The following is a 72,089-nucleotide window of genomic DNA, read 5'->3' on the forward strand; positions in this document are numbered from 1 at the left end:
GAATCCAGGATACCAGGGTATTTTTCAAGGGCTATTTCCAAACTACAATGTAGTCTTTCATTTCCCGGTTTCCCGGAGTTAATCTTTGGTCGGCTTTGACTTCTCCAATCTGTATCAATTTGTCATCAGCCTCAGCTGTTTCTGCCAGCTGCTCTTATTTCTAGCAACCCCCGTTTCGGTCCATGTGCAGGGGACAGCTGTGTATTCTGCCTGCCAGTGCCCTTCCTGGCACCGTGCACTTCCATCATGTTCTCATGCGTGAGGAACAGAGAGCACAGTTAGACTTTCTGTCAATGTGCACTGTGGCCCAGGCCAACCACACATTTATGTCACCTGCATCTTAATGATATTTGTAGAAATGAGAATACTTTTATGAGTTTATAAAACTGGTTTCTGCGTGACTTCCTTGATACACTTGATATAGGAGACTTCTGTCTTTCAATTTCTTAAAAGTTATTCTTTGTTAAATTAATCAGGCTTTCATTCTGTGAACCTGACTCTGCTCTGAAGCCAGCACCCTTCTAGGTTAGGAGTTGAAGTACACTCCTATGTGAATTACTGATTTTTCAAATGCCATCTATTTTTAAAAAATTATCTTTAAAGCATTCCTTACTAAATTCCTGTTATCCAGTAGATAATTACATGCAATAAAAACTCGAGTTGCTCATGTTTGCTCAATATACTTCTCTCAAAAATCGAAGACTTGTGTCTCAGGGGAAATTCAATAGAAAAAGAGGCTAAGGCATATGATGCCAAATTTTCAATTTTGTGATCAGCTGTCTATAACAGTTGCAGCCTCTCCCATGAGTCCCTGGAGGTTAAGACCAAGAAAAAAGGAAACCTCTTTGTCATTGGCCTTGGAGCCCAAACTCAATGTCTTTCTTTGATGGCTGGTTCGGACAATGCGAGGCGTGCTAAGGCTCCTCTTGCCTGTGAGAGGAGGCGGATTCAGGACAAAAACTAGCTTCAATTCACATCTTAGGCTCACGCTTAATTTTTTTTTTTTTAATCTTACTGTGGTGGCATAAAGAAGCATAGAATGGATCAACATACAAAAATCAGTTGCATTTCTATTCATTAACAATAAACTATCCAAAAATAAGTTCAGTAAACCATCCATTTATAAAAGTATGAGAAAGAATATAATGCATGAACTTAACCAAGGAGGTGAAAGACGTGTGCACTAAAATCCATAAATCACAGATGAAAGAAATTAAAGACATAATAAATGGGAACACATCCATGTTTATGGATTGGGAGACCTAATATAGCCAAAATGCTTATCCTACAGGTTCAGTTTAATTTATCTACAGATTTAATACAATCCCTATCAAAATTCTAATAGCATTATTTTACATAAAGAAAAAAAATTCTAAAATTTATATGGAACCACATAAGACACCCATCAGCCAAAATAATCTTCAGAAAGAAGAACAAAGCTAGAGGCATCACAGTTCTTGTTGTCAAAAAATATTATAAAGTCACAGTAATCGAAAGCATGATATTGGTGTAAAAACATAGAGACATGTAGACCAATGGAATAGAACAGGAAGCCCAGAAATAGACCCCTACATGTACGCTCATCTGAACTTTGACAAGAGTTTAGAACACACAATGAGAAAAAATAATTTCTTAAGCAAATGCTGTTGGGAAAACCGAACATCCACATACAAAATAATAAAATTAGACTCATTTTATTTCATACACAGAAATCAGTTCAAAATGGAATATTAAGATATAAGACCTGATAAGCTGTAAAATTCCTAGAATAAAAGCATAGGGAAAAATTTCATGACGTGGGGTCGGCAATAATTTTTTAAATATGACAGCAATACTACAGGCAACAAAACTGAGAATAAACAAGTGGAACTACATCAAACTAAAAAGCGTCCGCATAGCAAAAGAAACAATCAACAGTGAAAAGACAATAAATAGAATGAGAAAATTGAGAACTATATGTCTGATAAGGGAGTATACCCAAGATACAAGGAAATCCTATAACCCAATGGCAAACACGCCCCCCACCCAAGTAACTGATTAAAAATGGGTAGAGGAACTGAATAGACATTTCTCCAAAGAAGACATAAAAATGGCTAATAGATATAAGAAAAGATACTATTACTGATCATCAAGGAAATGCAAATCAAAACCACAATGAGCTATAACCTCACATCTGTTAGAATGATTATTATTTAAAAAAATATAAGAGGTATTGGTAAGAACATGGAGAAATTGGAATCTTTGTACACGGTGGGAGAGAAGTGAAGTCACTAGGAAAAATATATGGAGCTCCCTCAAAAAATTAAAAACACAACCACCATATAATCCAGCAATCCAACTGCTGGGTGTATGTCCAAAATAATTGAAATTAAGATTTTGAAGGGATTGCTGCATCCTAACGTGTTCATTGCAGCACTCTTCACAATAGCCAAGCTATGGAAACAACCTAAATGCCCACTGATGAATGAGTAGATAAGGAATACTGGGCTGTATACATCCAGCGAAATATTATTCAGCCTCAGAAAAGAAGGCAATCTGGCCATAGGCAATGTGAGTGCACTCTCGCATTGCCATACTACTTCTTCTGCCTGGTCGAATAATCAGGTTGGCTCGAGACAGATTAACGGGAGAAATAACTGACTTTACTGTAGGTGTACACGGGGGGATCTGAGCACACGCTGGGCAGTGTCTAACGCACGTTAACCACTTTCAGACTTCCAAGGCATTCTTGACCCCTCCATTTCCAAGAATCCCAATACCTGACTCTTCTCTGTCTCCGTGTTAAGAAGGGCAGTACCATGCATGTACACAGTCCCCTAGATGTGTCGTTCACTCGGAGGACAGGTGCATGAGTTAAAAGGGATGTGAGTTCCTGCTCTTGTGTGGTCACTGGGAATTATTTGGCCTACTGGTTTCTCATGGGGAACTTCAGGCAATTTCTTTTTCGTGTATGCTTAGGTACACATTCAGCCAAAGTCTCAAGGGGACCCCTCTGCACATCTCCAGGGTTTTCTTTCTAGGCAAGTGTCTCAGCTCTGATTTTCTTCCTTGCAAACGCTAGTCACCTGGCTTCCATCGACCTTGGCTCAGTTCTGCGACTCGGGCTGGGCTCTGCTGCGTGCTCCCTCTCCAGTGACGGCCTGGAAGCAGCATTCAGGCTGTGGGGCGGGTCAGTTGGAGGGCTCACTTTGTTTCTCTTCTCTCGGTGGCCACAGCCCCACACCGCTTGTTGTCCAAGGTCTGAAAATTGTTGCTTCCTGGATTTTTGTCATTTTCTAGATGCTTAAGTCAAATGGTTAATAAAATCTCTGTTCCTCACCATGGCCCAAATCAGAACTATTAATTTCTTTATTTTTAGAATGTATTATTCACAGTCTTTTATCCTATGTCATGCTCTCTCGAATTAAAACATGACTCACATAGCGGGAGAGATCCTGTCTTGCTTACCTTTGTGTCCTCAGCACCTCCTGTGAAGTTTCGCCCAGGGCCCCAAAGAGAGAGCTGATATTTATTCAGTGATTCACTGATGAAGGTGCTTTCAACTTTATCTTCTGGTAACAACAGTATAGAAATTATTATGAAATTCACTTTGTAGACAATGAGAGTGAGGTGCAGGGAGACTGAGGAACTGGTTTGTGGTCCTCCTGGGAGTGTCAGAATGAAGATACAAGGAATGGAGATACAAAGTCTGTGCTGTATTGACTCAGTAAATGTGCCCGCCCACCGTGTCTTTTATCAAAAAGCTGACTGAGGAAGGAGATCTGAGGAAGAACGACCATGATATACACAACGGGAACCAAGCCATATAACCAAACAAAAGCTTTTTCCCCCCCAGACACAGAAAAGCCACAGGGAAGATGTGGGCCCCAATTGACTTCAGTGACTGCTGAAGGCCAGCAGATCTGGGCTTTGGTTTAACTGTTGGGCTCCCTGTGGTCAGAAAGTCGTCCTGCTTCACTGTCCACTGACCCAGGGCTCGCAGAAGGCAGAGCCCTTCGTCAGCCGTCTCCAGTCCTCCAGCAAAGCGCCTCTCCACACACGGGGGCAAACTCAGGGTTTTGTAACTAATTCAATCACTTGATGTCAACAAATTAACAGCTATAATTAAGTAGCTATGATAAGAATGATAACCATAATATTAATAATACTCCGTGTTACATGCTTTAAAAAAAATCAGGTATCAAGTACGTATAAAAACAAACTCCTGACAGTACTTAACCAAGGCTCTCCTTGAGCAGGAGCGATGGTGCACAAGTCCTAGGGAGAGCGCGCCTGGCTCTCACTGAACCCTTGGCGCTCAAACATTTGCTTGCTTCGGGCTCATCTGGAAAGCTTGTTAACACACAGACAACTGGGCTTCTTTTCCTCTGGAGTTTCAGATACAGTTGCCCTGGGGTGGTGCCTGGGAATTTTCATTTTTGACATGTTCTTATGTGCTGCTGGTTTGGGAACCAGATTTTGAGAATTAGTGTACTAAGCAAGTAATTTTTAAGCAAATCATTTGGTTTGTTTCTATTTCAGATGTTTCTTTTAAAAATACATAAATTAGCCCTGGTTGGGGGGCTCAGTTGGTTGGAGCGTCATCCTGCACACCAAAAGGGTGCAGGTTCAATTCCTGGTCAGGGCACACAGCTAGGTTGTGGGTTTGATCCCTGGTCAGGGAACGTACAGGAGGCAACTGATGGATATGTCTCTCTCATACTGATGTTTCTCTCTCTCTCTCATCTGTGTTTCTCTCTCTTCTCCCCACTTCCTCTCTCTCTAAAATCAATAAACATATCCTTGGGTGAGGATTAAAAAATATATATAAATTAGTCTTTAACTTCAAACTTGTTATGAAAAGAATTCATCCAAAGAGATCAAAATAACATTATGGATTAATCATGTATGGTTTTACTTAAGAATAAATTTTCTTACATGTAATCAATATTTATTCTTTATACGTGGCTGTGTTTAACAGTCAGTTCCTTAGCAACATGGGATTGGTGTGGCCTTGTAGCTACTTGGTTTTCAGGTCAAGTACTGCGTGCTGATGATCTTGGTTCCCCATCCTGGTGCTGGCACTGGCCTGGCAATCTGGAAGGGGAGGTTCTCAGACGATTCTGACTCAGTGGCTGGTGGCTGCAGTTCAAGAGCTTGCTTCCCTCACTCTCGCCACAGCTTGGGGGCTTGGTTCTACCTCAGTGTAACCGTCTCCCAGATATCCACAGGGCTTACACTCTCATCTCCTTCCAATCTTTACTCAAAGGTAAAGAGAAGGCTTTCTTCACTGCCTTACTTAAAATCAAACCCCCTTACACCCTATTTCCCTTCCTGCTTTATTTTTCTCTATAACATTTGTCACTGTGTAACTTTTCATACAATTTCTCTCTAAATTTTACTTATTGCACATCTCCCCACTATAATTTAAACCCACTGGAGGTACAGATTTTGTCTCTTCTGTTCAGTAGTACATTGTAGGCACTCAAGCAATATTGGGGAAATAGATGAATAAATGATTAATTTCTATTGACCTGTATACATTACATATTATATTACTTGATGATGGACTTAGTTCATTTGCTCTACTACACAGACATTGTTAAAATTATATTTATACTTTTCTTTGATCTTTTTTTACCTGAAGTTAGGTCATGAGTCCTCCCCCCCAAATTTGACTGTGTTAGCCATGTTTACCTATAATTTTCTAAATTGTGATGAATCACTCTGTACTCCAATTGTAAAACATTTTCAGACAAAAGAGTCAAAACCACCTTACCCTCAGCATTCATATAGAGATCTGCAGGGAGATGGTCCTTGGCAGGGTCCTGTAGATCTCTTAACGTGGGGAGGAGGGTATGCGTGTGTTTCCATTCCTACAGGTCCTGTCTGGCTACCAGCCAAAAGAATAAAGCCTTATCATTAGCAGAATAGACACCAAGCTCCACTACCTGGAGGCGAGAACCGATCAACTTCCAGACCAGACGGCCCAGCTGACCCTGAACAACCAGAAGGAACAAGGACACCCACAGCATAACTCTCAGGTCTGGGTCCATCAATGGAGGAGGAGGATGGGGCCTACCCCAATGACAGGAGCTGAGGCTCAGGTGCCCGCTGTGGAGGGCAACAACCCCTCGATGCCCCATAATGTTCCCTTTAGATGTGTCCCCACCACATGGGGGGACGTCAAGGCTCTTAATGCTCAAGCAAAGGTCTTATCAAACAAAAAGTGTTCCAGACCCTCCACAATAGTCTGCAATGGCCAAACCCTAAAAACTGGCTCAATGGACTGAATTTACGAGTTTGGGTCATGGCGGCCATTGGGTGCCTCCTTGTCTTAATCCTTATTTGTGTTTAACATGTATATGGAAGTTGTTTGCTCAAGATTGCATTCGGGAACAGCAAATAGTAGGTTTCACAGGCTTAACAACTACAATTGCGCTCACAAACAAAAAAGGGGAGATTGATGTTGGGAACTGCCCAGCCTGGTCTCAGATACTATAATCCCCTGTGGCGAAGGCAAAAGACCGTGGTACCATAAACCATTTAGGAGACAAAGCTTATCTTCCTGGTAGGGGCATTGCCTTTGCCCCCTTTCACTTTGCCCTACCTAGTCCCGGGCAGATGACTGGTTAGCCAATGATGGGTAAGATTCCTCAGAGGAGGGACGACCTAAGACAGGCATGGTCGTGAAGGGGCCCTCAGGGAAGGGCTTGGGGGGATATAGAAAAAGGGGGTGATGGACCCTTGCCCCTCGGCTTTGACATAGCCTGAGTCCTCAAGGACTCAGAGTTCTGTCTGCAAGGAGGCTCCTAATCTCTTGGCTATCTTACTTCCCCTCCCTGACTAAAGCCTGAAACAATGCTGGAGGTGGGTGTGGCCCTGTGCTGGAAAGGGCAGGTTCCCCAGGGAGATCAGGCCTAAGAAAGAATGCATAAAATCCTGTGAAACCTCCTTTGCTAATACCCTCAATTTAAATGATAAGGGTCCAAGCCTGAAATGAACTTGTTTCCCCAAAGTTTTATAGCCCTTTAGCCATCTGGCCCTGACTCTAAATAAGCCCTCATAGTTCTTTGAATGTTATCTATTGTTTGATCATTACTGCCTGACAATGAATGTTGGCCTTAATCTGAGAATGGGGGTCTTTGGAGCCACTGGTGGCTTACTGATTATAATAATGTTCTGTGTACTTTGATGCATTTGCAAATTATTTCCTCAGGGTTGTGTGAGAGACCAGCAAGTAGCAAGCTTTGTGGGATCCATAGCAGTCCTAACTAAAAACCAGGGAGGAAATAAGGAGACCGTTCTGCGTGGCGTGGGCCCAGCTCCCACTCAGAAAGGCCAGTGGGGAGTGAGGTCCAGCACACAGGACCCACATCCATGGATAGGTTCTCCCATGGGGAATCAGGCCTGCATTGTACCTAAGCCGCTTTGCAACTTGCTTTTTGCTAAAACTCCCTCACCCTGAATTGAGGCAGCAAATGTTTACTGCATATCTTTAAAATAACTTCCTAAAATCTATGCTAAACCTTCCAAGGATGAGTGTAACCAGCTTAACCACTTTTCTCTTTACATTTACAAATATCCTTCCTCTTTTATGTAAGTAGCAACGCCCTCTCCTTTGTTTTCTGGAACCACCTACAGCGAACCTGTGCATAGTAAATGAGGATCATCCTCAATGTAATGTGCCCAGAAAAGCAATAAAAGCCTGTCCAGGCAAGGGTCGAGGCACTCTCTTGAGAGAGTGGCCTTGCTGTCCCTTTTCCTCCACAGGGCTTGGTAGTCGGTGTGAATTTGTCCATTGCAGCCACAACAGACGGATCCACTGAGGGCTGGCATCCGCATCAGTCAGGTGCCAAGCCTCTTCTTAAGATTCACTTTGGGCCATGCATCAAAGGGGATTGTGACAATTTTCACCTCGCTGTTACCTGATATGGTTTCACACCTGGATTCATCCATCTCTGTTTATCAGTCAGTGATAAAAACTTCTGCCACCAACTCTCCTGCCAATGTTCTTGATGTCCTCACCTTGGGCCATATCAGGTAAAGCCCATCCTATCGGTCATTCCTGCTGTCCTGTGACCCCAGCCTGTCTTCACTACTCTACTCCTCCAATCAATATTTAAAAAAAGCAAACATACCTCTTGTTAGAAAAATACCAGTTTTTAATCCATGGGTTTTTGGGGTTTTTTTCATATTGCAATGCTGCTTTTATTCTTAGCCAACCTTCTTGAAAGTGTCCCTTATATTTATATGCTTCATGTCTTTATATGTATACACTATTCTACCTTCATTATTTTGGCTTTTACCCCCCAAATTAGTCATTCATGACCTGCTGCTACCAAATGCAACAAATACTTTTACTCCTTTTTTTTTTTTTTTTATCCTCACCCTAGGACATGCTTATTGATTTTAGAGAGAGAGGAAGGGAGGGAAAGAGGGAGAGAAGCATCAATGTGAGAGAGAAGCACCAATTGGTTGCCTCTCGTATGCATCTTGACTGTGAACTTTTGGTTTACAGGAGGCCGCTCCAACCAGCTGAGCCACACCAGCCAGGGTGATACTTTTACTTCTTCATTATGTTACTTGAAACGTTTCCCCCTTTGTCTTTCACCTCATTTCCTGACACCACACTCTCCTGGTTTTTCTTTCCTTTGGTTACCCATCCTTGTTCTAATTTGTGGGTTGTCTCCTTCTGTTATCCTCCTGGTGATCTCAGCCACTTCTATGACTGTAATTATCATTAATATATTTTATGATTCATTAAACTATGTTTCTAGCTATGTCTCTTTTCTAAGCTTCAAATAATGATTCAGCTGACAACTTATAATTGAATGTTCCACAGGAACTTCTAATTCAATAAAGTCTGCCACTAACCTGCCCTTCTGTTCCTTTCTCATTGCGTATTTGAACCACTCACTCAGGTTTATAGCTGGAGGCTTGATGTCACCTTTAGACTTACTTCTGCAACCCTTCCTCCACACATCATATTTCCTCGATCTGGCTAATTGGTGTGAAATTGATTCTCTTGAAATACTCAAGAGTGCCTAACAAAAAGTTAAAATACTTTTTATCCTCACGTGAGGATATGTTCATTGATTTTAAAGAGAAAGAAGGTGGGGAGAGCGAGATAGCAAAGGAGAGAGACAGAGAAAGAGAAACATCGATGTGACAGAGAAACATTGATCAGTTGCCTCTCATCTGTGCCCTGACTGGGTATGGAACCTGCAAACGAGGTATGTGCCCTGATTGGGAATCAAATCTGCAAACTTTCTGGTGTACAGGATAACATTCCAACCACCTGAGTCACCTGGCCAGGGCAGAAAATTCTTTAATTTTACATGTCTCTTTACAAATAACAATCCTTTGCTATTATTTCATTTAGAGATGGAGACATTGAGGCTCAGATAAATTGTGATATGGTCTAACTCACCTGGAAAATAAACTGATTTAGCCAAGACTAGATTTGTAGGTCTCTGAATTTCCACTAGGTAAATTTTCATGTTTTTATGGTTTGGATATACAAGATAGTTTGTGGATTACATTTTTTCTAGACATAGGCAGAATTTTCTTTCAGTTTGGTATGGTCATGGCTTGTCCTGTTGACACAGTCTTGGGTTTCTAATGTATCAGCATGACACTATATTCATGCAGAATAAGTGTTGAACATAGGAATGTTATGCGATATGGTGTGCTAAATGCTAATGTGTTTTCCTTAGTATCAAGAACATGATTCTATCCATTGCCTCTCTCAACACTTCTTTCACCTTGTCATTTCTCAAGCTATAAATGAAAGGATTCAGAAGAGGGGTCACTATTGTAATGAGGACAGCAGCTACCTTGTCAAACTCCAGTGAATAGTTCTGTTTGGGTCTCACATATACAAAGATGTTGCTCCCATAGGCAATGGAGACAACAGTGACATGAGAAGCGCAGGTATAAAAAGCTTTTTGACGACCTTGGGCTGAGGGGATGCGCAGGATGGTAGAAATGATGTAGGTGTAGGACCCAGTAGTGAAGGCCAGGGAGCTCAGGATGACAAGGGCAGATAGGAGGAAGTCTGTCTTCTCAATGAGGTGCGTATCTATACAGGCCACTTGCAGGAGAGGGGCAATGTCACAGAAAAAATGATGAATTTCTTTGTGACAATAAGGTAGCCTTGTCACAACGATGGTTGGTGCCAGCACTGACAGAAAGGCCCCCACCCAGCAGCCCAGAACCAGCAGGAGGCAGGCCCTGCTGTTCATGATGATGGGGTAGCGCAGGGGGTTGCAGATGGCCACATAGCGGTCAAAGGACATCACTGCCAGCAAGATAAACTCCACTGTCCCCAGGAAAAAATAGAAGTATGTCTGGGTGATGCAGCCAGCAAAAGATATGGTTTTCTTCTCTCCTAGGAGGCAGGCTAGCAGCTTTGGGGTAATGACAGTGGTGTATAAAATATCCAGACAGGACAGATTGCTGAGGAAGAAGTACATTGGGGTTTGCAGGCGATTATCCGTCCATATTAGGGAAATGATGACAATGTTGCCTGTTGCAGTTAATGTGTAAGTGAACAAGAGAACCGCGAAGAGGAAGGCCCGAAGCTCCGGCAGCACTGGGAAGAACGTCAGGGTGAACTCAGCCACCGTGCTCCAGTTCCCCATGGCTGGTGCTGCACAGTGGGTGTGGGCAGGGCCTCCCTTCAGGAACAAGACAAGGAAAGTCGGCCTCGAAGGTGGTTTAGTAAATGTCTGTTGGGCATGGATTGTGGAGGGTGCCTTTTACTGGGAATGACTCCTGGGATATAGTTGTTGATCTGGAAGTTGTTTCTGTGCAACCTCAGGAAAGTCCAAGTGCCACTGCCACATGACTCGTTCTGTAAAATGAAAGGATAAGATCGAATTTAAAAACAACCTTTCATTTAATGAAGTTTCTCTTCTTTTATACTTGTCCAGCTTTATCTCCCCAGCTAAAAATTTGCTTAAGTACTGACTCATACTTTAACTAGAACTTGCTATTATTTGAAGTTTACAGTCCCTAAGAGGGAAACCCTTTTAAGTACTTTGTTGCCTTTTCTATAACAAATTTGCTTTCGCTTTGGCAGTGCACATTGGAGACCTGCCATGAGTAAGAGATAAATGGACTCCTTTTTGCCAATATTTGGTGACTCCAGAGTTTCCCGTTTCTGAGGTTTTTTCCCAGAATGTACAGGTCTGTGGAAACAGAGCAGGGGTGTTTGAAAGGACCAATGTGCCATGGTTCCTACTAATCACTTCAGCAGACAAATCAAAAGGCAATAATGAATACTGGTTATTAGATTTCATCCTGTGTCCAAAACCTCTATGTTCTAATTCTCATATGATCTACCACACAACATACATGTCACACATCTGGCTGCTGATTATTTGAAAAGACAGTACAGTGTGATAAAGTCAGAAAGGTACAAAGTATATATGGGAAGGTAAAGCAGAGGGTAGTCAGCTTCCTCACTTACTTGATCAATTGAAATTATAAAGGTACATCAAGGTCATTCAGTTTGTCACTTATCCCAGTACCAGAGACATGGCTCTTTTGCACAAATTTCCCCATTTCAAGTTAAAACGACCTATTCTTTTAACTCTTACCTCAGTGCTCTCCATCTAGAGTTCACTGTGCTCCTTCTTAATAAATGAGTCATAACTGCTCCCCTCATTTTCCTTTTCCACCTCTCTTCCTATTCTTCTTTCAAGATAAAAGTTGCCTTCCTATTTCATTTTTTGTTTGTAGTTTATCCTACTACAAAAATACATTTCTTAGTGCAAAGAATGAGAAAATGCAACTGCAAAAACAAAATTGTAATCTGTAATTAAACCTGTTGGAGATACAGTGACAAGCTTTTGTGGAATATATTCCTGGGCTGTTTCAAAGTTCAAATTATATACATGTTCAGGGTGGGGCAGAAGTAGGTTTATAGTTATTCATATGGAGAATAATACAATGATTTATAAATAGTAACCCAAGAATAAACTCTGTTTTGCATTTTCACAACTGTAAATCTCCTTTTGTTCCATCCCATATATCCAAAATCATGCTAACATTGCTATGTAACTTTTCTTATTTTTCTTTTTTTTACTGCAAATATCATCTTTTCATGTCAATTAATACAAGTACATACAATCGTTTTTTTTAAAGCAGCCTTTCAAGGTATAGTTAATACGCAAAGAACTGCACATATTTCATATGTAGAAGTTGACGAGTTTGGGCACATGCAAACACCCACGATACCACCACGATCCAGGTAACAGACACGCACGCCTCCCAGTGTTGCTTTTACACAGTCATTTTTAAGGGTCTATCCTGGTTCTGTGGATGAAACCATGATATATTAGCCACTTGCTTAGTATTTGTAATTTAAATCATCAACATTTCTTACTTGTGGAGGTAATGATCAAATAAAAATTCTTACTCATCCATCTTTGTTCAGTTGTCTTATTAATTCCTTAGAATATTCTTATTTTCCTATAGGTTGTTTGTTCTCACTATTTATTTCATAATATAAAAATCCAGAAAAAGATTCAGTCTTATAATATTAGAATTCACCTTACTAGAATGGTTGATAATGTAAAATCACTTATAGATAGATTTCATGCTTCCCTGCCTGCCCCCTCCCCAGGTAATTCTTGTACATCACGCTGAAAGCTGGGTGGCTCATGCCTTAACCAGAGTAAGCTTCTGTGCTTACAAAAAAAAATTTCCTTTTATGTTCTGGACCTCAGTTTTCTTGTCTGAAAAATTACAATGTTGGACTCTACATTTATAGGGTTTCAGTTGTCACCAGTTGCTCTTCACCTTCATTCTCCACCTCAAGGATTCTAACTTCTTTTATTCCCTAGTAAACAGGTTTCCACATGATTCTGTAAGTTACTGTATAGCAGTGGCAAATTGTGAATGCAATACCAATATAATAGCATATGAAATTTCACGTGAATTTTCTGTCTGGGGCATTCTGTTGTCTGTTTTTTAAAATAATTATTTCCATAAGGTTGTTCAAAGGTAAATGCTATTTCACATCTTAAAATTCAAGTATTTGATTAATTTGAGATAGAAAACTGGGTTACAGCCCGAGATTTTACCTCTCTTAGCTTTGTCACATTAGATTAAATACTTCAGCTGAGTCATAGCTTCTTTATTTAAGAAATGAAGGTAATTATAACATTCAAAATGAGCTTCTGTGGAACTTAAATTAAAAAATATATGTGACAATATCTAATAGATTTTTACTAAAAGAAATATGGCTCCATTTAGGAGGATTGAGATGAACTTTAAGAAGATGAACAATTAGAGCTAGTTATTTATTATTTAAATAAATTAAAAAATTATGAAAAGTTTAATTTGTAACTGAGGAATATTGTTAATGTATACTGAATCTAATCCCTTCAGGCTGGCGTCTGACTCCACTAAGAATATTGACAGATCAGAGACTACACACAGAAAGATAAATTTAACAAAGTGATATATTAATAAATAAAATGTGTCAAAAAGTATACTTACATTTCACTGATTATACAGATGATGTAATATTCTCCCAACATATTTTGAATATGCAGAAATAATAAGAGGCTCAAACTTTGGTTAGGCATGAATGAATTAATTCTAAGCATTGTGTTTTGAGTTTTTTGCCCATTCTATTCCTATTTCTAGCTAACAGAAATAAGTATCTCTTAAAGATAAAAATAAACCTAACTTAGTCACTGAACTCCCTAACCCTAGTAAAAGTCACTCTGATTAGCATCCTTAGGACATCCCCATTCAGCCACTGCTTGGAGGACTTCAGTGTTGGAAAATCACTATCTTGCTTTAGTACTGGCTGAAGGAAGAGCTCTTATCTTGAATGGAACATACTGTAACTTCCAAATACACATTCATGTACTGGCCTTACAGGTGAAATATTAACCTTTTTCATCATAATGGCTTCTAGACACCTCTATGATCTAGATAACCCCCTTGCCTCACAACATCCCCATGAGTTCAATGTAACATAAATTCTAGAATCCATTTTGCTGGTAGAGAACATAGTAGTTGTGGTAAATGACTTGAAGAAATTTCAGAAATAATTCAGTCATATCTAGATTAGAGTATGTCTTCTCTAACTCCCATTAAAAAAATTTATCCTGGAAAATCACTGATTCTCAATTCTCAGGAATTTTTAATTAGTTTTTCTTTTCGGTTAATTCTGAATAATTTTAATCATTTAGTAACTGGGCTGTTTTATATATAGAATTTCATACAACTAACTCATCTACATGTGGCAGATGCAGAATCCTTCTTATGGTATCTTCACCAAGTGATGGCCCAGGGAAAGGGATGCAGAACAGTTTTTGGTATTTTATTCCACCGTGGTTACTAGAATAGTAATCTTTCCACTGGAGCTTTTGCTAAATGGTCTTGAATACTAGGAATCACTGAATTCAAAGTGACTTGAATTATTTTTAAAGTTACCCCTTCTGTTTCTCTTTACAATAAAGATTTTTTTCTTGTATGAATTTCTTTTTCCCCTAAGAGGATGAACTGTTTTTTTTCATGAGCTTATTTGCCTTAGAGGTTTAGAGGGGAATAACTCTTGGGAATATGGATCTAAAAAAGTTAATTGATTGTATTGTTATAAAAGAATTTTTATCCTGAACTACCTAATCATGGTACAAAGTTTTAGAAGGTGCAAAATAGACATATTAGGGGCTCCTTGGCAATTTCCTCAGATATTTTGCTCTATCCACTTAAAAGAGTACTTTAAAAATATATAAGAAAAGTAAAAGTAGAAAATTTTCATCATTCTTAAGTTGTTGATATAATGGAAAATATTCTCCAACGATAAATATTCTGGAGTTTTAGAGACCGTGTATCACCCCTTTTTGTATCAGCATTAATTTTTTTGGTTTATCTTCATCTGAAGACAGTTTTTCACTGCTTTCAGAGAGAGAGGGAGAAAGAGAAACATCCATGCAAGAGAGGAGCATCCACTGGTTGCCTTCCTGCACACACCCGGACTGGGGAATGAAACCACAACCTGGGTGTATGCCCTGACCGGGAACTGAACCGGCAACCCCCCCGGTTACCGGACAATGCTCCAACCAACTGAGCCACAACAGCCAGGGCAGCATCAATTTTTAAAAAGTTTTTAAAGTTCCAGGTACAACAACTTTCCTGAAGTTTCTCACTCCTGACTATTCCCTGTTCAGAAAGAGAAGGCCTGGCTTGAACTCGGCGCGGTTCAGCAGCCACTCCATTCTCCTGACTTATCTCACACAGTTGCAAGCTTGCCACGACCTTCCAGTTTTCTCATATATATTATATGTAATACATATAATTTTCAATAAAAACTTCTTTCAACATTGAACTCTTAACTAAAAACATTGTGACTTTTTATCCTAACATAAACACGACTTTCCCCTGAGGACACTGGTTCCACTGAGGCCCTTTCAAGTGAGCGCACATCTGCCCTTTCCTGGGCCGCAGGGGCGGTCACAGCAGAAGGGCAGCTCGTGGCCATTGTGGCTGTTGGCGCAGCATCATTCTGTTCCCAGGTTCCTCTTTCAAATCACTATTCCTTGGTTTCTGATAAAACTCCTCCAAGACTCATCTTATACAACCTTGTAAGCTTTCTTTTTTTCTGCCATTTGTTGCCTGAGTTTCAAGAAGTAAACAAACAACTACCATAGACTGTGCAAAAAAAATGATGGAGTTTTTTTAAATTGATTTTGAAAACATGGAAATCATTTGTGACACTTTAGTAAAGACTTTTTCAGTGGTTCATGGTCTTCTATCTCATTGTAAGCACTGCCATCATTGTGCGTTGTGGGAAACCTTAATGTCTTTGTAAACAGCTGATAAAAGATGCTAAAATTTGAATTTCTTAATCTTACTCCCCACGAATATCACCTCCCTCTCTCTTAATCATCAATTTTGTTATTATAACCTGGCTTTTTTCAACATACAAGAAATAATTTTGTTTTTTTTCCTGGATATGTTTTATTAAATTGCCTTCATATTTTTCACCGTTTTGTATTTATTTTTTAAAATGACCAATCAGAGAGTCTCAATAACAACCAATCAGAATAGTAGTTTTCTGAACAATCAAAATGTGCTTATTTCAAGTCCTTATTTGCCAATCAGGGGCCATGGGTGGGAATTTTTCTTTATTAAGTGAACTTCTCTAGGACGAGCACACTTTCAGTTTTCACCCAAAACGGAGTTTCCCCTGGTGGGGCTGTCTCACCGGATCTGCCTTACCGAGCTGCAGGGTGAGCTGCTGAGCTGTTTCATTTGAGCTGCTGAGATGCTTCCCTTGAACCGCGTCACTTGAACTGTTCTGCTTGAGCCATTCCACTTGAATGAAGTTTCTCTCTTCCCTGCACGCCAGACTGGGGACTCTTGGTGGCATCGACTTTTTGTTCACAATATGCATACACATGTATAGATACAGGTGTAGATACAGATACAGATACAGATATAGATACAGATAAATGAAATTTCTTCTTATAAGCACTCGTTGAACTACAATGTTTCTGTAAAATGTAATGTTTCAGAAACAACCTCACAACTCTTTCTCAAGTTATAGGGAAAAACCAAGTTTAATTTAGGATGCATTTTGTCCTAGGCCAGACAGGCAATGACTCATGCTCCCAAACAGTGACTCTGAAAAATTAAAACATTTTACTTAATATCAGTACATGCTCATAAATACATGAAGAGAAATCTGTAACTATAAAAGGAAAAATACAAGCAAGATCCTGCCAAGATCATCATTGTTAACATACTGCAGTAAAACTCTTTCTCTCCTGTGTTGGCCACCCTTTGGGAGAATTAATACTCAGCCTCGAGTGTTTTCCAGAGGTTGCTGTGGACTGCCGATTCTCCTGGCTACAATATGGGCATTGCTACAAAGGTCAGCTGCCGTGATGCAGCAATATATAACTTGGGTGGTGGGAATTCTTGCTCTTCCTGGGGATCAGAACCTGCCTTTACATCCACTGTTTTAACCAAAGTTAAATGTCCCTGCTGTTTATCTCAACTATGTTAGTTAACCAGATGCCTGAGTGGATTTTCCTAGTTTCTACACTGAGAAAGGACTCTCAGCCCTCATTTATGCCGTGTGCTCCTCACTGTGAGCTGAGACTTCTTGCAAGTGCTTGTGTACGGGAGAAAAAATTGTCCCTTCTTTCCTTAGAAAAGGAGAGAATTCCTTTTCTTTCTTTCTTAGATTTCCTTTGGCTAATCTAATAATTAAATTGATGTAAAACAGATTAACGGGAGAAAAAATAATTTCATAGGTATAGAATTAATTAAAATATTTTATTAATTTAAAATTAATAAAACTATGAGACTCAAAAGTTACTAAAGAAGTTTTGTAAAAAGTTACAAAAAATAAATTTGTGAATTGGCAGGACAAAGGATTTTGAGTTTTGAGTATTAAATTAGTGAGTAACACGGTTTGTTTATACAGCCTTCTCAGCCCTAAATTTCTTTTTTTTTTTTTTAACATTTTTAAATTGTTGTTCAAGTACAGTTTCCTGCCTTTCCCCCCAGCCCTCTCCACCACCCCAGCCCTCCCCACCTCCTTCTCCTGTTTCCACCCCCCACCCTTGTTATTGCCCATGTGTCCTTTATAATTGTTCCTGTAAACCCTTCACACTCCCCCCCCACCCCATTATCCTCTCCCTTCTCCCCTCTGGTCACTGTCAGCCTGTTCTCAATTTCAATGTCTTTGGTTATATTTTGCTTGCTTGTTCATTTTGTCAATTAGGTTCCTATTAAAGGTGAGATCATATGGTTTTTGTCCCTCACCGCCCGCCTTATTTCACTTAGCATAATGCTTTCCAGTTCCATCCATGCTGTCACAAAGGGTAGGAGCTCCTTCTTTCTCTCTGCCATATAGAATTCCACTGTGTAAATGTACCATCGTTTTTGATCCATTCATTACTGAGTCAGCCCTAAATTTCTGTTCTCTGGTGATGAGGGTGCCTTCTGCCCTCCTAGTACAAGGAGGGTACCTTTAACATGGGAAATTTATTTCTTGCCTTCAGAGAAAACTAAGGAGCCTCAGACTGTCTTTCTTGCATAGGCTGTTTCTCAAGTAACTTTAATTGAAAATAACTAATGTGTCACAGAGGCACACTTTGTGGCGGCGTGTCCTCTCCCCTTCACTTGCATCTTTGCTTCAATTCTCTCCTGTTTGGGACTTATGCTGTTTTTTCCTCTAATCTCATTTTTCTCCTACTCTCGTGCTTTCTTTCTATTTTTTTTTTTAATTTTCTTTTTATTCTAAAAAGAAACATAGTGAAAGTGAATGAATACTGAAGTTTTGTTTAAAAAAAGACAGGTTACTTGTCCCTTCTTTCCACTTTTTTTTTTCCTCATAGGGAATTATTTTAAATAGTTTTGACATTGTCTTCTAGTGTTGCTTTCATATTTTTAAATAAAAACATATATCCTTTAAAATTTATCAAATTTACACATTATTTCCAAGATTTCTATTGTGAAAGATTGTTGGGAACTGACCTGCCTGGTTTCAGAAGCTGTAAACCCCCTGTGGCTAAGGCTGAGTCAAAGACCTTGGGACCATAAGCCATTAAGGAGACAAAGCTTATCTCTCTGGAAGGGGCACTGCCTCTGCCTACTTTACTTTACCCTGCTTGGCCCTGAGCCTGACCAGTTAGCCAATGATGGGTAAGATTCCTCAAGGGAGGGACGACCTAAGACAGGCATGGTCACAAAGAGGCCCACAGGGAAGGACTTGAGGGGCTATAGAAAAAGAGGGTGATGGACCCTTGCCCCTAGGCTTTGACATAGCCTGAGTCCTCATTCTGTCTGCCAGAAGTCTCCTTATCTCTTGGCTGCCTTACTTCCCCTGCTGAACTTAAGCCTGAAACAATGACAGAGGGCGGTGAGGCCTTGTTCTGGAAAGGGCAGATTCCCTGGAGCGATCAGGCCTAAGAAAGAATGCATAAAATCCTGTGGAACCTGTTTTGCTAATACCCTCAATTTAAATGATAAGGGTCCAAGCCTGAAATGAGTTTGTTTCCCAAAGTTTTATAGCACTTTAGCTAACTGACCCTGACTCAGAATAAGCCCTCAGAGTTCCAAGTTTGTTATCTATTGTTTGATCCTTACTGCCTGACAATGATTGATGAGCTTTACCTGTATTCCTGTGCAAATTGAACCCAACAAAAGCCCATTGAGGAAAAGGCTCCTGGCCCTTCTCCTTTGAGAGATCGGCCACCTCTCCTCCCCAAGCAGATCAAGTCTTGGTAGACTTATTCTCATTTGTGGTGGCTGGTGGGGGGCTGGGGGGGCACTGTGGGTGGAGCCCCCCAAAAGATGAATTTTAAGTTCTTTGCTAATTTTCTTCTCCCTCCTCTATCTGCTATACAGAGATATCATAATTTTAGATTGAATAAACTGTGACTTTTTATAATACAATACTATTTTATGCTAATAATATTATTCATTATTGATCTTGGAAAGGTATAATTACTTCTCTGTTTCTGGAAAGACACTTTTACAAAATATTCTATGATTTGTAGGAACTTTTTTTAAAGAGCTATTTTAGTAAAATTAGAGGAATGTACAAAGTTTTCTCATATATTTCCTGCCCCCCCTCACACATATTCTCCCCCATCACACACATCCCCCACCAAAGTAATGCGTTTGTTACAACTAATGAACCTATATTGACACATCATTATCACACTGGCCCAAAGTTGCCTTTTGGTGGTGTACATTCCTTGGTTTTGGAGAAATGTATAATGACGTGTATCCATCATTATGGTGTCATACAAAGTATTTTATTTCCCTAAAAATCTGTGCTTCATTTATCAGTTCCTCCTTTTCCCTCCCTGCAACTCTTGATCTTTTTATTGACTCTATAGATTTTCCTCTGCCAACATGCGTTTAAGGTTTTTCCATGTTTTTTTTTTCCTGGCTTGGTAGCTCATTTCTTTTTAGCAGTGAGTGATATTCCATGGTCTGGGTATACCACAGTTTATTTATTCACTCACCTACTGAGGGAGATTTGGGTTGCCCCCGAGTTTTAGCAATTAAGTTCCATAAACATCCATGGGAAGGTTTTTGTGTGAACATAAGTTTTCAACCCATTTGGGTGAATAGGATCACTCTGGCTGAACCATATGGTAAAAGTATGGTTAGTTTGTAATAAACTGCCCCAACTATCTTCTAAAATGGCTGTATCAATTTCTAGAATTTTTCATTCAAACTGTTCAAGTACAGTTGTCTCCATTTAATTTTTCATAAATTAATAATCTAACTCTTCTGTTTCATTTACATTTTTCAGTATTATATTTTCAACTTCAAAGAATGTTTTTTTGTTCTCTAACTACATCTTTTTTATTGCAACCTATTATTTTTTATTTTGTTTTGCATTTTTGGGTGAAATGTATTCTATCTTATGAATATAATTATATATAATTTTGAAATTCTATTGCCTGTATGTTTTTTTCCTCTCCAGATTTATCTTTTTTCTTGTATTTTGCTGTGGGTTTTAATTTTCCATTTTGAGTTTCCTAGATATATCTTGGTGCTCCTTTCCCCCACTTGTTATTGAGCAAGCCACTAAAATTCTGTCTGAAACTGTGTGAATAGATTGGACTTATTGGTTGAGTGTCAGTGTGTGCAATGAGGTAGTGGATTTACTTTTACAGTATATGAGTTTTTAGTTGTAACTATCCTCAAGCTGTTTGGAGGGGATATTTAATTTCTTTAAAAACTTCCTCAAATCCTACCTAGGGAGTTTGTGCTGGCTGCTGGAATTATGGAAGCAGGGATTAGGGGGAGGAGACCAGTTATCCTACTAAAACATGCAGACTTTCAGTTAATTCCATTGTTTTCAGCCTTTCTCCTCATGTGGTATCTGGTACTTTTGAGCTTAAAAGAAAGACATTCCTGTTTCTGTTTTCTGTTGCATTAGCTGTTCTCATGTCTGCAGCTTCTCATCTTGAATCTTTCCAGAGGCAAAAGCTTTTGTCTACAGTTACAGGGGATCAAATGGAAATCTTTCTATCACCTGCCATTCCTCCAACATGTTAATGATGGACATTGTCTTTATATTTTAAGATTTTCTGAGTCGATCAAGACACTTCTCAGAGTGCTCTCCCTCCCTAGGCACTTACATCTTAGCTTAGGTTAGTTACATTCTGTCCATCAGTAAAATGGGTCTCTGTCCTCTAAATATTGTTATAACCTCCTATCACTTTAAAGAAGTCATTCTTTCATCTTTTGGCCTCCATTATTTATTTATTTATTTAAAAAAAATTATTTAGCCCTGATCACACAGCTGAGTTGGTTAGAACATCATTCCAATACATCAAGGATGGAGGTTCCATGGCCAGTCAGGTCACATACAAAAATCAACCAGTGAATGAATAAATAGGTGAGACAACAAGTCAATGTCTCTCTCTCTCTCCCTTTCATTGTCTTAAACCAGTAAGAAAAATTAAAAATTATTCAAATACAGTTGACATTCAATATTATTTTACATTAATTTTGGTGTATAGCATAGTGATTAGACATTTATATAATTTACAAAGTAATCCCTCCTATAATTCTAGTACCCACCAAGAGCCATACATAGTTATTGCAATATTATTTACTGTATTTCCTGTGCTGTACTTTACATCCCTGTGACTATTTTGTAACTACCAATTTGTACTTCTTAATTTCTTAATTTTTTCACCCAATCCCCTGACCCTCTCCTGTCTGGCCACTATCCATTTGTTTTTTGTATCTACAAGTCTGTTTTAACTCTGTTTGTTCATTTATTCTGTACTTTAGTTAAACATATAAGTAAAATTATATGGTATTTGCCTTTCTCTGATAGAATTATTTCCTTTCGTGTAATACCCTCTAGATCCATCCATGTTGTTGCAAATAGTAATGTAACAGGGGGCAGCCAAGGGGGGGCCCCAAATAGGGATTTGTAATGGGGTCCAGAACTCAGTGTCCAGGAAATATTTTTAAAAAAATTTATATAGGATGTCCTCATTCCCACAAGTCTGAGCTGGGGGATAGGACACATGGAGCAGGGCCATTGAGAGTTGGTTTGCATAGCAACAGTTTTGCAGCTAACCTCTAGAACAGTCATTTAACATACCTACAACCTTTAACTGGTGTCATGGATATGTTAAACAGCTGTGGCCATGCTTTGAGTCAGGGGAATAGGATTGACTTCCACCCATGATGTAACTGAGAGGCAACTCCCCCTGGTTACAGAGCCTGTGTAAAAGCTTGGAGATGATTGACTCCACACCACAGGGCCACACCTGCCCGGACTTAGTATGGCAGCCCAGTAAAGCTGGATGTATATGGGAATGCTGGCAGCTGTGGCCAATCGTGGGAGGAGTCGGAAATGGTATGGCAGAGGAAGATTGGTGCTGGGATTTAAATCCAGGTGTGGCAGCCATGAGGTGTCTTTTTGGGACCATGAAGCTCGGGCAGAGAACCTAGGACTTCTATTTCTTTTTCGGAGATATGGTACCCTGGACTGGGCAGAGGGGGAAGGAAGGACTGTGTGTTTGTGGGTATTCTAAAGGACTTTGGGATCTCAATGAAGACATTAAGTTATTACTCTTAAGTTTGTATAGCTCTTTAAATAAATAATCCCTTTCCTTTTTACCAATCTCTGGCATTGAGAGATGTCTTTTCCTGGCAGCAGGCAAGGCAAACCTAGTACGGGGTGGGGGACCTCCGGAGCACAAGGGTGGGTCCATTCGGTAATAGTATATCGTTCACCCCCCGCCCCCTGGTCTGTTCTGTAACAGTTACAATTGCATTCTTTTTATGGCTAATATTCCATTGTAGATGTGTACCACATCTTCTTTATCCACTTGTCTGGTGATGGCACTAGGGTTGTTTCCATATCTTGGGTAGTAAATAATGCTGCAATAAACATGGGGGTATATATATCTTTTTGAATTAGTGTTTTGTGTTTATTTGAATGAATATCCTGAAGTGGAATTGCTATGGAGAAAAGTAGTTATATTTTAATTTTTTGAGAAATGTTTGTACTGTTTTCCATAATGATTACACCAATTTACAGTTCTAGCAACAATGCATGAGAGTTCCCCTTTCTCCTCATCCTTGCCAACACTTGTTTGTTGATTTATTAATCAGCCATTCTGGCAGGTGTGAGGTGATATAATTGTATTTTTTAAAAATTAATTAATTATTTATTTTAAAAGTATATTTTATTGATTATGCTATTGTGGCTTTCCCAATTTTTTCCCCTTCTACCCCTCTCCACCCTGTACCCCCCAACCCTCCAGCATTCCCTCCCTTAGTTCATGTCCATGGGTTGTACATATAAGTTCTTTGAATTCTGTGTTTCCTATACCATTTTTGACCTCTCCTTGTCTATTTTATTCCTACCAAGTATGCTTTTTATTCCCTGTACCTTTTCCCTCTTATTCCTCCCTTCCCCTTCCCCACTGAAAACCCTCCATGTGATGTCCATTTCTATGATTCTGTTCCTGTTCTAGTTGTTTGCTTAGTTTTTGTTTTTGTTGTTTGTCTTTTCTTTTAGGTTCATTTGTTGATAGTTGTGAGATTGTTGTCATTTTACTGTTCATATTTATGACCTTCCTTTTCTTAGATAAGTCCCTTTAACATTTCATATACTAAGGGCTGGGTGATGATGAACTCCCTTAACTTGACCTTGTATGGGAAGCACTTTATCTGCTCTTCCATTCCAAATGAAAGCTTTGCTGGATAGAATAATCTTGGATGTAGGTGCTTGCCTTTCACGGCTTCAAATACTTCTTTCCAGCCCCTTTTTGCCTGCAAGGTTTCTTTTGAGAAATCAGCTGACAGCCTTATGGGAAATCCTTTGTAGGTAACTCCTTTCCTCTTGCTGCTTTTAAGATTCTCTTTATCTTTAATCTTAGGTAACTTAATAATGATGTGCCTTGGTGTGTTCCTCTTTGGGTCCAACTTCTTTGGGACTCTGGGCTTCCTGGACTTCCTGAAAGTCTACTTCCTTTGCCAGATTAGGGAAGTTTTCCTTCATTATTTGTTCAAATAAGTTTTCAATTTCTTGCTCTTGTTCATCTCCTTCTGGCACTCCTATAATTTGGATATTGGAACGTTTAAAGTTGTCCCAGAGGTTCTTAATCCTCTCCTCATTTTTTTGAATTCTTGTTTCTTCATTCTGTTCTGGTAGGATGATTATTTCTTCCTTTTGATCCAAATCATTGCTTTGAGTCCTGGTTTCCTTCCTGTCACTGTTGGTTCCCCGAATGTTTTGCTCTATTTCACTTTGGGTATCCTTCATTTGTTCTTTCATTTTGAGATCAAGCTCAGTCAGTTCTATGAGCATTTTGATTACCAGGGTTTTGAACTCTCCATCAGATAGGTTGGCTACCTCCTCACCTCTTAGCTCTCTTTCTGGAGCTTTGATCTGTTCTTTCATTTGGGCCCTGTTTGTCTCAGTGCACCTGTTAAGTTGTAAGGGGGTGGGACCTTAGGTATTCACCAGGGCAGGGCAACCTTCTTTGCTGTGCTGTGGCACTGCCTGTGGGGAGGGGCCAGAGAGGGAACAGTGCAGCTCGCTTGCTGGGCTCCAGCCCCAGTTTCCAATGAACCCTCATATGAGACTGGGAGTTTCTCCCACCCCAGCAACCCCCGCTGTAGTCCACAGTCAGCTCTAGTCTCAGTTTCCTGTTCAGCCAGCCCTGTCTGCGCAGTCTGCCACCTGCCACAGGTTCTCTACATCCACCTGTGTTACCAGTCTGGTTGTTCTGGTTGACTGTTTCTTTAATTCCTTAGTTGTCAGAGTTCCATGCAGTTTGATTTTCTGGCATTTCTGGTTGTTTATTGATTTTAGATTGGTTGTTATCCTCCTTTTGGTTGTGCGAAGAAGTGAAGGGTTTCTACCTATGCCTCCATCTGGGCCAGAACTCCACTAACTGTGGTTTTAATTTGCATCTCTCTAATGAGTAGTGACATTGAACATCTTTTCATATGTCTATTGGCCATTTGTATGTCCTGTTTAGAGACATATCTGTTCAGGTCCTCTGCCCATTTTTTAATTGAATTTTGGTTTTAGGTGTTAAGTTGTATGAGGTTTTTAATTTTTTAAAAAAAATCAACTCTGGATATAAACCCCTTATGGGATGTATCATTGGTAAATATGTTGTCCCATTTATTGGCATGTCTTTTCATTTTGTTGGTGGTTTCCTTTGCTGCACAAAATCTTTAAAGTGATATAGTTTATTCTTCCTTTTTCTTGCCCAAGGAGATAAGTCAGAAAAAATATTACTGAGAGCAGTTTCAGAGAGTTTACTGGCTATGTTTCCCTCTAGGACTCTAGGAGTTTTATGATTTTTGTCTTACATTAAGTTCCCTTTACTCTATTTTGAGTTTATTCTTGTATATGGTGTATAAAGAAGTGCTCTAGTTTTTTTTTTTTTTTTTTTTGTATTTGTCCAGCTTTCCCAGCACCACTTGTTGAATAAATTATCTTTACCTCATTGTATATTCTTGCTTATTTTGTCATAGATTAATTGACAAGATAGGCATGGGTTCATTTATGTGCTTTCTATTCTGTTTTTTTGATGTATTTTTTACAATGACAGTATCTTGCCATTTCAATTACTGTAGTCTTGTAGTATTGCTTGATTTTAGGTAGCACGATTTCCCCAATGTTTTTCTTTCTCAGGATTGCTGTAGCTATTTAGTTCTCTTAATAGTTCCATATACATTTTAGAATTATTTGCTCTATTTCTCTGAAAAGGGCCATTGGTGTTTTGATGGGGATTGCATTGAATCTATAGATTGCTTTGGATTAATAATTAACATTGTTAAAATTATAATATAAAATATTTATTATTTCTATGCATGGGCACACAACCTGCTTCCACTTCTCTGCGTTTTCTTCAGTATCTTATTTTTGAAGTACAGGTTTTTTACATCGTTGGTTAAATTTATTCCTAGCTATTTTTTGATGAGATGTAAACAAAATTGTTTTCTTCATTTCTCTTTATGAGTGTTTATTATTAGTGTATAAAAATGCAATCAATTTCTGAATATTAATTTTGTATTTTGCTGCTTTACTGAATTCATTCATTAGTTTTAGTAGTTTTTTGGTGGAATCTTTAGTGTGCTCTCTCTCTATAGTACCACATCATCTGCAAATCATGTCAGTCTTACTTCTTTCATTTTAATTTAAATGCATTTTATTTCTTTTTTCTTGTCTGATTGCTGGAGCTAGAACTTTCAATGCTATGGTGAATAAAACTGGTGATAGAGGACATTCTTTTCTTGCTTCTGATCTTAGGAGAGAGAGCTTAGTTCTTTTAGAGCCCCTGTCATCTGCTGTAGGCCCGGTAGCTGCTAGGCCCACGTGGTCACATTCTCCCAGGTGAGAGAGCACATGAACAAACGTGTGTGAGAGAGAGAAAGAGAGAGGGGAGAGAGAGAGAGAGAGAGAGAGAGAGCGCACACTCACGAGGAAGCACTCTTTATTATCTGGGATTATATTATCTTGGTGTTGGGAAGGACCTGGAACTTTTTCAAAATAACCGATTAACTTCCCAAACTTTCCAAACTTCTGATAGGTTCTCCCTCTAACCAGTCCCTTTCTGCATCTTCCGGGGTCCTGTGTCTTTTCTCCAATCCGATCCTTTTCCCAGGCCTGACTGACAGGCCTTTACAGTTACCATCTTAATTCCTATTGTGCATGTGCTTACCTTCCCTAGGTCTGGGTGAGTGGACCAGTGAGACTGAAAAGTTGGTTTTTCCTCCCTGTATGGGGAAGAAGAGGTGTGAGTCCCTTTTGTGGCAATGCTGAGATCCCCTGGATTACCTACAAATGCTACAGCTTCTTGGCAAAGTAGGCGTATGCTTTCTAGTTGATTATGCTTAATAATGTCGAGTTTCCTTTGTGCCCTTCCTTTATTAAAATGTAACTACCTATGCTAACAAATCTATTTTTAAACTGAACTCAGGATTCTTTCTTTTGAATTGTAAAATAAAATTAAAAATTATTAAATATATCTCCTGCTTTAGGAAACACCTAAATTTGACTATACTTCTAATATATATTTGTATGTAAAATTATGTTTATAAATTCTTTCCTGTATTAAAAATTAACACGTGCTTCCAAAATTTTATTAGTCAGGATTCTCCAGAGAAACAGAACGAATAGCTTATATATACAGGTGATTCTTGAACAACAAACAGCATAGGTCTGAACTGCATGGGCCCACTTATGTGTGGAGTTTTTCAGTAATACCTGTACTGTTTTCTCTCCATGGCTGGGAGTCTGTGGATGCAGAGGGCTGACTCCATGCATTGACCTATGTCAGTTTTTACAAGGGACTGGAGCATCTGCAAGTTTTGCTCTCTGCTGGGGGTCCTGGAACCAATCCCCTATCAATACTGTGGGGCAACTTAAGTTTTGGGGGAGTCAAAGTTGTAAGCAGAATTTTTACTGCATTGGGGAGTTGGTGCTCTTAACCCCCATGTCATTCAAGGGTCAACTCTGTGTGTGTGTGTGTGTGTGTGTGTGTGTAATTAAAAATGGTCTCCTGAGATTATGGAAGTTGAAAACTCTCATGGCCTGCCATCTGCAAGCTGGAGGCTCTGGAAAGCTGTGGTGTAATTCCAGTTCAAGTCTGAAGGCCTGCAAATCCGGGCAGCCCGTGGTGGTGGTGCAAATGCCAGTCCTAGGGCAGGGGATGATTGCTGTCTTAGCTTAAACAAGCAGGCAGGCAGGTGACAAATCTTTCTTGTCATTGCTGTTCCGTTCTACCAGACTCTGAAAGGACCGGAGAGCACCCAACCACACAGGGCAGGGCAATCTCCTCTAAAGAGTCTGCACATCAAATGGTAATCTTATCTGCAAACCCTCTCAGACACACCCCAAAGGCCCAGCCAAGTTTCCACATAAAATTAATCATGACAGTACCCATCATCCCACTCTTCAATATAAGTGCTTAATTGCATTGTGAGGTGTATTTTCTTTCAGTTTTAAAATGACCTTTCAAATATAAGTGACCCATGTTTAAGCTTATAAAATGTTAAAATACTGCTTCTAAAGATTAAAATGTTTGTTTCGATTTAAAGATTTTTTTTTTAATCTCCATCACTTATATGCTGTGTTATCACCATAGCAGAACCAATTCTTTTTGAACTTAGAATAAATTTACTAATAGGGTGAAACAAATTTCAAGGATGCATCCAGAGTATAGTTTCATCCAATCCAGTCATACTTCTGCTGCAAAAACAGGATGAGACATAGACAATGACGTATCTCAAAAGAAGCTGCAGAACTTTTATTCCCCAGAGCACTTGAGATCTTGCTCCCCAACATACGTCATCAGTTTTACTCAAATAAACTCTACTAAAAATTTTGTACAGGTTTAGACATTTCTCACATTGGCACCCTGAATTCTGCTTTATATCAGCAGGAAATAAAATATATTCCTGCACATGAAGAGACTATATAATTACTAATATAATTAGAGTAACTTGGTATTTTATCTGTGGGTCATATATAGTAGTTCTCTTATTTAACATGTTATTTCAAGCTCCTCTCCTCTACATTGATTGTACGGTTATATGATCACCCTTCCTTTTCAAGATCTGTATTTGGAATGGCTAAAGAAACCTAAAGTAGGTTGAGTAAAAAATTCTTAATTACTGAAAATTTTATAACTAGAAAGAGCTTACACATTATCATTTTCATAATTATCATTTTAAAAGTGAGAGACTTATTTTTTGCCAAAAACTGAAAAGGAGAAAGCATGTTGAAGAGTAGATTCCTAGTTAACTTTAAACAACATTCTGGGAGGTGGTCAGCAATCCTACGTGATATTTTTTAATAAGGGTTTTTTTAAGTTTACAGAAGAAAATCACAACTCTGAAATGTACATTACAAATACACGTAGCTACAAACACAAAAACCGCTTTTTAGTACACTTCGAGAATGAGACAAATGTCAGGTATCATTATACCACCCTGCTTTGAGTTGTTGAGATAACATCTATAAAGTGGAGCACAGGTGAGGGATGGTGAGCTGAGGTTAAACAACAAGCCACAAGAGGAGTTGAATAAAGAAGTTTATTACTTAGGTCTTGAAGGTACCTGGCATGCCTAGAGGAGCCTCGTGGTGAGGTCAAGGCATCTGAGGGCAGAGAGAGGTCTGACCTGGGCCACATGCTTTTATTAGGGCCTGTTGGTGGGGTGCTTTGGAGTTCCTGGGCTAAGTCCAGATTGCCAATTCATGACAAAAGAATGAGTTTTTGGTGTGTTGCATGCAGGCCTGCTCAAAGGGGAGCATAAAGGGAAGGCGTTGTCAGGTGGGGAACTGCTGAGCACAAGAGCTATTGGCAAAGTCATCTCAGAAACTTACATGTGCTTGTGAGTCTGTAGGCCATTATTTAGTGCATTTGCGTGAATAAGGGGCTAGTGGCAGTGTAAGGCCCCCTGCAGGCTGCTTGCCCAAACAAAGTGGATGCCAAGGCAGCAACACTATGGAGTGGCTTAGCTAAACTATTGACACAGCCACAAATAAATAATTTGGTATATTTTACTGTGATCCTTGAGAATTCTTGTGATGTAATTGGGAAGTATGTTCATGGTTGTTCTCACTGAATAATCTGTTACAACTGAGCCAGGATGAAAGAGGATGTGAGGATTAGTAAGTGGCAGGATCAATGAATTTATTGCCTAAGGCTGAGGTTCTCTGGTTGGGACGCCCTCCATTCATAGTTGGAGGAATATAACTCATCTAGCAGGTGGATATTGTTTAAAATTTTTACATGTTATTTTGTCCTGCTTCCTCTCACAGGGGAAGAGGAAGTTTAAACATTTAGTCATAGCTGAGTATAGAAAAAGTAAAAAAAACTTTTCAAGTGTCTCAAATTTTAGAACCAGTAGTTCCTGTCTTCCAATTAACCCAACTACTTAGAATCAATTTAGAAACACATATGATCTGCTATTGTAACAATGTTGATCACCATCGTAATAATCAACATCAAAGTAAAGTAGTCTATTTAAATTATTTTTCAGAGTTAATAAGGTCTTTTTGCATTTTCAGTCTCAAGGCTAGCCCAACCTTGGCCAGTCCTACTTGGCCATGATACTGAAATCATGTTGGTACCCAATTATCTCGTTTGCTCAGGATTTCCTCTTCTGTATTAATGATAGAATGGGGCTTTTGAGAAAATGAAGACTTATTTAAAAATTAAATATAGCACAAAGAAACAACTATGTTCATCTTTATGTAACAATTATTTAATAAAACCAAACAGCTAATTAAAATAGGTAGGGGAGGCGAGGGGAAGTGGAGGAGGGTATATGGGTGGGTAAGTGGTGCTGGACGGAGACTTGAGTAAGGGTGGAGAACACACAAAACAGTGTAGAGATGATGTGTTGTGGAACTGTGCACCTGAAACCTGTGCAATCTGGTTAACAAGTGTCACCCAGATAAATCAATAAAAAGGAAAAAAAAGTATGTATTTTCCAGATATTTTGCTGCTTTTCACCAGTCCTTCATACTTTGGGGCTATAAATTCTCCTGGCTGCAAGTAATGAAAGAGAGGGTTTAGAATTTAGTATTGGCTTTAAAAGCCGTACACTGTCCTCTTTTTTATTTTTACTATCCTAGATCATTAACACTAGGAATATAATTTTGGTAAGCACAATAGTGGTACCCAGTGATGCCGGTGCTCTGATCCCCAGGATCTGTGAATGTGTTACTTGGCTAAAGGGACTTGGCAGATGTCACTCAGGATATGTACCATAAGTTGGTGTTATTATCCTGAATAATTTAGCTGGGTCAAATCCAATCAAATGAGTCCTTAAAAGGTAAGAACTTTCCACAGCTGAATCAGAGAGGAAATGGAAGAAAAAGGAGGAGAGATTTGAAACATGAGACACTTGCCCACTCTTGTTGGCTTTGAAGGTGGAGAAAGGGGGCCTATGAGCCAAGGACTACAGAACCTTCCAGAGACTGGGAATGGCCCTTCACTGATAGACACCAAGAATGTAGGATGTTGGTTCTACAACTTCAAGGAACTAAGTTGTTTATATTTCTTGCCTCTTCCAGTGTATAGAGGCACATTCCTTGGTTCTGGGCCCATTCAAATTTTTTTTTAAAGATTTTATTCATTTATTTTAGAGAGGGCAAGTGTGGGAGAAAGAGAAGGAGAGAAAGGTCAATGTGTGGGTGCCTCTCACGTGCTCCTTGTTGGGGACCTGGCCTGCAACCCAGGCATGTGCTCTGACTGGGAATTGAACCATCAACCCTTTGGTTTGCAGGCTGGTGTTCAAGCCACACCAGCCAGGGCATGGTTCTGGGCCCATTCTATTGTTAAAGCCAGCAGCATAGCACCTTCCAATCCTTCTGTTTCCACTGTCACATTCAGCATTTTGCTGTGTATAATGCTCATCCATGTTTTTGTGTGCATTATACATGGGATTATTATATCCATGGTATAAAATGATTATACCCATGTGTATAATGTGCATTCTTAATTTTTCCTCAAAAATTTGGGCAAAAAATGTGTGCATTATACAGGGCAAAATATGGTACCGTCTTTTGTGTGGTAAAATCTCCCTTTACTGCCATCACAGGCTGACAGTTGATTGTAATTAGGAACCACCTGGATAATCCAAGATAATCTTCCTATCTCAAAACCTTTAATTTAATCACATCTGCAAAATCCCTTTGCTGTATATATTTTCATGTTACTTTCACAGATTTTAGGTGTTAGGACCTGGACATCTTTGGGTGTCATCACTGAGTGTACCATGAAATTTAAAGAGACAAACAGTCATATGGAGACTCTGACCCTAGAGAGAGCTAGGGAGAGATCAGAAATTTAGAGGGAAGAGGTTATCTGCCTTAGATCCTTAAGGATTTCTATTTCCTGATTCTAGTCCCTCAGCAGGTCCTGCCATTTCTTCCCTTCTGGGGTTCTGTATGACATGCTTGATTATTTTTATAATAAAAGCCCGTTTTACTTAAGCTAGCCAAATCCTAGGATATTCTTTTTTTAAGTATATTTTATTGATTATGCTATTACAGTTGTCCCATTTTTTCTCCCCTTTATTCCACTCTGCCCTGCAACTACCTCCTACCAGCATTCCCCCCCTTAGTTCATGTCCATGGGTCATACATATAAGTTCTTTGGCTTCTACATTTCCTATACTATTCTTAACCTCCCCCTGTCTATTTTGTACCTACCATTTATGCTACTTATTCTCTGTACCTTTCCCCTCTCTCTCCCCCTCCCACTCCCCTGTTGATAACCCTTCATGTGATCTCCATTTCTGTGGTTCTGTTCCTGTTCTAGTTGTTTGCTTAGTTTATTTTTGTTTTCATTTTTGGTTCAGTTGTTGAGAGTTGTGAGTTCATTGTCATTTTACTGTTCATAGTTTTGATCTTTTTCTTAGATAAGTCCCTTTAATATTTCATATAATAAAGGCTTGGTGATGATGAATTACTTTAACTTGACCTTATCTGGGGAGCACTTTATCTGCCCACCCATTCTAAATGATAGTTTTTCTGGATAGAGTTATCTTGGATATAGGTCCTTTCCTTTCATGACTTGGAATACTTCTTTCCAGCCCCTTCTTGCCTGCAAGGTTTCTTTTGAGAAATCAGCTGATAGCCTTATGGGAACTCCTTTGTAGGTAACTGTCTCCTTTTCTCTTGCTGTTTTTAAGGTTCTCTTCTTATCTTTAATCTTGAGTAATACAATTATGATGTGCCTTGGTGTGTACTTCCTTGGATCCAACTTCTTTGGAACTCTCTGAGCTTCCTGGACTGCCTGAGCTTCCTGGACTGCCTGGAAGTCTATTTCCTTTGCCAGTTTGGGTAAGTTCTCCTTTATTATATTTTCAAGTAAGTTTTCAATTTCCTGCTCTTCCTTTTCTCCTCTGGCATCCCTATGATTCATATGTTGGAACATTTAAAGTTGTCCCAGAAGTTCTGAAGCCACTCCTCATTTTTTTGAATTCTTGTTTCTTCATTCTGTTCTGATTGAATGTTTATTTCTTCCTTTTGTTTCAGATTGTTGGTCTGAGTCCTTGTTTCCTTCCCTTCATTGTTGGTTCCCTGTGTATTTTTCTTTATTTCACTTTGCATAGCTTTTACTTCTTTCTCTATTTTGCAACCATACTCAACCATTTCAGTGAGCATCCTGATTACCAGTGTTTTGAACTCGGCATCTAATAGGCTGAGTATCTCTTCATCACTTAGTTCTATTTTTGGAACCCTGGGTTGCGTGGTCTGTGTTACTCCCTAGTTGTTCCTCCTGGTTTATCCACATGCAAACGTGGGACTGCCAGCTGCTGCCTTGCCTGCCTGGTCTTCTAGCCACCACCTTGCTGCATGTCCTCTCCACCTTGGCTGCCCATCTCTGCCCTTCCTACCAGTCTGGAAGAATGTTTCCTTAACTCCCTGGTTGTCAGACTTCTATACAATTTGATTTTCTGGTGGTTTTGGCTGTTTTTTCTTTTTAAATTTTTTGTTGTCCTGATACTTATTCTTCTGTAGATGATGGCCACATTGGGCAGCTGCCACAGATGATCAGACTAGACTTCTGCCTTTATGCCCTCTGAATGATTGTTTGTCTTTTTGAACCAATTACCTCTCAGAGTCTATTCTGACTGCATCTACATCTGTCCTGATTGGCTGGTTGCCCAGATTATTTGGGCAGTTCGAGAATGCTTGGGCCTCAGAAAGAAGGGAAAACTTTCAGGTTAACTTCTGTTTACTCTCTTAAGTTTCTTCTTGTTTCATACTTCATGATACAGTGAGGTGCTAAAGTAGGCTGGAGTTTGTATACTCTAAATTTCTGCCACTCGCTAGTGCGCTAGTTTGGGGCAAGATGCTTAGCCTCTGTGAATCTCAGTTTTCTTATCTAAAATGAAGATAATATCAGCTTCTCAAGCTTGTCAAGAGGATTAAACAAGATATATATGTACATATTTAAGGATACTGTACAAACCCAGGGTTATGTTACTCCTCTTCCTTGTTGTTGTTGTTGTTGTTCTTATTATTATCATCATCATAGCATTTAGCTGTTGGGGATTAAACCAGTCACCTTGCAATATCTGTAAAGACTGAATAAGAAGTGTTCACTTTCAACTATATGTGGTTCTGTTTCTTAGACTGTCTTAGTTAAGCCTACAATAACAAAAAAACAAAAGCAAAAGCAAAAGCATAAACTATAGTCTCCACTTTACAGATGAAAAACTAAGGTTCTGATAAGCTAAGTGTAACGTGATAAAAGTTGTAAATCTAGGTTTCATATTCAGGTTTTCTGTCATTAGTTCAGTATTTTTCACTGATCCATGATTTTCTATGTGTTAGATGGTCCAACAATAGTGCTTATGATGTGTTATTTTGTCTATGGCTGAGTTGCCTCCTCTGGAGCTTGACTACCATGCTTCTTCACATCTGATGTGGCATGAAGCCTTTTCCTATCTTCCCATAGATATTTGATTTTATGGTCTTCAGACATGTCCCTCAGCACACTGAGTTCCAGCATTGAAAGTTGCCATTCTTAGCAAATACACTCTCAAATACCCCCTGTGCATTAAAGTTTCAAGTTCTCCTATACAGTAAGGACATAATTTGGTTCACCGCTTCTCGCACAACTTCCTTTACCTTTTCATTCCTGAGGCTATAAATGAAGGGGTTCAGAAGAGGGGTCACCATTGTGGTGAGGACAGCTGTCACTTTGTCAAAATCTAGTGAGTAGTCCTGGCTGGGCCTCACATACATGAAGATGTTGCTCCCATAGGCAATGGAGACGACAGTGATGTGAGAAGCGCAGGTGGAGAAGGCCTTGTGACGTCCTCGGGCTGAGGGGATGCGCAGGATGGTAGAAATGATGTAGGTGTAGGAAATGGTGGTGAGCACCAGGGAGGTCAGGAGGATGAGGGAAGATAAGAGAAAGTTTATCATCTCAATGAAATGAGTCTCAACACAGGCCGCCTGTAGCAGAGGGGCAATGTCACAAAAGAAGTGACTAATTTCTCTGTAACAGAAAGGCAATCTGGACACCACAATGGTTGGTGCCAGCACTGACAGAAAGGCCCCCACCCAGCAGCCCAGAACCAGCAGGAGGCAGACCCTGCTGTTCATGATGATGGGGTAGCGCAGGGGGTTGCAGATGGCCACATAGCGGTCAAAGGACATCACCGCCAGCAGGATAAACTCCACTGTCCCCAGGAAAAAAAAGAAGTATGTTTGGGTGATACAGCCAGCAAAAGATATGGTTTTCCTGTCTTCTAGGAGACAGGTTAAGAGCTTTGGGGTAACTGAGGTCGTGTATAAAATGTCCAAAAATGACAAATTGCTGAGGAAGAAGTACATTGGGGTGTGGAGGCGATTATCAGCCCATATTAGGGAAATGATGACAATATTTCCTATTAGAGTGAGCATGTAAGTGAACAAGAGAACCACGAAGAGGGAAATCTGAAGGCTCTGGAGCACAGGGAAGGCAGTCAGAGTAAATTCAGTCACTGTGGTCTGATTTTGCATCTCCATTGCATGTAATGCTCAGAGGGTAATGTGTCTCTGAAAAAGTAATAAAGTATAGGGATGAAAATCAGGTTAAACACATTTTTAGCTCCCAATATCAGTGATTAGATGAAGTGAAAAAGAAAACCCTTTGAGTTAAGAGTTCAGAATAAGTTGGTTTCCCCCTGCCTGGGACCCTAACGAATGTGTGGTGCCTTGGCTAAAACACTGGACTTCTTCTGACCTCAGTTTTCTCATATTTATGGTTTTGGGTTGAATGAAATTATCTCCATGCTACCATAAAACTCCAGTCTTTATGATTTTATTTTCTTTTACCCACTGCTCCTTCCCTTCTGTCTCTCACTCCTGTTGACCTATTTTCCCAGCTAAATTCTGTACCTAAGAAGAGAGACTGACTTACCTGAAAATCCTGTCGATTTGGAAAATGGAGGGAGGGAATGTTAATAAAAGTTGAGTTACTTTTTTCAAAGTTATTTCAACTTTTCAGGCAGCATCTAAATAAGAGGGCAGGAACTATGAAAATGGGCCTAGGTAGTCAAATAGAAGGGATGACTACAGGTATTCATCTCTATGAATAGATGATGAGATGATACACTTGTAGAGATGATATACAGGTATTCATCTCTGCTCACTTTTGTTACTGATACTGTGTTGGGTATCAGTATAATATCTAGATGGACTCAAGATATTTTGATGTAATAATAATTGATCTCTTTATAAGGCTACATGGTTTTTCTTTTTATTTCTTATAATGATATACATTTTTATGTGCACACTGTTAGAGAACAAGTAGGTCAATGACACATAGTTCATAGTTTGCATAACTCATTCTATGTATTTGAAAAAAGTCCTTTGGGAAATTGATCAGTATGTTTCTTCCTTGTTCCTTGTAACCCTATGTCTACAGCAGCATCCAGAGGAACAACCAACCTTTCCCCTCCCCTTCCCCAGCTGATTCTTATAGATTCTCCCCAACACATCCCTTTTATTGTATGTTCTTTTCAACCATTTTAAGATCAGCTTATTAATAGTAATGCAAAAAGAGTGGATGCACATAGGTGGTACTTGAAACTCTGAGTTTAATCTTTAAATACTTCTCAGCTTTGCTGAACACAGACACAGTGCATGGATATATGATTCAGTTGCAACACACTCTCTTTGATGTATTATTTTGAGGATAATCCTTTAGTTTTAAGTTAAAATGACCAATTTATGAACCCTGACCTAGTTTCTGTCTGTGCTTGGAACCTACCCAGCTCCTGTTTAAAGGGGTCATTTTCCTCAGACTCTGTGTCTGGGAAGAGGACTTCTTAGTTACTTTGCACGAAGGACTTTTTTTCTGAACAGATTTTCATATGATAAGTTAGCTGCGACTTTTTGGGGTCCCCGTGTTGCCTCATTATTTCTATTTAGTGTTCATTTATCCCACAGATCAAGTTAACCTTATTTTTTTAAGAAGAAAGTTTTTGTCTTTACTGTCTTCATTCTAGATAAGGAAATATTGGTTTCGTAAAATTATTTGCCATTTCTAAGTTGTAGTAAAATTTTGTGCAAATGCATGGTGGTATCACCCATCTAAGAGTAATTTTCAAATGTAACTGGAGCTGAGTAATTTGACTTGCTGTTAAATTTGTAGAACTCTATTTACTTTCTGGTAAATCCTTGGCCTCAGTTTTAACATGTATAAAGGAAAATTATCAGTCATCCATATATTCCTTTCCAGTCTACATATTGGTTTTGTTTTCGGAGAAGGCAGGCACCCTATCTGTTTCACCCCCATTTATTGAGCACGAAAGGTGTTTACTTGTTTACTAAATGAAGAAATTGGAATTTAAGGAGCTCCTCTTTTAAGCACGGGGTGCAGCTGCCCCAGGCTAAGCAATGGTAAACTCTGTGTCTTTGTGTACCAGACACAGACGTTTAGCATATTCTCTATCGTTCTGGGGTGTGTGCCACCTTTTCTCTAGTTCGTACACGGAACCTACATAGTTCGGGATTACTGTGCTGCAATATTAATGCTGGGGATGGGGAAGGGATGCAAAAACCAAGAGGCCTAATACATCAGGTCTTTCATGGTTTAGAGATGGGGAGGATCACAAGCAGGGAAAGCCTAGGATGGAAGAAATAATTTTCAATAACCGATGCATATTCCATTTCTTATGGTAATCTTCAAAATTATTACGAGGCAGTTTATTTAATCTTTTAAGTTATCAAAATACTCCAAAGGTTCTCATCTATTAAAATAGGACCATAAAATTGGTACCAGTCGGAACTCTTTCCACTGCTCCTGCACCCAGATAATAAACTTCTAAACTGATTACTATTGCACAAAAGGACATTACCCTATGTGGATGGACCACTATTAATGTTACTGGGGTCTAATATAGAAACAATGCATCATACCGTGTAAACAAATAGAGAAACGCTTTACTATTTCCTTTCATTCACCCCTTCCCACCTTCACCACTGACAGCACTGTGGGTTCTCGTGCTGCTGCCTATCAGCTCTTCCATTATTCCTCCCATTTATCCAGTTAATTGTTTTACAACATGTACATTAGTGACCTCCATTTCCTTTCCTGCCTACATGGTCTTCGATGGCCCTGAGAGGAACTTGGATCCCTCTGGGTTTGTAAAAGTTAGACAGTGTGGGACCTTCAAAAGCATTATGCCATTCTTTAACTACAAAAACCTGGGATGTCTGGACACCCATCCTGCTGTTTGCTGTGGTTGTCACAGGGTCCTGCAACTATGGGAAAAGTAGCATCAAGAGCCTTTTTCTGGCTGTATTCGGATCACATGTACTTCTTTGAGAAGAAGACATAGCATCGCTGTCCTCTGTAGAGTTTCAACTTTATGACGGTGAAAAAAATCCCTGGCTTTGTTTTAGTTTTCCTACATGATCTCCGCTCCCACGGGAGCCCATCATGTCTAGGAGGAAATGTTCTGGACAATGACAATATTGTAGAGAGCAATTTAATTGTGACCTTGCTAAGCTAAGGCTTTCAATTTTTTTTAGTATTTTTCTTCAATACCATTTCTGTGAATCTTTAAAAATTTTCATAAAATTGCACATTTGTACTTTTCAAGATTCCAGATATAGTCAGAAAAATGTTAAATAATGGAGAAAGTATAGCAGGTTTTGAAATCAGAGAACCCATGTTTTATTTCTTGTTTGGCTACTTATAGCCTTGTACTCTGTAAGAAAACTCTCAAGCATCCTGATTCTTACCTTCTTCATTTCTAAAAGGAGGAAGCCCGAATGCCTGGATCAAGGGCCAGAGACAGGGATGTAGGCCTCTTTCATGTTCCATCGATGTTTGAGAACACAGGGCTGGGGAAAGACCAACAGGAAATAACTAAGATGTGGTGAGGGAGGGCTTTAGTGATAATTTGAGATCTGTGCGGCTATAAGTAAAATGTGGAAAACTTTAATTGTAACTGAAGTACATTAAAAACACTTAGTTACATACATTAAATCTACAATATTTGACTCTGACATTATTAAAAAATTTTTGACAGAGCAGTAATCTCACTTTAATTAGTAAAATATACATGTAAACAAATTTAGTAAGAGTGATTAACATATAAATATGAATAATTACATAATAATTACATTATAAAGTATACTTAATAAAGTATATTATTACATAATGACGTATACTTACATCATATTGATTGTCGAACAGTTGGCATTTTTTTCCATTCAAATATGTTAAGAAAGTTAAACTTTGGGTATTTTTTACTAATTCATTCCATCCATTATTTCTAAAATTCTTTGATTGCTTTGGTTTTAAATTCCATATGAATCTCTCTCAGTCCTAGTCTGAGATTCGTGCCCGTATGCTATTTAACCCTGCTTTCAAAACTACACCAAGTAGTTACTCAATTTTCGCTTAGGTACTCTGTCTTTCTTCATTTGAATAAAAAACTGTCTTTTTGTAACCTCTGCTTACTTTTCCCAAGTCTTTTCTTATTCTCTTAGCAAAAATCTATGTCTTGACTTATACTAAGAATGTCTGCGCATTATGTTATCATTTCATTTTTTCTTGTACACACTTAGTGTATCTCAGTTTCAGTATATTCCTCTGAGTTTCAAGTAATATATATGCAGAGTCGCATTTTTGCTAATGGAGCGGAATGACTGGGTTTGTTGACCGATCTGGAAGTCAGACACAGCTGAATGAAGGGCAGGTCCTTGTACTTTACATCTCTGGTGAAAGTGACTGAAGCTTCCCACCTCTTAGATTTTTTTCAGTTGTAGTAACGTAATTTCCTGCCTATTCAGTGATTTTTCCATTTCTTCTGTGGCTCTGTTTAGAAACTTGGAATTATTCAGAACTATAGGATGTCAGATTAGAGGAGAAATTTAAAGGGCATATGAGCCAACCTGGTGCTAAAATATCCTGCAATGTCTCTGCCAACTTGTTCAGTGATGTTAAGCTCACTGTTTCTTGAGGCATCTTATTCTACTTTAATGGCCCTGATCGTTAGAAAAAGTTTGTGCTTGCGTTCATTGAAATGCCACTCTAAACTTTCATCACTTTGTTTAGTGACTCCTGCTCATTCGCCAGGTGTATTGTGACCTGATTTTACATGTATCCACTTTATTTAGCTTCTCCAGAAAGTAATATTACCTTGCCTGTGTTAAAGTGATTACAAAGGGATGAATTTTGATATTTAATAATTTTCTGTCCACCTGTAGAGATTTGGTTTAGAATTGCTCTTGGGACTATGGCATAAAAAGATTCATTATTATTATTGCAGTCACAGAATGTTAGGATTGGAGTAACTAATCACAGTTACAAAGTTCAGGTCTCTTGGGAGACTCTCTTGGGAGCCTATTTTATTTACTTAAAGAAAAACTTAGAGAACAGCCTCAGTGTCTCAGGGAACTATAAACTTGGAAAACAAAACTTTTTTCTGAAATGTTTATAATGTGTTGAAATATGCTTTAATCTGCTTCTTACACTGACAGTATTTATACAGATGTATATCTCTAGTTAAATATTTTAAAATCTGTTTTATTGAGATATGATTTACACACAAAAGACAGTTATAAGTGTGTATTTTTTTGAGTTTTGCCAAAGGTATACAGTCATATAACCACCACCACCTCTATAGTAATGGTTTAAAATATTTCCATTCTCTTCAAGAGTTTCCTTGTACCATTTTACCCTAAATGCTCTCCTTTCCCAGCCTCAGCCCATGACAACCACTTTGGTGTTTTCTATAAGCAAAATTCTGAATTTTTTAGAATTTTATAAATTCATTCCTACAGCATGTAGTCTTCACTCAATCTGGTGCTTTGAAATTAATCCAAGTGTTTTAGGTATTAGTAGCTTCTTCCTCTGTTAGTAAGGATTACCTACTATATGATTATATAATTATATAATATAATTTATAAATATAAAAGTTATATAATAACATAGATATATTATAGTTTTTTCACTACATAATGAACATGAGTTACTGTAATTCTGGTTTATTTTGTAATAATCTTAATCTGTCTTAATAATGTAATCAATATTTGTCTTAACACCAGTGCAGTAAATAAGATTAATTTCATTGACTTTTAATAAAACCTACAATAATACTGACATTGATAACCAAAATTTAATAATAATAATAATAATAAATTATTGGGAAATTGAATGAACAACTTTCTTTTTTTTCTTTGCCCAACGAGATGTATCAGAAAAATATTGTTAAGAGAAATGTCGGAGATTTTATTGTTTATGCTTTCTTCTAGGAGTCTTATGGTTTCAAGTCTTAGATTTAAGTCTTTAATCTATTTTGAGTTCATTCTTGTACATTTTGTAAGAAGTTGGTTTATTTTCATTTTTTTGCATGTTTATGTCCAATTTCCCTAAACCATTTATTGAATAGATTGTTTTTACCTTGTTGTATATTCTTGCTTTCTTTTTCATAGATTAATTGACCATATAGGCATGGGTTTATTTCTGGGCTCTATATTCTGTTCTATTAATCTATGTGTCTGTTTTTTGCCAGTATCAGGCTATTTTATTTGCTGTAGCCTTGTATAGTTTGATGCCAGGTAATATGATACCTTCAACTTTGTTCTTTGAGGTCTATTGTGATTCCACATAAAATTTTCAATTGTTTGTTCTAGTTCAGTGAAAAGCACCATTGGTATATTGATAGGAATTGCATTGACTATAGATAGCTTTGGGTAGTATGGACATTTTAATGATGTTAATTCTTATTCATAAGTACCATATATGCTTCCATTTATTTGTATTTTCTTCAATTTCTTTCTTCAATGTCTTACAATTTTGTACATATAGGTTTTTTACATTTTTGGTTAAATTTATTTGTAGGTATTTTATTTTTATTTTTTTGAGGCAGTTGTAAATGGGATTTATTTCTTAGTTTCATTTTTGGACAGTTGATCATTGGTGTATAACAATGCAACCAAGTTTTTACTATTAATTTTGCATTTTGATATTGAATTCATTTATAAGTTGTAGTAGTTTTTGGTGCAGTCTTTAGGGTTTGCTATATACAATATTATGTCATCTGCTACAATGACAGTTTAACCATTCTTTTTCCAATTTGCATGCTTTTTATTTCTTATTCTTGTCTGACTGCTTTGGCTAGGACTTTCAGTACTGTGTTAAGTAAAAGTGGTATAAGTGGACATCCTTGTCTTGTCCCTGAACTTATGGAAAATGCTTTTATTTTTCCTTTGTTGAGTATGATATAAGCTGTGGTTTTGTGATATATGGCCTTTATTATATTTAGTTATGTTTCCTCTATTTTCACTTTCCTTAGAGTTTTTATTATAAATGGGTGCTGGATGTTTTTAATGTTTTTCTTCCTTTGATATGATCATATAATTTTATCCTTAATTTTGTTTATGTGGTGTATCACATTAATTGATTGTATCACATTAATGAATGAATATTGTACAAACATTGCACCCCAGGATTAAACCCACTTCATCAAATTTGGTTTGCTAATATTTTGTTGAAGATTTTTTTGCATCTATGTTCATTAGGAATACTGGCCTATAATTTACACTGTAGGTAGTATTTAGATCTAGTTTTTGAATTAGGGTAATGCTGGCCTTGTAATATAAAATCAGGGATCTTCTATCTTTTTTTTTTTGAGATATTTTGGAATACTTTGAACAAGACAGGTATTAGTTTTTAAAAATCTTTGTTAAAATTTATCTGTGAAATTTTCCAAATACAGTTTATTGAATAGACCTTATTTACCCTATTGTACATTTTTTCATTCTTGATCAAATATTAACTGACCACATAGATGTGGGTATTTGTGGACCCTCTATTCTGTTCCATTGGTCTACACATGTCATTGTTGTGCCAGTATCATGCTGTTTCTTGTAGTTTTATATCAGGTCACATGATACTTTCAACTGTGTTCTACACTCTCAGGATTGCTAAGGTTATTTGAATTTTTTTGTGGTTCCATATACAAATTTGGATAATTTCTTCTAGTTTTGTAACATATACCATTACGCTTTTGACAGAAGTTGCATTAAATCTTTAAATTGCTTTGGGTAGTATGGACCCAATGATGTTAAGTTTTCCTATCCGTGAACCTGGTATATGCTTTAATTTACTTATATCTTTTTTGATTTTTTCCTTCAGTGTGTTATAATTTTCCAAACATAGATCTCTTACCTGCTTGGTTAAATTTATTCCTAGGCATTTTATTTTTGATGCAATTATAAATGGTATTATTTTACAGTTTTCCTTTCTGAGTGCTCATTATTGATGAATAAAATTTCAACCAATTTCTGAATACTAATTTTGTATCGTGTACATTACTGAATTCATTGATCAATTATAGTAGGTTTTGGTGGACTCTTAAGTGTACTCCATAAAGTCTATAATGTCATCTGCAAACAATGAGAGTTTTACTTCTACCTTTTCAGTTTGGATGCCTTTTATTCCTTCTTCTTGTCTGATTACAGTCTTCAGGACTTCTAGCACTATGTGGAATAAAACTGGTGACTGTGGACGTCCTTGGCTTGTTCCTAATCTTAAATAAAACACTTTTAATCCCCATTGACTATGATATTAGCTGTGGGTTTGTCATATATGGTTGTAGGAGACCATTCTGCGTGGTGTGGGCCCATCTCCCACTCGGAAAGGCCAGTGGAAAGCGAGGTCTGGCACACAGGACCCATGCCCACAGATATGTTCTCCTGTGGGGAATCAGGCCTGCATTGTACCTAGGCCACTTTGAGACTTGCTTTTTGCTAAAACTCCCTCACCCTGAATTGAGGCAGCAAACATTTACTGCATATCTTTAAAGTAACTTCCTAAAATCTATGCTAAACCTTCCAAAGACTAGGATAACCAGTTCAACCACTTTTCCCTTTACATTTGTAAATATCCTTCCTTTTTGATGTAATTAGCAAGGTCCTCTCCTTTGTTGTCTGTAAAGGTAACCACCTAAAGCGAACCTATGCATAGTAAATGAGGACCATCCTCAATGTAATGTGCCCAGAAAAGCAATAAAAGCCTGTCAAGGCAAGGGTCGGAGCACTCTCCCCATAAGAGAGTGGCCTTGCTGTCCCTTTTCCTCCACAGGACTCAGTAGTCCCTGTGAATTTGTCTCATCTCTGCCACAACGCTGGAGACACTGCAGGCTGGTTTCTGCATCATATAGTCTTTATTATGTTATGGTATGTTCCCTGTGTACCTTCTTTTGTGAGAGTTTTTGTCATAAAAGGGTACTGGATATTGTCAAATACTTTTTCTGCATTTATTGATACGATCATGTGATTTTTATTCTTCATTTTATTTATGTGGTGTATCACATTAATTGATTTGCAGATATATCAACTTTCATGCTCCAAATAATTCTCACTTGATCAAGGTATAGGATTCTTATAATGTATTGTTGGATTCAGTTTGGTAATATTTTGTTGAGTATTTTTGCCTTTATGCTGATTGGGGTTATTGGCGTAATGTCTTTACTTTTGGTGTAATGTCTTTATGTGGTTTTGAATTAGGATAATGCTGGCTTCCTAAAACGAGCTTTGTAATTTTCCCTCTTTATGAAGTTTTTGGAATAATTTGAGCAGGAGGGTATTCCTTCTTATCTTAATATTAGTAAAATTTACCTGTGAAGCCATTCGGTCCAGGACTTTTGTTTTCTGGGAGTTTTTTTGATTACTGCTTTGATTTCATTATTTATAATCAGTCTATTCAGATTTTCAGCTTTTAAAAATTTAGTTGTGGAAGATTGTGTCTTTATGTTGTGTCCTCTGTTCTAAGGTGGGTCTCTTGTAGGCAGCAAACATGTTCAGTCAAAAATATGTTTACAGTTGTGAGTACACAAAACACAGAGTTTATTCTTGTATTTTATGTATCATTGTGTTACTTTTATACAAACAACTATAAACCCTCTTTTGCTTTACCCTGTTTGTTTTCTTATCCATTTAGCTACCCTATGTCTTTGTGGTTCCACATAAAGTTTAGAGCATTAAAGTCATTTACATTGAAAGTGATTATTGAGAGGTATGTATTTCTTGTCACTTTATTCTTTCTAACTATGTTTCTGTTTTTTCTTTCTTCTTCATAATGAAAATTCCTTAACATTTACTTTAATGTTGGTTTGGTCATAATGAATGCCTTTAGCTTTTTCTTGTGTGGGTAGCTCTTAATTTTTTTTTCAATTTTAAATGAAAGCTTTGCGGGGTAAAGTAGTCTTGATTGTCAGCGTTTGGCTTTCATCACTTTGAATACTTTGTGCTAATCTTTTCTGGCCTGAAATGTTTATGTTGAAAAATCAGCTCACAGTCTTATAGGAGCTCCTGTGTAGGTAACTAACTGTCTTTCTTTTGCTGCTTTTAAGAATCTTTCTTTGTTTTTTACCTTTGCCATTTTGATTATGATGTGTCTTAGTGTGTGCCCCTTTGCACTCATCTTGTTTGAGACTTTCTAGGCTTCCTGAACCTGTGTGTCTTTTTTTTTATTGTTGTTCTGTTATAGTTGTCCCCATTTTTCCCCATTGCTCTTGCCAGCCCTGCCCAACCTCCACTACCAAAGACAATCTCCTCCCTGCTGTCCTTGTCCATGGGCCATTTGTACATGTTCCCCTTCTTTCCCCTGCTATCCTCTTCCCCTCTCCCCTCTGGGCCCTGTCAGTTTGTTCTTTATTTCCATGTCTCCGGGTTTTGTTTTTTTTTTCGTTTTGTTTTGTTGTTGTTTTTTCTCATTTGCTTGTTATGTTGATTAGGTTCCACTTATAGGTGAGATCATATGGTATTTGTCTTTCACTGTCTGGCTTATTTCACTTAGCATAATACTCTCCATAAACCTGTGTCTTTTTGTTTCACCATGTGAGGAAAGTCTTCAGCCATTATTTCTTCAAATAGGCTCTGTATTCCTTGCTCTCTCTCTCCCTTTTTTTTCCTGGTATTCCTATGATGAAGATGTTGTTTTGCTTCACGTTGTGCCAGAAGTTCCTTAGCCTACCCTTATTTCTCTTTTTAACTCTTTTTGCTGCTGTGATTGTGTTTTTTTGAAGACTAATTTTAAATTGCTGATTCAGTCCTTTCCTTTATTTAGCCTGCTGTTGACTATGTCTAGTGTATGCTTTATTGCAGGTATTGTAGTCTTCTTTTCTGACAGGTTCCTTTTTATGGTTTCTATGTCCTTTTTATGCTGTTGATATTATCACTATGCTTCCTGAGTGTCCTTATAATCAGTGTCGTGAACTTGGTATCTGGTAGCTTGCCTGCCTCCATTTCATTTAGTTCTTTTTTGTGGGGATTTCTCCTGTTCTTTCATTTGAGATTTGTTTCTTTGTCTCATTATTTTGGCTATTTCTCCATATTTGTTTCTGGTTATTAGTTTGATATGCTGTATCTTGGATGGTGGTTTTTTTGTAGTACGTGTCTTATGGTGCTTGGAGGCACAGTTCTTCTGATTGTTTAAGCTAGGGATGTCTTTCGTGTGTGTTGTGTGAGCCTTCCTGTTGTGTTTGAGTGTTGATTACGGTTGGCCCATTGGTATGGGTGCCCCTCTGGCTGGCTGTGAAGGTCAACCCTGAGAGCAATGTATGAGCTGCTGTGTGAGGGCTTGTTCCACCAAGCTGAATTCACCCCAACAGGGTCTAGTGTCTTCCAAGATCTCCCTGTGTGTGTGTGTGTCGCTTGTGGAGCTAATTGGGTTGTGCTCTGATGTGGTCCAAACCAAGGGTTGTGTTGGTCCTGAGGCCTCTTAGAAGGTCATCCAGTGTGAAGCAATGTCAGGCACTGCCAGTAATGGGCCCTGGGCTACAAAGCAACTCAAACTTTGTGGCTATCTCTGCTGGGCCTGGGTGTGCATGGGAGGGACCTATTTGCATACCAAGACCAGTTTCTAACATCACCATGCCCAAGGGTAGGTCAGCAAAGGCCCAAGGCTCCCTGAGATTTGCCCTCACCTATTAGCTGCCTGTTAGACTTGGTTTCTGAAAGAGCTTTTGTTGGTAAATGAGTTATGTGAGGGAAGCTCTCAGTGAGTCACCTGGAATGGGCGAGTTGTATAAACCAGATCAACAGATACTCAAACTGGGCATCAGTGCTGGATTTGATGCCACTCAGCTACAGTTTCTGAGTACACTGAGTTCAGCTGCCACTTGCTGTGTGCCCATGGACCTTTGTGTTTGGGCTGGGTCTCAAGGATTCATCAGGGTGACACCAACAGTGTTCATCAGGCCCAAAGAGACCAAGATTTGGCCATATGATAGGAGGACTTCGCATAGAAAGGTTGGCACTGGTCTCTTGTGTCTTTTGTTTTGAAATGGGTATCCTTTAGACAGCATATATATGTTTTTTTTTTATTATTATTCATTTAGCTACCCCATGTCTTTTGATTAGAGCATTTGATCCATTTACATTTAAAGTAATTATTGATAGGTACATATTTGTTGCCAATTTATTCTTTATAATTATTTTTTTTAAAGCAGTCTTTAAAAAATTTTTAGTGATACTGGTTTGGTGGTAATGAACTCCTTTGGCATTTTCTTGTCTGGGAAGCTCTTTATTTCACTCACCTTCAATTTTATTTGTTTGTTTGTTTGTTTATTTATATCTCTCTTTTTCTCTTTTGCTCAATCCCTTCACCTCCCCCAGGCTCCCAATCCCCTATCCTGCTTGACAGCTGTCAGCCTGCTCTTTATCTATGAGTCTTTGCCCTTTGCAATAGTATGAATGGACCTGGAGAGCAGATCTACCTGATATACAAAACAAGTAAAGAGAAGCAGCCAAAATGAGGATACAATGTAACATGTTTCAAACAAAAGAACAGAATAAATTCTCAGTAAAATAAATAAATGAAATGAAGGCAAACAAGCTACCAGATACAGAATTCAAAACAATGGTTATAAGTATGCTCAAAGAACTTGATGAGAACTTCAACAAAGTGGTAGCAGCATAAAAATGACAGAAAGTCAGAAATGAACACAGAATGACAATGAAGAATACACTAACAGATTCAACAACAGATTAGATGAAGCAGAGGATTGAATCAGGAGTTTGGAATACATAAAATATAAAGCATCTCACAAGCAATTAAAGCAGCAAAAAGAAAAAAAAATAATGATGACAGTCTAAGAGACCTGTGGAACAACATCAAGCATAACAACACCCATATCATAGAGATACCAAAAGGGGAAGAAAGAAAGCAAGGGATTGAGAACATACTTGAAGAAATAATGACTGAAAACTTCCCAAACCTGGTGAAGGAAAGAGACACACAAGTCCAGGAACCACAGAGAGTCCTAAACAAGATAAACTCAAAGAGGCCCATACCAAGACACATAATTATTAAAATAGCAAAGGTTAAAGACAAACAGAAAATCTTAAAAACAGCAAGAAGAAGACAGTTACCTACAAAAGAGCTCCCATAAGACTGTCAGCAGATTTTTTAACAGAAACATTTCAGGCCAAAGGGATTGACATGAAATATGCAAAGTGAAGAAAAGGAAGGACCTACAACAAAGACCACTCTATCCAGAAGGTCTATCATTTAAAATCGAAAGTGAATGTATATCTGTTTTGCTTGTTCATTATTTGGTTTGGGTTATATGTCTCACTGAGTCTCTTGCTCTTCTCCCATCTATTCCCAGACCAAGTTTTCACCTCAAAGGCTTAATCATCTCACCCCTGGCCACTGTGAATACCATGATCATTTACTAACTACCAACTCAGACTTCATTTGTATTTCTCTTCAGCAGTGTACCGGATCTTGAGTTCCATCTATGTCACATGGAAACTAAGGATGCTTAAAGTCTCAGCCCATCCTTTGCCTCACCATCCCGTTTCTTTTAGATAATTTAATGTGACCACCTGCCAGGTTGTTTTGTGGACAGCCTGGGGGCTCGCTCATCCACAAGAGGCCTAGTTGTAAAGAAGGAAGAGGTCTTCTGCTCTGTGCTTTCCCCTCAGTTTATCCTCAGAGGTAGTGTAGTAATGGAATATCAGGACACACCTCTGATCATCTGCTCCCTCTGCTTGTGTCTTCCTTTGTTTCCTCTTAGTATTTCCCTCTTTTTTCCCCTTGTGTGACCTCCTTTAGTTAAAACTCTTTGTTCTAGTGAGTTTCTCAGGCCTAAATCTTGATGTGTTAAGGGGTCATAAAGGGAAATTAAAAAAATCCTTTTTTCTCAGCCAACAACCCAATTTTATAACCACTATTACCTTGATAAATGGCTCAAAATACATTTAAAAATCAAATGAAATTTTAATTTTGCAACCTAGTAGCAATATTTCCTTTTACATGTGGCCCTCATAGTTTCTCCCACCCATGGGCCTGTGCCACCTCAGGGCGTCTCTTAGGGCCTGCTTCACCTTATCATTGCGGAGACTGAAGATGAAGGGATTTAGGAGGGGCGTGATGATACAGCTCAGGACGGAGGCTCCTTTGTTGAGCAGCATGGATTGAGACTCTGACAAGCGAATGTAGAGGAAAATGGAGCTGCCATAGACAGTGATCACCACTGTAAGGTGGGAGGCACAGGTGGAGAACGCTTTCTTCCGCTCTGCGGCTGTGGGGGCCCTGAGGACAGTGGCAAGGATGCAGGCATAGGAGACTGAGGTCAGTGCCAGAGAGCCCAATAATACTGATGTGGAGAGCACAAAAGCCACCAGCTCCAGCAGGTGAGTGTCCCCACAGGAGAGCCTCAGCAAGGGCCAACTGTCACAAAAGAAGTGGTCAATGCCATTGGGGCCACAGAAAGGTAAACTGGCCATGAGGATGGTAGGGCAAAGGACCCAGAGGAATCCAGCTAGCCAGGAGGCCAGCACTAGCTGGGAACAGACACGACCACTCATCAGGATCTCATAGTGGAGTGGTCGGCAGATTGCCAGGTAACGGTCCAGAGACATGACAGCTAAGAGGAAGAAGTCAGTGGTTCCTAGGAGGAAGTAGAGGTAGGACTGGATGATGCAGCTGGCAAATGAGATAGAGCAATCCCCTGTGAGGATGATGACAAGCATCTTGGGAACCACAACAGACACGAGCAACAGCTCCAGGAAGGACAAGTTTCTCAGGAAGAAGTACATCTGTGTGTGCAGGCGTCGATCCATCCAGCTGAGCCCAATAATCAGTAGGTTGCCTGTGGCTGTTACAATATAGGTCACCATCAACCCCAGGAACAGGAGGGACTGCAGGACATGGCCACTGGGGAAACCCAGAAGGACAAACACTGTTACCTGAGTCCAGTTTTCAGGACTCATTTCCAGTCACCTAAAAAAAATAAAATAAAAGAAAAGAAAAGATTTTCTAACTGGGTCCATAACCACCAATCATCATTTAATCAATGAAATAATAAGCACCCAACACTTTCTTACATTCTGAAAATATATTAATCTATTTTGTGCCTGCAAATGACTTACGAGGAGTAATCTTACAACATAATGACAGCAAGTAGTATACCAATGATAACATGGGTAATGGATAATACTGAGCATCAAATATGTGTGAGGAAATTTGTATGTACTATCTCCCCCTTGCAGCTATCCTGAAGGGTAGCATTTCTATTCTTATAGATATAGGCAGAATGACTGAAGAAGTGAAGAACTCTTCTATGATTAAATAGGGAGCAAGTGGTGCAGGCAGGATTTCATACCAACCTCTGTGGCTCCTATGCTCATACTGTGTCCCCTGCTCCATGTAGGCTGGGAACCAGATGAGCATTGTGGCCTTAGAGGAACACAGAAGAGTGAGGGGTTCGAGAAGACCTTACAGAATAAACGCACCATGGGCAAAATTGTTAACAGTATCAAGAGCTCTTTGTGTTTCTGGTCTTTCTGTGTTCTGGCTTAGCCTAAACTAAGAGTAAAAATCTGGGGTGTTGCATCTTTAAGATTTTATTTTTCTTAATCAGCCAGTGAGCCAATTGGGATTGGACTGTGAAATTCTTGTTCCTGGTGTAATATTTAGTAGCCTCCTGTCAATGTCAGCTCTCCCAATATTCTTATGGCATCATATGGGGAGTGAGAAGAAATGTTATGAACAGAGACAGGATACATCGACTTGCCTCTTCATCTTTTGCCTTCATTTGGAGATATGTTCATTATCCTTGGAGCTTTTGGCACCTTGTAAAATTCATTTATAAATTCTGAAGAATTGAATTTCACTGGGTATCTTGTTTCTAAGATCCCTTTCTCACATCCAGCACCAAATACTCAGAATTACAAAGATCCTACCTGCCAATTAGTGAAAATGTTGGAAACCATTCTAAGACAAAAGATTGCCAATGATCATCAAGTTACTTTGTTTAATTGACAGGGAATGCAGTGTTGAGAGCTTTGATAAAGTTTAATCCAGGCTCATGTATTACTCCAGACTTTCAGCATGAAAGATGCGATACGCATGTAATTTTTCAAGTCTGTGTGAAGGCACCTTTACAAATACTATCAGCAAATATTCCAGGGGTGAAAATCCTGGTTCTAAGGCTGAAGGAGATAGTCACTCAGGATATGCCCTGTTTCAGTCCGTTTTAGCAGGAATATGTCCTGAGATTTAAGTAGCTGTCTAATAATGGAGCTTTATTCTGCAAGCCCAGAGCCCATATCTCCAAAATCAAAGAAATACCTCAGTAGAAAAACCCAGAAAAGGGTGCTAGAGCACTATTTCAGGATAATATAATCATCTTATTGTATTTATTTTTTTAAAAAAGATTTTATTTATTTTTAGAGAGAGAAGAAGAGAAGAAACCAAGAAGGGAAACATCTCTGTGAGAGAGAAACGTCAATTGATTGCCTCTCATATGGCCCCAGTGGGGGACCTGGCCGGTGCTCCATCCACTGAGCCACACCAGCCAGGGCAGGATAACATAATCATTTTAAATAAATGAAATATATTAACTGTGGCTCTTTACAGAGTATTAGGTAAATATTATAATTTAAAGTATCTACCTGTCAAAACATTCAATATTACCCCCAGCTACTGTTATAAAATACACACACTAAAGTCTGTTACTGAGTATTCCATGCACAGTAACCTGAATAATTTCTCACCAGTTCCCAAGTAACTTTCTTAATTGTCTAGCTGTCTCTTTTATTACTCTAGATAATAACAATATAATCCTTGTGTATACATGTTTAAAATTTTGTCATTTTTAATCTCAAAGTAGGCTTGTTGACTGGCCTATTTAATGTTTAGGAAGACTTGCCTAAAGCCACACAGTTAAAAATTGTTAATGTTGTGGTTGGAAATGATTTCTCATTCCTATGCGCTTTGCACTAAAAATACTGCTTGGCCAAGGGAATTAGGTCTTTGAGGGACACACACATACACACTTTTCATGTGATCTACACAATGACTTAATTTACACAACAAAATAGCTATTATTTTTGTCCACTTTACAGTTGAGCCAACTGAAGCACAGCAAGTTTTAAAAACCTCCCAGGGAGAATTAAGATGCATGTTCATGCTTGCCTGACTGGGGCACTAGGAAATACGATTATTTGAATTTGAAACTTAAATGTACCAGGGGAAGAAAGAACATTGATTTGGAATGACATATATTATAATGACCTATAATAATAACAACTAGCATTTATTGAGTAGTTACAATGTGCCAGGAACTTTTTATTCATTTCATTGTTAAATTTCTTAGCAACTATACAAGGTAAATGTTACCTGCATTGTATAGGCAAATGAATTGAGTTAAAGATATTAAGGACCCATATCTAGTGAGTAGTGATGTTAGGGATGGGAATTATACAAAGTAACTTCAGAACCCCCACTTTTAACTACTTAGCCATAATGTCTTAGATGAGCGTGTCTGTGATTACACATTTTGATATCAACTTCCAAGTGTTACCTTACTTTATTTCCTAGTGATAGAAATTCTGCAAATGAAAATCAATTGTAGTTTATAGCGGTGATCCTGAAAAAATGAAACTCCCCGCAGGATGTGTGCTAGACTGGGTCTCATGCCCATGGCCCGCAGCTCCTCCTTCAGAGTAGGGAAGGCAGATGTTCTGGCCCATCACCAGTCCCCATCCCCGAAATCGAACTACCTTACCTGAACACACTAAAGAAACTTATCCTGCAAGTTTTATCACAGGGAATGCTGGCTCTATATCATGTAGAAAGTGAGGTATTCTGCTGGAATTGGTCTAGACCTAGAATCACAGACACCACCTACCTATTTTATCAATCCTAGTAAGCATTCCCTCTTGGCATCACACATTTGTCTTATGATCCCAAATCTGCCTGGAACTGTCAAAGCCTTCCTATCTCCGTGCTGGAAGAATGGGATGCCCCTCCCAGGCCTTAACATTAACTTGTGCTTATCAGACCCTTTCTAAGTCTTTTCATCCACGTGGGCACTTGGTTTGTAAATTGCTCCTGGGCCGGTGGAGGTGGAGGTGGGGGTGGGGGAGGTGCGTCCTTGAACCTCCTCACCTCTCATTCAGTACTCCTCTCAGGCTTCTGCTGGCCAGACCCCTCTCATCCTACTAGGAACACACTGGTTTACTTTGTTTCTCTTTTCCTCCTTTAGATACACTCCGGACATCTTGAAGTTTGACTAAATTTTGTACCTTACTAATTGTGAATCTAGGTTTACTGCATTATTTCCTGAGAGCATGGAAAACCTGCATTGGAGTTGTTTAGTTTGCTTCTTAAAAACATGGATTTCTAGGCTTTACTTATAAAAAGGCAATCATTCTCTGGGGTTAAGGCTAAGGAATATATAATATAAATTTTTAAACAATTTAGGTTATTTTTAATTAAAGTTTGCAAAATGTTGGATTTAGGAAGGAAAAAAGCATCCTGGGCAGGTTGGAATATGATTGGGAAAAATGACTGAAGTGTAGGAAAGGGCCAGGTTGTAGGTAGGCTATAGAAGAACCCTGATATGAGAGGTCTAGTTCTCTCAACTACAGACGTCACCAGCTTTTTAATGTGGTGGTAGAGCTAACTTTACGTCTGACCCAGAGCAACGATAAACCCAGGCTCCTGAATTCTCATAACACCCTGATCCCGCCGTTTCAAGTTCCAATATGCCCGTAGATATACAGAGATTACTTTTCTCAGGAGAGATTAGATTGAATTGTGGACCTTTGCTGTGTGTCAGGTACTAGGTACCAGACACAGAGTTGAATAAACTGCTGGTAGTGTAGTAAGGGTTAGACATATGCAAGTGATAAATTCCATTAGAATTAAGTTAAGGCCACAATTAAAGTAAAATCAAAGTCTCGTGGAGAGGGAGAAAGAACAGGTACAAACTTTGTTTGGGGGCAGCATGGGACATTTCCTATGGTTTGTAAAATTTAACTGAGCATTTAAGGAGGGAGGTTTGGAGTTCCAGAAGGGATGTGAGTCTCTTAGGTTTAAAGTAAACTAAAATACCAACATTTCTGAGTTTCTCAATAGGAAAATGAGATTATAGAGTATTCAATTTTTTTATCAGTCTTTCTCTGACTGGCATTTCACTTAGATTAATGCTCTCCATGTTGTCACAAATGTCAGGTTTTATTCTGTTTTATTGGCACATAAAATATACTCATAGTTATCATATAAATATATTCTTCCTTTAAGGTAGCAAGACCAGAGCATACTATTATTGAATGAAATAATGATTTAAACCTGATGGGTTTAAAGGCTCAAAGGAGCATAAGCTGAGTTGGCTCTTGAAACAAATTTAAACTTCATCTTTAGATCTTCCCCATCTTTGCTAATAGTGCCATAATATACCTATTATGTGGTATTCTTACTTTTCAGTAATTGTCAAGTAATCTTATAATATGTTAATTTAAAAATAGGTGTGAATATTTTTGAATTATTTGCCTCTTAATAAAAATAATTTTGATCCTAAAGGCTTTAAGAAATAATGACTAATACAGTTAATTGTGAAATAAATATTTTCCCTGTAATAGTGCAATTTTCGGGCTGGGTACTTTGTCTTGTACTCTCTCAAATATAAAATGTTACCAGTTACTCTCTTGCATGTAAAACTTGATCTTTACATGAAATTTTAATGAGAAGAATAAAGTTTTTTAAAAACTGGAGCTTAGCACTCCAGGTCTTAATAACAGAGGAAGTTGTTAGTCTCCTTATCTGGGTGTTAAAACCTAAAACTCCGAACTTTCCAGAGTGCAGCACTACCCTTTCCTGGCCCCGATGTTGGTCTTTGTACATAGAACTCAGTAGCTGACGGAAGGAAGGGAAGGTCCTCATTCTTATTTTCCCTCAGAGAAACAAACTGTAGTGCTCTGTGCAATGAAATGTGCCACATCCTCCAGTAGTCCAAATCTATATGCTTTAGATGTATGCAGAAACAAAATTTAATCCTGTCAAGTTTGGTCCTGGTCAGGAGTAAGAATACCGAGTGTCCTGAGATAGGGGGATGATAAAAGTTGGCTCTTGTACCTGTTCCAGTATTGAATTTCTTAGGCTTCTTCACCTGGCCAGGTTGAAGCACGTGAACGCAGAGGACCGGGTTGGCTTCTCTTTGTGGTCAGTGGAGCACACAGAAGGCTTCCTGCATTAACAGGTCTTTTTGCTTCATGTGATATCAAGCAAAGCCCCTCTGCAGTGTTGAAAAGAATTTTCTATGACTTAGCATGAATATTTGTTTTCATACTCAATCACTTAAGATTTATTTTAACTTGATATAAACTTGCTTTGAAATCCCCAAACGGGACAACGTTGACTTAACTTTCCTAAAAACAAAGAATGTAATTAAGTCCTTTGAGACTATAGGGAGTGAGTTTGAGATTTGTCAGAGTGGCAAAACCCAGATATTTCTTGAGAACAAAGGTAGATGAAAATTTGCAACTGCATTCAAATTTTGGGAAGTTCTCTTAAGCTTTGTAGTGATTCAGTGAGGCCTCGGTATCTTAACAATGTAATGACATTATACATATTATATATATGTACACACACATATTATGTTACATCTTGTATACATATATGTATATTATCAGCACTAATAACAAAAAAACCTTATTTTCTCCTTAAAATTATTTTTAAGTATAGTTTTGGGATAATCTTATATTGATTATACTAGTTGCATGTGTGTATTATAGTGAGTCAACATTTTTATACCCTACACTGTGGTCGCCGCACTAACGTCAGTCACCACCTGTCACTGTGTAGACTTATCATGGTGCTGTGGACTGTACTGTCCTTCTCCTTTTCACACATCCCCCAGCCTCCCTTCTGGCAGGGATGCCTCTGGTCTCTGTTCCTGTGAGTCTGGCTTTGTTTAGTTTTGTGTGTTTTGTTTTTAGAGTCCACATATAAATGAAGCCACGTGGTAGTTGTCTTTCTCTGACTGGCATTTCACTTAGATTAATGCTCTCCATGTCATCACAAATGGCAGGTTTTATTCTGTGTTATCGGCACATAACGGTGTACTATATAAATCGAAAACAAAACTTGTTTTCAATGACTACCAGATGTTGGTCACACACTAGTTGTGACACATACTAGTTGCATGAACTTGGCACATTAAATTCTCTGAGCTTTAGTTTCTTCATTGGCAAAATGGGTTTCACAAGGCTGTCAAGAAAATGACATGTAGAGTATGCACCAAGGTGATCAGAGGAGAATAAAAAGATCATTTGAATTTTACTCATCATCAAAAAGGTTAAAAATTTTCTCTAGCCCTGACTGGCATGGCTCAGGTGGGTTGGGCTTCATCTTACAAAGTGAAAGGTCACCAGTTTGATTCCTGGTCAGGGCACATGCCTATGTTGTGGGTCAGGTCTCCAGTTGGGGGGGTGTGAGAGGCGACCAATCAATGTCTCTCCTATACGTTGATGTTTCTCTCCCTCTCTTTCTCCCTCCCTTCCCCTATCTCTAAAAATAAATAAAATCTTAAAAAGTTTTCTTATAATAAATTCTATAATCTCAAAGTATCCATTTTTCTCTGCCTAGTTCATGCCCCCATTCCCCTAATAAATGCAGAATTTGAAGTTCATTAAAACAATACTGTGAACCATATGATGTCACCTATAAGAGGAATCTAATGAACAAAATAAACTAATGAGCAAAATAGAACCAGAGGCATAGAATCATGGAACAGACTGACAGCTATAAGAGGAGTAGGGGGAGGCAGGGACTGACTGAAAGAAGGTGAAGGGATTAGTCAAAGAACATATATGCATGGCCCATGGACAACAGTGAGGGGATTGACCATGGAAGTGGGGGGCTGGGTAGAGGGTGGCAAAGGGGGAAAATTTGGGACAACTGTAATGGCATAAACAATAAAATATTTAAAAAAGCAATACCAGGAACACTTAAGAGCCTGTGCGTTTCTAGGTATAGTCTACTGACAGATTTGCACACGCTGGAGCATGAAGTGGGTTTTGAATAGCATTTGTTTAACAGAGAGCCAGTAAAATTCAAAGGCTATCTCTAAGAGTTTTATTGATGGTTGTCTAAACTTGGATGAAATTAGAAAATATGAAGTCATGTGAAATTGTGTGATGGTGGTTTTTATTTGTAGTAAATTGTTTTTTCCCTCTTGAAAACAAAAAGCTATTCTGTAATACTCTTAGGGGTTTATATCTAAAGAAATTATGCATTAAAATCTATAGTAGATAAGAAATAATTTTATACTGTTCAGAATTACCTATCTAGGGAAGACAATTTTAAACATTCTAACATTCTCAAGTGTTGTCTCATTAAATTAGATAGAATGGGGGGTTGATAAAAACCCCACTTTTAATATGAGAACAGTGGGTCAGTGAGGTGCCAGCCCTCCTCTGGTTTTCAGGAATTAGATAAAGTGTGTCCCAAGAGTGTTGAACACTGTGGTAGTTAGTGTGGCTAAGCTCTTCCCACCGTATGCTACTCCCCTCATGAGGGGGTCTGTAGAGGACCTGGAGTCAGTTCTGGAGGCCCTGCCTGGAATCCAATTCCTAAGCATATCTGGTGAGTTTTATACCCTTTGCTTAAAATTCTGTTTGTTTGTTTGTTTGTTGTTTGTTTCTTTCACCGAACTTTAACTGATGTAAGTTCCAATTAGAGAGGGACTTCTATGAACGATGACAATGACCTTATCAAGAGGGTGTTTTGCTGACCTCCTGACCCCAAAGTCTTCTCTATGGAAACAGGCCAAAAAACAAGAAATCAGTGTATATGGGTTGTTCAATAACACACCCGATGATATCTATATTCATTCTGAGAAAAAAATGCCCTTTTGTGATGATATTTGATCTTAGAATAAAGGTGGGCTATCAGTCGGCAGTGAGATTGGTATAATGGGCTAACAAAAACTAAAGTGTCAAGTTGATTAACTGAGTTAGCTCAGAAACTACTCTATAACATTAATTATTCTATGAGATATTGCCCAAATTGAAAATATATTTTGAACTATGTGAAGGTTATCTTTGATGACTTCTAGTTTCATTCTTTTATCTGACTATCTTTCCTCTAAACAACATAATTTAGTGGCTATGTAAATACTTTTGCAGAATGCTCCTAACCTTTTCCTTTTTCTATCTCAATTTACCATCATTTGTTATTGCAGTAAAATATATACAAAAAAGGAGTGGACTATGAACTATGCCATAACACTCCCAGTTACTAGTATCCAAAAAAAAAAAAAAGAAAAGAAAAAAAGAAAAAAGAGGTTAGCCTAAATGGTGACTAGATTGGTAAAATTTCAGGAAGTTTTAAAAATGAATGATTTTGATTTCAATCAGAAATGCAGAGAGAGACTGGATTTGAATTCAGGTAGAATATATCATCTAGAGAGTTATTATTTCTCCAAGTAGGTTCTCAATTCCTTGCTCTCTTGCTGGTTTCCCTATAATGCAGATGTTGTTATGCTTCTTGTTGTCCCAGAGATCCCATAAAGTATGTGCTTTTTTAAAAAAATTCTTTTTCTTTTTGCCGCTCTGATTGTGTGTTTTCTGCTACCTTATTTTGCAAATCACTGATTCTATCCTCTGCTTCATCTAATCTTCTCTTGATTCCTTCCAGTGTATGCTTCATTTCAGATATTGTATCTTCATTAGTAATTGCTTTTTTATGGTCTCTATGTTTTTTTAGTAATATCACATTTTATTTTTTAATCTTTAAAAATATTTTATTTATTTATTTATTTTTAGAGAGAGGAGAAAGGAGGGAAAAGGAGAGGGAGAGAAACATCAGTGTGTGGTTGCCTCTTGTGCACCCCCTACTGGGGACCTTGCCTACAACCCAGGCATGTACTCTGACTGGGAATCAAACCAGCGACCCTTTGATCCCAGGCCGGCACTCAATCCACTGAGCCCCACCAGCCAGGGCATGATGTCACATTTTAATTATTAATTTTAAGTTGTTTGTTTTTTTCTAACAATTTATATAATTATTATTGTCTATGTAAACAAAGTCACCTGCAAAATTCAGCAGGACTGTTGAATATAAATTGAACCCTCAAAATATATTGTATGTAGAAAGCACATTAATCTGAAAGACTTTTTATACCACGCTAATGTGCAAGAGGAGTGAATTGAGATAAATTTATCATAAATAGAATAGGCATCTACTTTATGAGCATAGCATTTTGTCTATAAAAGAAAAATATTCAAGCCTTGATGAGAAGTTCATGCATTCATAGTCTAAGAACTCCTTTGGGATTATGATAAGATCTACTGAGAGCTATGTTTTTTCCACTCTTATTTGATACAGTTATGTAGTTCACTTAACAAATTGCTAGACAATGGACTTTTCACAGTGTTGTCAACATGTTCCTGTTCTCTAAATGCAGAAAAAAAGTTCTGAGGAATAAAAATTAAAACTCATTTCAAGTTCCTTAAATGAACAGCAATCTTTTCCATGGGTTGCTCAAGGCCATTTTAGGGGCTTACTGTTACATGTGCTGTGATGGTATAAGAAGAGAGCAAAATCTGAACTGAGGGCTGCTTTACCCCTGACAGCAATGTGGTGCAGCTGAACCTTTTGCACTGATGGAAATGTTTGATATCTAAGCTGTCTAATATGGTAGCTACTGGCCACACTGAACACTTAAAACAGGACTAGTGCAACAAAGGAACTGAATTCTAAATTTTATTTAAATTTAAATATCGACATGTTAGCTAGTGGCTATCATATTAAACAATGTAGCCTTAGATAATATTTTAATCCAGTGTCACCTGGTTCCATGTTGAACTATACCAGAGCCACCTGGAGAGCTAGTGAAAGGTGCAGATTTCCTGCCCTATTCTGGCAGATTGTGATTTAAAGGGTTAGGTGGGTTTGGGGGTCTTTGGGATACTTAGCCACTCCAGGTGATTTGAGTCTCTGCTCTATGAGGAAGTGTCTGGTTTGTCCTTAGGGTGGATATGGCCTGTTACTGACAGGCACCATGTCACCTTGAGCCACAATAATACATACAGTCTTTAACACAACTGCACACCAAGTGCCAGGCACTAGTAAATACTAAGCCTGGATGTAACTGTGAACCTGTGTCATCCTCAGGGTCCAGAGTGCATCAGAAGAAATGGAGAATGTGTCACCATCAGAAGAAATGGTGATTACAAATTTGGTTCTCAGTCAAATCAGGACATATTTCTTAAAGGAGCTGTTCTCTCAACATTTTAAGTCCCAAACTGCTGCTGTGTTGTTCAGCAGAAAGTGATGGAAGAAAACAGTCGAGGCTTGTAGCTGAAGTGAGTGACTGTGGGCAATATGATTATAGAAGTAAGAGGGGAGATGGCTTCGCAGACCTGGCCAAACCAGGCACGTCAAACTCGAGTAAGCGCGAAGATGGAGCTTCTGTTACAAGTCTCAGGAGAGAGAACAGAAACGAACAGACAACCCTATGAGGTTGCAATCTCTGAAATCTCCTGGAACAAGGGAACTTATGTAAATAATTGTGATTTATATTCCTACTCCGCAATTGTGAGTGAAAAGTGGGTCCCTGGAAAAGAGGGGAATATATTTAATAAGTTAAGCAAAAATGGAAATACCATTTATCCCCAAGGTTTAGAGATCCCAGGAAATTTAAGATATTGGTAAGGCCCTCTTGATCAATGAACCTTTCACTAACAGCTTTTCAATTGTTGACTAAAAAGACATTTGTGATGTATCAACCAATTTCAAATCCTTGTACAACCTCAACTGTATTTGTTTCATGAAAAATTGAAGGCAGATATAGTGGTGGCATACTGCATATATCTGTAACTGTGAGTCCTTACTGAAGCTTGCTGCATAATAAAGGTGAATGCTTTCTTCTTCATGTTATTAGTGTAGAAATTTAATTAGTGTAGAAAAAGTCCCATTCTTTATCACTTCCTCTGGTAATGCCATACTATACAAGTCAGTTTTAATTGAATAAGGTATTTCATTCTCTGGATGGTTCACTCAGTGTTTGAAGAGTTTTCTTGACAGTTGAAGATAGTCCTTAAGTCCCAACAGACACACATTTCCAAAAAGATTTCCTGGTGATATCAGAGCTAAATAGTCATCTTGCAATGCTGCCACATTTTCGTGAATTTTAGTTGAATAAATATTCCATTGAGACAAGTCTCTTTAATAGATACCTTTAGATCTCCAGGAATATTCCGACATTTCCAAAGCCCCTAATGTATCTCTAGTTCCACAGCTTTTTCCTGTATGGTTTTGGTCAGCTTCTTGTTTGGCCCAACTATTACCACCTCCTCAGGCAGTTTCGACATTGAACAGTTGCCACTGACTGAGGTGAGCACCCTGGGGAAATGCTGTTTCCAGTGAGAAAGCTCTAAGTCAAGTCGACTAAAGGTGAGCCCTGCAAGCAGGGGTTTCTAGTCAGTTGCCAAGTGTGCAACTAATGACAATTCTGTGAAAGTAAGCTTTTGAGGGAGTTTCAAACCCATTCTGCCTCTTTGGTTAGGTTGCAGGGCAATGAGGATGGGGATGGGGCAAGTTAATGCCACACACTTTTGTGTTCTTACTGATACGTAACTGTTTATCTCAAATGCTCCTCAGATTGTTTCAAGACCTTAATTAATTTCTAGAGTTCTGAAAAAAATTGGTTTTGACAATGGAGATTCTTGCTATACCATTTTAGAAGGGCTTCAGTCATTAGGGGATGTATGAGGGATTTGAATATTAAGAACAATAGGTAAATTATTTGGAAGTGATGCTGGAGTGTACCCTGGGGCAGCCGAGGGAGGCCTCAACCTGACTGCAGTGTCTTGGTCCTTGTCACCACACAAGAACTTGAGGAAGAGACAGAAATATCCAGCAAAGCACACTGAATTTATTAAAAAGAAAATATGCACTCAACAAGGGGGTACAGGCAAACTCAAAGAACTAGGTGACTGGTTAGGGGTGGGGTTGGGGTAGAAGGTTGGGGGGGGTAGGGTGGTCCTTGGCTTCTGGTGCTGGTGGAATGACTGCTGATGTGGCTTGTCCTCATCCCTCCTCTCCACGTACCAGTTTATTTTGGTCTTCCCAGAACTGTCATGGTGATTCATGGGGCAGAAAGGTTTCAAAACTGCAATGTAAATTTATTATAGTGGTTTTGTAATGGCCCTATTGGTCACTTGTAGGTCAATGTAGAGGATGATCTAAGTTCAAGGACTCCTATTCAAAGCATGGGGAATTCATTCTCAAAGACAAGTTCCCTTGAATAAAGAGTGGTAAAACTGGATTTTGGACATCTGACTCCAAAGCTCACAGAGTTTTACAACAATCTAGTCAAACATTACCTCACTGTGCTCTCCTTTTAATATTTTCAGACACTTACCTTATTTTACATAACAGAACTATTAGCAAAAATTAAAATGGGAAGACACACAATGTAAATACAGGGTGGGGCAAAAGTAGGTTTACAGTTGTGAGTACACAAGAGTGTATTCTTGTAGTATTATTTATTAATTACTGTATTGTTTTCCATATGAACAACTGAAAACTTACTTTGTCTCACCCTGTATTGAAAATATAAACCTTCCAAATAAAACTCTAAGTACAAGATATTTAAAAAATGCTATTTTAGACTTCCAGTCAAAATGGCAGGATAAGTAAACACAGCTCACCTCCTCACACAACCACCTCAAAATTACAATGAAATTATAGAAAAACCATTACTAAAAACAGGCAGAAATGGAGTTGAATGGAAGTCTGACAACTATGGAATTAAAGAAACCATCCAGACTGGTAGGAGGGACAGGGATGTGGGATGGGCTGGTCCCATGTACATGTGTGGTGGATAAAAATTCGGGAGGGATATCTCAGAAGTGAGGATCCCAGCCTCACACCAGGCCACCCCCAGCCCAGGCTATCAGTGCCAGGAAGAGAAGTCCCCATAACTTCTGGCTACAAAACCCAGCAGGGATTGAGTTGGTGGAAGAAACACCTGGAGTCCCAAGCAGTTCCTCTTAAAGAACCCACATGTGAACTTACTTGGACTCACTCCATCTGAGCTCCAGCACTGGGGTAGCAGCTTGAAAGGCACCAGTGACATACAGGGTGAAACTGAAGTGTCTGGCATCACAGCAAGACCCAGGGTACAGACTTCTCCCAGACAGAAAGGCAGACAGAACCACAGAGCTGGCAGGCTGGTGCCATATCTGAGACACCATCAACCTGGCTAACACTTTTTGCCCTGCCCTGCAGATCCCCTGAGGCTCTACTCCCTACCCCCCCCACCAACTTACAGCTGTTAATAGGAGCTTTTCCATATGAATGGCTGATCTTGGCTCAAGCTTCACAACTTCCTGAGTCCTTTCAGACAAGCAAGAGCTGTCCTCAATAAGCCATCAGCCCCTGTACCTCTTACTAAGAGGCCCCAGGCCCAGCACTAGCAGCAGACAGCCTAGAGTCACAGCTTGACTTCACCTGGGAATCTCCAATGCCAGCACAAGTACCAGCCATCTAGATTACACTATAACCCAGGCAGGGTGGCTCCAGACAAAACACAGGTGAGGGCTGATCTTGGCCTGCACCACCCAGGAAACCCCAGGGCAGACACACCCAGTGGACAGCTATAGACCATGGAGCTCCACCACCCTGCACAGCTGATCCTCCATGGAGGGTGGTGGTTGGTGGCCAGTGGTCACAGCCAGTCCTTGCCACTGACTTGCCTGGGTAAATCCCCCCCATTGACCTGCCAACAGCAACCAAGTCTTAACTACAAGAGGAGGGTGTACTCATCCAACAAGAAGGGCACACCTTGACTACTCAGCTTGCGTAATAGGGGAGGCTGGTGCCACTGCACCCAACAGGACACCTACTACATTAAGCCACACTTCCAAGATATGGAGTCTAAGCAGATCTACCTAATACATAGAAACAAACACAGGGAGACTGCCAAAATGAGGAGACAAAGAAACATGGCCCAAATGAAACCAGATCAAATCTCCAGAAAAAGAATGAAACAACATGGAGATAAGCAATCTGTCAGATGCAGAGTTCAAAACACTGGTTATAAGGATGCTCAAGGAACTTATTGAGGACCTTAACAGCATAAAAAAGATCCAGTCAGAAACAAAGGATACAGTAATTGAAATAAAGAACAATTTACAGGGAAACAACCATAGGGTGAATAAAGCCCAGAATGAAATCAATGATTTAGAATTTAAGTAAGCAAAAAAACAATGATTCAGAACAAGAACAAAAAAGAATCCCCCCCCCCCAAAATGAGTACAGTATAAACAGCCTTTGTGACAACCTCAAGTGTTCCAACATGGACATCATAGGGGTGACAGAGGGAGAAGAGAAAGAGCAGGAAATTGGAAACTTATTGGAAAAAATAATGAAAGAAAACTTCCCTAATTTGGTGAAGGAAATAGACATGCAAGTCCAGGAAGCACAGAGAGTCCCAAACAAGATGGATGCAAAGAGGCCCACTCCACGACACATCCTGATTAAAATGCCAAAGGTTACAGATAAAGGAGAATCTTAAAAGCAGGAAGTTACCTAGAGGGAATCCCCATAAGACTGTCAGCAGATTTCTCAAAAGAAACTTTGCAGGCAAGAAGGGACAGGCAAGAAATATTCAGTCATGACAAGTAGGGACCTGGATAGATTGTTCTACCTAGCAAAGACATCATTTGGAATCAAAGGACAGATAAAGAGCTTCCCATACGAGAAAAACTAAAGGAGTTCATCATCACCAAAGCATTATTATAATAAATGTTAAAGGGATTTACTTAAGATTACAAAGATCAAAAGTATGAACAATAAAATGGCAATAAATACATGCCTGTCAACAATTGAATAAAAAAAACAAACTAAACAAATAAGGAGAACAGAGACAGAACCATGGATAGAGTATTTTGATGGTTGCCAGATGGGAAGAGAGTGTGGGGAAATGGGTGAAGAGGTGAGGCGATTAAGAAGTACAAATAGGTAGTTACAGAATAGCCATGGGGATGTAAAGTACACTATAGGAAATGGAGTAGCCAAAGAACTTATACACATGACCCTGGACATGAACAATGGTGTGGGGACTGCCTGAGGGAGTGGGGGGTGCTGGGTGGAAGGGGGAATAGGGGGAAAACTGGGGCAACTGTAATAGCATAATCAATAAAAAATGCTACTTTATTAAATTCTAGCTTTGGCAGTGAGGGGGAGACACAACTATATATTTTGAAGATCTTCATGTTATTTAAACAATAATCTGAAATCATAATTCACTTGCATATTTATTATTTGAATGCCATTGCTATTGTGAAATTCCTTCATTCCATGAGAATATTTAGTCCACCAATTGGATGCATCTTAATTTCCTTTGTACACTCTACCTTCAGGAGAGCTGGTGAACTTCTCCATCAGAAGCTTCATGCTTTGGATGACCAACAGTAAGAATGCTTATTTAGTCACCCTTGTAGCATGCCCTTTCCTGAAATTATCCTGTCCAAATAATAGTTTTGTTTCCTGACAATTTGACATATTCATTATAAAGGAAATATCAGTTTATGTCCTATTTGCATTGTAAGGAGACTGCGAAAATGATAGTCTTATGCAGTTGTCTTCCTTTTGTCAATTATTTCTTTTCATTTTAATCAATACTAATTAATTCTATAGTCCCATTCCTTTTAAAATTTCAAGTGAACCTGTAATAGTATAAATATACCAAATCTCTTAAGTTTAAGAATCAAACCCAGAGATAGAAATATCTAAAATGAGAAAACAATAGGGATTAACAATTTGCCTTCTTCCCTTGTTGGATTAAAGGCAAGTTTTGAGACTTGAGAAATTTATTGTGAAGAATATGTATGTACATTATTTTATTTTCCAATCTTGAATACTGGATTGAACAAATATTTTGCTGAGTTAGCCTTTGTAACACATAATATATATAAGTAGTGTGTGTTTTTAAAGTTCTTATAGTCTAGTTGTGCACATGAAATGTTCCATAAAAACGTAAGGCAGGATACCTCCAGTGCCATTATGAAGGTCTACCAATGCAATAAAGAATCCACACTGCCTGGGTCAGATACAAAGATGGAGGAGCAGAGTCTGAGAGTAAAGGATTGTTACTGAGTAGACAGATGTAAGTTTTAAGGCCAAAGTTGAGAAGAAGGGAAGTTGCATAAGACTGGAGTTTGCATAGACAAAATATTCTTCCATAATTTATCCTATCATTTCAAGAAAGCAACCATTTGACAAGATAGAATAATACTTTAGGACAGGACCATAGCTTGTTTTAGCACTATCTCTCCTTCTGTATTTGGCTTTCTATATATTCTACCTGTGCTTAAAGCCTGCTCTGAGAGCAAAAATAAGTTTATTTGGGTTACTTCTCTTTACTTCCTATAGATATATCAGTTTGTCCAAGATAACTAGTACACAGATTAGATCTGAGTTTTGGAGGAATGCTGCATCTTCACTGCTTCTTTCTTTTGCCTTCCTCCCTTCCTTCCTCCTTTCCTTCTTTTCTTTTCTTTCTTTTCTCTCTCTCTCTCCCTTCCCTCCTTCCCTCCCTCCCTTCCCTCCTTCCCTCCCTCCCTCCTTCCTTCCTTCCTTCCTTCCTTCCTTCCTTCCTTCCTTCCTTCCTTCCTTCCTTCCTTCCTTCCTCTTTCTTTCTTTCTTTCTTTCTTTCTTTCTTTCTTTCTTTCTTTCTTTCTTTCTTTCTTTCTTTCTTTCTTTCTTTTTCTTTCTTTCATGTGATTTGTCTTTACAGGAATGCAAAGTTCAGTCCTGCATTTATAGAAAAGTAGGCACTGTTTAAAGGTCAGGGAATTCTTGACTCTAAGACCCATAATGTAATTGGGAGTTCATAAACAGTTTGAGGGTAGTTTAAGTCTCTCTAAGGTATTCCTGTATGATCAAAACGTGTGGCCTCTGAAGCCATACAGATTTGAATGCAAATCCTGGTTTCAAATATTACTGGTTGCATGACCTTGGAAAAGTTACTTCATTTCTCTTAGACTTGGTTTTCTTATCTGTGTAATGTAAACAACGTTGTCTTAAAATACAGGTCTAAGGAGGAATAATATAGTAAAAGTAACTGACACAGTGCCTTGCATATATGTGAGCCAAAATGATTATGTTTATTATTTAGTTTTAACAATCTTTCAATTTTCCCCTTCTTCTCTTTATTTTTTCCTTTTAAAATACCTATAACATAATTTCATAAAATGTCTATCTTCAATGTCATCACACAAGTTAAACAATGTTTTCTCTCAAGTCTAGGATGTTACAATAGTCTGTTAACTGGTCATTCAAACACTTGTCTCGTTTTTACTCTCTCTTCTCATTTATCCCATGATTTAGTGTTTAAGGGATATGGCTTCTTATTGTGCTAGTTGAAAGAAAAGGAGAGGTAGGGGGAGGAAGAAGAGAAGAAGGAGAAGGAGAGAAATAAAGAGGCATAATGCCCACTGCAAAATCCAAACATTTTACTCGGGCCTTCAAAAGGCCCTTTTCAGTCCATGCAGTAGTTGAAGGTCATTCACTCCCTTTTAAAAAAATATAGTGTTGGGAACCACCCTGTCTAGTTTCAGAAGCTGTAACCCCCCATGGCTAAGGCTGAGTGACAGACTTGGGGACCATAAACCACTAAGGACACAAAGCTTATCTCCCTGGCAGGGGAGACACCTCTGCCCTCTTTTACTTCACCCTGCTTGGCCCTGAGTGGATGACTGGTTAGCCAATGACAGGAAAGATTCCTCAAAGGAGGGATGACCTAAGACAGACATGGTCTCAAAGGGGCCCTCAGGGAAGGACTTGGGGGGCTATAGAAAAAGGGGGCGATGGACCCTCACCCATCGGCTTTGACATAGCCTGAGTCCTCATGCTGTCTGCAAAAAGTCTCCTAATCTCTTGGCTGCCTTACTTCCCCTGCCTGATTTAGGCCTGAAACAATGCAGGATGTGGGTGCAACCTTGTGCTGGAAAGGGCCAGTTCCCTGGGGCAATCAGGCTAGGAAAGAATACATACAATCCTATGAAACCTGCTTTGCTAAGAATGTCCTCAGTTTTCTGATAAGGGTCCAAGTATGAAACGAGCTTGTTTCCCAAAGTTTTTTAGCCCTTTAGCTAACTGACCCTGACTCAGAATAAGCCCTCAGAGTTCTTTGTATGTTGTCTATTGTTTGATCCTTACTGCCTGACAATGACTGATGAGCTTTCCCTGTATTCCTGTGCAAATTGAACCCAATAAAAGTCCATTGAGGAACAGGCTCCTGGCCCTTCTCCTTTGAGAGATCAGCCACCTTTCCTCCCCAAGCAGATCATATCTTGGTAGACTTATTTTCATCTGTGGTGGATGGCAGGGGCCAGGTGAGGCTCTGTGGGTGGAGCAACCCTCCCACCCCCCCACCTGTATAGTATGATGAACCCAACTATATGGCAAGGTGCTTTAATTTTAACTTTGAGTTATCTTTTGTCACCTGGGAGTCTAGAAATGTCTTTTTTTGGTAGTTGCTTTTTCCATGTTCAGTGAGGGTATCACAACTCTTCCAGTTCTTCAGAGACTGTTTGAATCTTAGCTTCTATAATGAGCGCCCTTTGACTTCTTTAAACTGCTTTGTAAGAAACAGATCATCTATTTTGCACCAGGCCCTTAACATAGTTTTTATAAGATGCTCCAAAGTAGTTATTTTTAACCTCACTATTAAAAGAGGACACTTAAACGCCAAGTAATATAAAATTTGCACCAGATTATATACATCTAGTGACTGGTCAGATCAGGTCAGATCATGTCAGACTGGGAGGTACAACTGATTTCAAAATCCTTCACATTTCTACCGCTTAGTTAAATGCCATCTTGAGTCAGAGAATAAAGACAATGACATTTTCTAAGTGACCTGGGGCAAGTCACTTTTCTCCTTGTAGTTGTATTTTATTATCTTGAAAATGTGTTTTTTTCTCTTAAGCAAGGTGATACATGTGCAATTTCATTTGTTGTTCGAACATATTTTTGTTATCAGCATTCTTTAATGTGCTATATATTTAATGAAATTATTTCATGCAAAATAAAAAAAGAATCATTTAGCAAAATCAAAGAGGATAGGAACAGCATTCACATACCTCCGAACCACTAAATACAGATAGCTATTTCCATAGATCTTGGAAATACTCTGGACATCACCTAATCCATTTCATCGAGGAAGAGATTGTGACTGAAGCCTTGAGTCACGTCTGTGGACCACAGGGAGGGAAAAGTTCATGGCTGAGCTGGAAGTCTTACACTTATTTCCTCTTGAATGATTTCCCCTCATTTCGCTATGAGGACAGTTGGTTTCCTGGAGGGACCGTCAGGAGAGCCCCAGTACAGGCTGCGGGGGTGGGCTGCCTGCGGCAGACCCTTGGCCCAGGAGTCTCCGCAGAGCCTGCTTCATCGCCTTGTTCCGCAGAGTGTAAATGAAAGGGTTGAGCGCTGGGGTGACTACTGTGTAGAAGACCGCAGGGGCACCGGCTCCTGCCCCGCTGGAGCGAGGCTGCAGGTATATGCAGACGGGCGGTATGTAGTACAAGCACACCACTGTGAGGTGGGAGGTGCAGGTGGAGAAGGCACGCTGTCGGCCCTCGGGGCTGCGTATCCGCAGCACTGCCACGGCGATGAAGCCATAGGAAAAGATGATGAGGATCAGGCAAGCTGCTGCCACCATACCGATGCCGGCAAGCATGGCAAGCTCATTGATGGCTGTGTCTGCACAGGCCAGCTTCAGCACAGGCGGGATGTCACAGAAGAAGTAAGCAACGTGATTAGGGCCACAGTAGAGCAACCGGAAGGTGAGGGAGGTATGGGTGGCAGAGTGCACAGCACCTAGGGCCCAAGTGACTATAGCCAGCCCTGCACATGTCCGCCTGTCCATGGCAACTGGGTAGTGCAGGGGTTGGCAGATAGCTAGGTAGCGGTCATAGGCCATGACTGTGTACAGGAAGCACTCAGTACTGGCTAGGAAGTGGAAGCAGTAAAGTTGCACTGCGCAGCCCTGGAGGGAGATCACCCTTCCATCCAGTGACAGGAGTCCAGCCATGACCTTGGGCACTGTCACTGTAGACAAACATGCGTCCAAGAAGGAGAGGTGCCCCAGGAAGTGGTACATAGGGGAGGAGAGGTGAGGGTCAGAGGCCACAGTTATGAGAATGAGAAGATTCCCAGTCAAGGTGATGCTGTAGATGAGGAGGAAAAGGAGGAAGAAGAAGCTGGGGTGTTCAGCTGTGTACATCAGGCCCTCCAGGAAGAAGTGGCTTACCACAGTCAGGTTGGAGTCCTCTGTAGCCATGACCGTCACACACCTAGAGCGGTTAGTTCTTCCCTTTGCAACAAAAGTGACATCAGCAGACATAGTAAGTAGCCATTGCCGTGTCCTGAAATGCCACTAGCCGTTAGATCGTGCGATCTTGGTCTTGTCCATAAATGAAACATATGTAAGTTTGATTCACTCTTTTGGCCTGTTCTAGTGTTTCTTGCTGCTCTTTCAAAGTGAACCTTTCAATGTGGGATCTGAAATCTTTTGGAGACACATAAAAGACTGTAAAGATTATTTGGAGAAACAAAATTCCTAAATGATGGCCATACAGATATGGATTAAATCCTGCTCTCATGGAGCATATCTATTTTTCAAATACTCCAGAATTGTATGCCTCTGCTGTCCTAATTCCTTCTGTCATACTGCAGATGTGGATAAGCAAGTGCGTATTGCCATGTGTGATCAGGAGTTGCGTGCCGTCATCTGGGGAGAATTGCCCAGAGTTTAGGTGCCATTATGTCAGCCAGGAGCACAGCAGTGCCATCCACCTTTCACCCACAGGGAGTTCTTCAGGATTGCAGCAGCCCCCAAGCAACTCTCAGGTGTGTGACAGTGAAGCCCAAGAGATTTGACTGAATAAGTATCATGACAAATTACTCACTACCTTCATACTCTTCCTGCAAAGCTTTATTCCAATCTTTTGGGAAATGTTTTCCTACGCCTTTATTCTTGAGCCCAAATTGATAATTAAAAGTTTTCTTTAACTCTTTTCATCCTTCACATCCTGAACCTAATTAGAGGTTGCATTAGGTGAATTTTTAAAAACTGCTTATTTATGTTTTATCTTCAATTCCCATGAATTTTGCTTAACTCTGCCTCTGAATATTTTATAACTAGATTTTCACAGTGGTGTTTTATGTTCCATCACTCATGTGCTTCTCTAATATGTCAAATGATTCTGTATTCAGTTTCTTTGTCAGTCTTCTTAAAACAACATGTTTAATTTATCCCTCCCCTTTACTGTTCCCCACTGCCTAAGGCATAAATTATATCCCTGTCTGATAGTTAAAATTATGTGTACACTGTTTCCATTATTATCACAAAATCTTTATCTCTCTGAAGAAACTCCTTTTATCCAGGATGTTGTTTGCTTGACCTTCTCAATTTGCCATAATCGCTCTCTGATTCCATTTTTGGAAAGGAATGGATTCCTTTATCTCTACCATCATACTTCTGCTCTCAATGGTTAAGTGTGAGCATTAATTTCTCTACAAAACTCACAGTGATTTTTTCCTTCCTGAAACCCATGGTATTTATAATAATTATGATAACTATCTTAGCATGTGCTATCCTGCACTACTTAGTGTTCCTTGTGCATTTGTCGTGACTTCCTAAGAGGAACACAGGGAAAATATCAAATGATTTCCCTGGTTTCCTGTCAACATTTTTGGGATAGAGCAGTAGAAATAGCAAGGGGCCACATTTATTTGGATTCATATAGACATAAGTTTAAATCT

General features: G+C 39.1%; 4 protein-coding genes across 4 annotated transcripts; all 4 read right to left on the reverse strand.

Moving 5' to 3' along the window:
- Positions 1-9,680: 9,680 nt before the first annotated feature.
- LOC112301713 (olfactory receptor 6M1) lies at positions 9,681-10,625 on the reverse strand. Its single transcript, XM_024557191.2, has one exon. The coding sequence runs from the start codon at positions 10,623-10,625 to the stop codon at positions 9,681-9,683; it is 945 nt and encodes a 314-aa protein (XP_024412959.2).
- A 23,939-nt stretch (positions 10,626-34,564) lies between these two features.
- On the reverse strand, positions 34,565-35,506 carry LOC112301757 (olfactory receptor 6M1). Its single transcript, XM_024557229.2, has one exon. The coding sequence runs from the start codon at positions 35,504-35,506 to the stop codon at positions 34,565-34,567; it is 942 nt and encodes a 313-aa protein (XP_024412997.2).
- A 13,753-nt stretch (positions 35,507-49,259) lies between these two features.
- OR6T1 (olfactory receptor family 6 subfamily T member 1) lies at positions 49,260-50,236 on the reverse strand. The gene has a single exon (XM_024557230.3). The coding sequence runs from the start codon at positions 50,228-50,230 to the stop codon at positions 49,268-49,270; it is 963 nt and encodes a 320-aa protein (XP_024412998.2). The 5' UTR covers positions 50,231-50,236; the 3' UTR covers positions 49,260-49,267.
- An 18,458-nt stretch (positions 50,237-68,694) lies between these two features.
- On the reverse strand, positions 68,695-71,038 carry OR10S1 (olfactory receptor family 10 subfamily S member 1). Its single transcript, XM_024557190.3, has one exon. The coding sequence runs from the start codon at positions 70,666-70,668 to the stop codon at positions 69,631-69,633; it is 1,038 nt and encodes a 345-aa protein (XP_024412958.3). The 5' UTR covers positions 70,669-71,038; the 3' UTR covers positions 68,695-69,630.
- Positions 71,039-72,089: the final 1,051 nt, after the last annotated feature.

This window comes from Desmodus rotundus, chromosome 7 (assembly GCF_022682495.2).
Source record: "Desmodus rotundus isolate HL8 chromosome 7, HLdesRot8A.1, whole genome shotgun sequence".
Taxonomy (NCBI): Eukaryota; Metazoa; Chordata; class Mammalia; order Chiroptera; family Phyllostomidae; genus Desmodus; species Desmodus rotundus.

Bases quoted from the DNA above. Each gene is read 5' to 3' on its own strand.
- LOC112301713 (XM_024557191.2), bottom strand. From the start codon at position 10,625: ATGGGGAACTGGAGCACGGTGGCTGAGTTCACCCTGACGTTCTTCCCA.
- LOC112301757 (XM_024557229.2), bottom strand. From the start codon at position 35,506: ATGCAAAATCAGACCACAGTGACTGAATTTACTCTGACTGCCTTCCCT.
- OR6T1 (XM_024557230.3), bottom strand. From the start codon at position 50,230: ATGAGTCCTGAAAACTGGACTCAGGTAACAGTGTTTGTCCTTCTGGGT.
- OR10S1 (XM_024557190.3), bottom strand. From the start codon at position 70,668: ATGTCTGCTGATGTCACTTTTGTTGCAAAGGGAAGAACTAACCGCTCT.